Source organism: Salmo salar, chromosome ssa09, assembly GCF_905237065.1.
Source record: "Salmo salar chromosome ssa09, Ssal_v3.1, whole genome shotgun sequence".
Lineage (NCBI taxonomy): Eukaryota > Metazoa > Chordata > Actinopteri > Salmoniformes > Salmonidae > Salmo > Salmo salar.
The window spans coordinates 67,340,073-67,411,181 of record NC_059450.1 but is presented as its reverse complement, the minus strand read 5'-3'; the positions used below and the strand labels follow the sequence as shown (position 1 = coordinate 67,411,181).

General features: G+C 55.4%; 2 protein-coding genes across 5 annotated transcripts in view; both read right to left on the bottom strand.

The window, feature by feature from the left end:
* Positions 1-13,772: 13,772 nt before the first annotated feature.
* LOC106611679 (lysine-specific demethylase 2A) lies at positions 13,773-65,754 on the bottom strand. Of its 3 annotated transcripts, none has more exons than XM_014212126.2 (23): positions 65,443-65,754; positions 64,648-64,686; positions 61,913-62,051; positions 61,635-61,713; positions 61,431-61,477; positions 61,128-61,306; positions 59,259-59,365; positions 58,995-59,088; positions 58,632-58,785; positions 58,440-58,555; positions 58,104-58,230; positions 57,691-58,004; positions 54,502-54,579; positions 54,113-54,367; positions 53,895-54,035; positions 53,581-53,670; positions 17,426-17,671; positions 17,290-17,322; positions 16,164-17,185; positions 15,843-16,006; positions 15,504-15,650; positions 15,035-15,250; positions 13,773-14,951 (listed from the first exon to the last, which is right to left on the bottom strand). In XM_014212126.2, exons 2-23 carry the CDS (start codon positions 64,681-64,683, stop codon positions 14,770-14,772), a joined length of 3,966 nt encoding a protein of 1,321 aa, XP_014067601.1. In that variant the 5' UTR covers positions 64,684-64,686; positions 65,443-65,754; the 3' UTR covers positions 13,773-14,769. The 3 variants fall into 3 exon arrangements, with proteins under 3 accessions (XP_014067601.1, XP_014067603.1, XP_014067602.1); XM_014212128.2 differs by having other exon boundaries at positions 16,164-17,182; XM_014212127.2 differs by having other exon boundaries at positions 65,547-65,754.
* A 3,873-nt stretch (positions 65,755-69,627) lies between these two features.
* stx3 (syntaxin 3) overlaps positions 69,628-71,109 on the bottom strand; it is a 22,018-nt gene continuing 20,536 nt past the window's right edge. The window contains exon 11 of one of the 2 annotated variants that reach the window (XM_014212124.2): positions 69,628-70,793. Coding sequence is in view for 1 of the 2 variants with exons in the window: in NM_001139870.1 (NP_001133342.1) it covers positions 70,713-70,793 (81 nt within the window). In the remaining variant the exon portion in view is untranslated. 2 annotated transcript variants of the gene reach the window in all.

Below are 71,109 nucleotides of genomic sequence, written 5' to 3'. Positions count from 1 at the left end.
CCCCCCCCAAAATAACATATGTGGACCTGTTCTCTAATATCAGCCCCCCCCAAAAATAACATATGTGGACCTGTTCTCTAATATCAGCCCCCCCCCCAAAAAATAACATATGTGGACCTGTTCTCTAATATCAGCCCCCCCCCAAAAAACACACATGTGGACCTGTTCTCTAATATCAGCCCCCCCCCAAAAATAACATATGTGGACCTGTTCTCTAATATCAGCCCCCCCCCAAAAAAACATATGTGGACCTGTTCTCTAATATCAGCCCCCCCCCAAAAATAACATATGTGGACCTGTTCTCTATTATCAGCCCCCCCCAAAAAATAACATATGTGGACCTGTTCTCTATTATCAGCCCCCCCCCCCCAAAAATAACATATGTGGACCTGTTCTCTAATATCAGCCCCCCCCAAAAAATAGCATATGTGGACCTGTTCTCTAATATCAGCCCCCCCCCCAAAAAACACACATGTGGACCTGTTCTCTAATATCAGCCCCCCCCAAAAATAACATATGTGGACCTGTTCTCTAATATCAGCCCCCCCCCAAAAACAACACATGTGGACCTGTTCTCTAATATCAGCCCCCCCCAAAAAAATAACATATGTGGACCTGTTCTCTATTATCAGCCCCCCCCCAAAAAATAACATATGTGGACCTGTTCTCTATTATCAGCCCCCCCCCCAAAAAATAACATATGTGGACCTGTTCTCTAATATCAGCCCCCCCCCAAAAATAACATATGTGGACCTGTTCTCTAATATCAGCCCCCCCCAAAAATAACATATGTGGACCTGTTCTCTAATATCAGCCCCCCCCCAAAAAATAACATATGTGGACCTGTTCTCTAATATCAGCCCCCCCCAAAAAATAACATATGTGGACCTGTTCTCTAATATCAGCCCCCCCCAAAAATAACACATGTGGACCTGTTCTCTAATATCAGCCCCCCCCAAAAAATAACATATGTGGACCTGTTCTCTAATATCAGCCCCCCCAAAAATAACATATGTGGACCTGTTCTCTAATATCAGCCCCCCCAAAAATAACATATGTGGACCTGTTCTCTAATATCAGCCCCCCCAAAAAAAACACATGTGGACCTGTTCTCTAATATCAGCCCCCCCCAAAAAATAACATATGTGGACCTGTTCTCTATTATCAGCCCCCCCCAAAAAATAACATATGTGGACCTGTTCTCTAATATCAGCCCCCCCCAAAAATAACATATGTGGACCTGTTCTCTAATATCAGCCCCCCCAAAAATAACATATGTGGACCTGTTCTCTAATATCAGCCCCCCCCAAAAAATAACACATGTGGACCTGTTCTCTAATATCAGCCCCCCCCCCAAAAATAACATATGTGGACCTGTTCTCTAATATCAGCCCCCCCCCCAAAAAATAACATATGTGGACCTGTTCTCTAATATCAGCCCCCCCCAAAAAATAACATATGTGGACCTGTTCTCTAATATCAGCCCCCCCCCCAAAAATAACATATGTGGACCTGTTCTCTAATATCAGCCCCCCCCAAAATAACATATGTGGACCTGTTCTCTAATATCAGCCCCCCCAAAAATAACATATGTGGACCTGTTCTCTAATATCAGCCCCCCCCCAAAAAAATAACACATGTGGACCTGTTCTCTAATATCAGCCCCCCCCAAAAATAACATATGTGGACCTGTTCTCTAATATCAGCCCCCCCCAAAAAATAACACATGTGGACCTGTTCTCTAATATCAGCCCCCCCCAAAAATAACATATGTGGACCTGTTCTCTAATATCAGCCCCCCCCCAAAAAATAACATATGTGGACCTGTTCTCTAATATCAGCCCCCCCCAAAAAATAACACATGTGGACCTGTTCTCTAATATCAGCCCCCCCCCAAAAATAACATATGTGGACCTGTTCTCTAATATCAGCCCCCAAAATAACATATGGACCTGTTCTCTAATATCAGCCCCCCCCAAAAATAACATATGTGGACCTGTTCTCTAATATCAGCCCCCCCCCAAAAAAAACATATGTGGACCTGTTCTCTAATATCAGCCCCCCCAAAAAAATAACATATGTGGACCTGTTCTCTAATATCAGCCCCCCCCAAAAAAATAACATATGTGGACCTGTTCTCTAATATCAGCCCCCCCCCAAAAATAACATATGTGGACCTGTTCTCTAATATCAGCCCCCCCAAAAATAACATATGTGGACCTGTTCTCTAATATCAGCCCCCCCCAAAAATAACACATGTGGACCTGTTCTCTAATATCAGCCCCCCCCCAAAAAATAACATATGTGGACCTGTTCTCTAATATCAGCCCCCCCCCAAAAAATAACATATGTGGACCTGTTCTCTAATATCAGCCCCCCCCCAAAAAATAACATATGTGGACCTGTTCTCTAATATCAGCCCCCCCCCAAAAAATAACATATGTGGACCTGTTCTCTAATATCAGCCCCCCCCAAAAATAACATATGTGGACCTGTTCTCTAATATCAGCCCCCCCCCAAAAATAACATATGTGGACCTGTTCTCTAATATCAGCCCCCCCAAAAAAATAACATATGTGGACCTGTTCTCTAATATCAGCCCCCCCCCCAAAAATAACATATGTGGACCTGTTCTCTAATATCAGCCCCCCCCCAAAAAATAACATATGTGGACCTGTTCTCTAATATCAGCCCCCCAAAAAAATAACATATGTGGACCTGTTCTCTAATATCAGCCCCCCCCCAAAAAATAACATATGTGGACCTGTTCTCTAATATCAGCCCCCCCAAAAATAACATATGTGGACCTGTTCTCTAATATCAGCCCCCCCCCCAAAAAAATAACATATGTGGACCTGTTCTCTAATATCAGCCCCCCCCAAAAATAACATATGTGGACCTGTTCTCTAATATCAGCCCCAAAAATAACATATGTGGACCTGTTCTCTAATATCAGCCCCCCCCCCAAAAAATAACATATGTGGACCTGTTCTCTAATATCAGCCCCCCCCCAAAAAATAACATATGTGGACCTGTTCTCTAATATCAGCCCCCCCAAAATAACATATGTGGACCTGTTCTCTAATATCAGCCCCCCCAAAAAACACACATGTGGACCTGTTCTCTAATATCAGCCCCCCCCAAAAAATAACATATGTGGACCTGTTCTCTATTATCAGCCCCCCCAAAAATAACATATGTGGACCTGTTCTCTAATATCAGCCCCCCCAAAAATAACATATGTGGACCTGTTCTCTAATATCAGCCCCCCCCAAAATAACATATGTGGACCTGTTCTCTAATATCAGCCCCCCCCCCAAAAAAATAACATATGTGGACCTGTTCTCTAATATCAGCCCCCCCCCCAAAAAATAACATATGTGGACCTGTTCTCTAATATCAGCCCCCCCCAAAATAACATATTGGACCTGTTCTCTAATATCAGCCCCCCAAAAAATAACATATGTGGACCTGTTCTCTAATATCAGCCCCCCCCAAAAATAACATATGTGGACCTGTTCTCTAATATCAGCCCCCCCCAAAAAAATAACATATGTGGACCTGTTCTCTAATATCAGCCCCCCCAAAAATAATGTGACCTGATATCCCCCCCAAAAATAACATATGTGGACCTGTTCTCTAATATCAGCCCCCCCCAAAAAAATAACACATGTGGACCTGTTCTCTAATATCAGCCCCCCCCAAAAATAACATATGTGGACCTGTTCTCTAATATCAGCCCCCCCCCAAAAATAACATATGTGGACCTGTTCTCTAATATCAGCCCCCCCCCAAAAAACACACATGTGGACCTGTTCTCTAATATCAGCCCCCCCAAAAAATAACATATGTGGACCTGTTCTCTATTATCAGCCCCCCCCAAAAAAATAACATATGTGGACCTGTTCTCTAATATCAGCCCCCCCCCAAAAATAACATATGTGGACCTGTTCTCTAATATCAGCCCCCCCCCCAAAAATAACATATGTGGACCTGTTCTCTAATATCAGCCCCCCCCCAAAAAATAACATATGTGGACCTGTTCTCTAATATCAGCCCCCCCCCAAAAATAACATATGTGGACCTGTTCTCTAATATCAGCCCCCCCCCAAAAAATAACATATGTGGACCTGTTCTCTAATATCAGCCCCCCCCAAAAAATAACATATGTGGACCTGTTCTCTAATATCAGCCCCCCCCAAAAAATAACATATGTGGACCTGTTCTCTAATATCAGCCCCCCCAAAAATAACATATGTGGACCTGTTCTCTAATATCAGCCCCCCCCAAAAATAACATATGTGGACCTGTTCTCTAATATCAGCCCCCCCCCAAAAATAACATATGTGGACCTGTTCTCTAATATCAGCCCCCCCCAAAAATAACATATGTGGACCTGTTCTCTAATATCAGCCCCCCCCAAAAAATAACATATGTGGACCTGTTCTCTAATATCAGCCCCCCCCCAAAAATAACATATGTGGACCTGTTCTCTAATATCAGCCCCCCCCAAAATAACATATGTGGACCTGTTCTCTAATATCAGCCCCCCCCAAAAAAATAACACATGTGGACCTGTTCTCTAATATCAGCCCCCCCCAAAAAATAACATATGTGGACCTGTTCTCTAATATCAGCCCCCCCCAAAAAATAACATATGTGGACCTGTTCTCTAATATCAGCCCCCCCAAAAATAACATATGTGGACCTGTTCTCTAATATCAGCCCCCCCCAAAAATAACATATGTGGACCTGTTCTCTAATATCAGCCCCCCCCCCAAAAAATAACATATGTGGACCTGTTCTCTAATATCAGCCCCCCCCCAAAAAAACATATGTGGACCTGTTCTCTAATATCAGCCCCCCCCAAAAATAACATATGTGGACCTGTTCTCTAATATCAGCCCCCCCCAAAAAATAACATATGTGGACCTGTTCTCTAATATCAGCCCCCCCCAAAAAATAACATATGTGGACCTGTTCTCTAATATCAGCCCCCCCAAAAAATAACATATGTGGACCTGTTCTCTAATATCAGCCCCCCCCCAAAAATAACATATGTGGACCTGTTCTCTAATATCAGCCCCCCCCAAAAAAATAACATATGTGGACCTGTTCTCTAATATCAGCCCCCCCCCAAAAAAATAACATATGTGGACCTGTTCTCTAATATCAGCCCCCCCCAAAATAACATATGTGGACCTGTTCTCTAATATCAGCCCCCCCAAAAAACACACATGTGGACCTGTTCTCTAATATCAGCCCCCCCCAAAAAATAACATATGTGGACCTGTTCTCTAATATCAGCCCCCCCCAAAAAAAAATACATATGTGGACCTGTTCTCTAATATCAGCCCCCCCCCAAAAATAACATATGTGGACCTGTTCTCTAATATCAGCCCCCCCCAAAAAATAACATATGTGGACCTGTTCTCTAATATCAGCCCCCCCCAAAAATAACATATGTGGACCTGTTCTCTAATATCAGCCCCCCCCAAAAAATAACATATGTGGACCTGTTCTCTAATATCAGCCCCCCCAAAAAAATAACATATGTGGACCTGTTCTCTAATATCAGCCCCCCCCCAAAAAATAACATATGTGGACCTGTTCTCTAATATCAGCCCCCCCCCAAAAAAAATAACATATGTGGACCTGTTCTCTAATATCAGCCCCCCCCAAAAAATAACATATGTGGACCTGTTCTCTAATATCAGCCCCCCAAAAAATAACATATGTGGACCTGTTCTCTAATATCAGCCCCCCCCCAAAAAAACACATGTGGACCTGTTCTCTAATATCAGCCCCCCCCAAAAATAACATATGTGGACCTGTTCTCTAATATCAGCCCCCCCCCAAAAATAACATATGTGGACCTGTTCTCTAATATCAGCCCCCCCCAAAAAATAACATATGTGGACCTGTTCTCTAATATCAGCCCCCCCCCAAAAATAACATATGTGGACCTGTTCTCTAATATCAGCCCCCCCCAAAAAATAACATATGTGGACCTGTTCTCTAATATCAGCCCCCCCCAAAAATAACATATGTGGACCTGTTCTCTAATATCAGCCCCCCCAAAAATAACATATGTGGACCTGTTCTCTAATATCAGCCCCCCCCAAAAAATAACATATGTGGACCTGTTCTCTAATATCAGCCCCCCCCCAAAAATAACATATGTGGACCTGTTCTCTAATATCAGCCCCCCCAAAAAATAACATATGTGGACCTGTTCTCTAATATCAGCCCCCCCAAAAAATAACATATGTGGACCTGTTCTCTAATATCAGCCCCCCCAAAATAACATATGTGGACCTGTTCTCTAATATCAGCCCCCCCCAAAAATAACATATGTGGACCTGTTCTCTAATATCAGCCCCCCCCAAAAAATAACATATGTGGACCTGTTCTCTAATATCAGCCCCCCCCCAAAAAATAACATATGTGGACCTGTTCTCTAATATCAGCCCCCCCCAAAAATAACATATGTGGACCTGTTCTCTAATATCAGCCCCCCCCCCAAAAAATAACATATGTGGACCTGTTCTCTATTATCAGCCCCCCCCCAAAAAATAACATATGTGGACCTGTTCTCTAATATCAGCCCCCCCCAAAAATAACATATGTGGACCTGTTCTCTAATATCAGCCCCCCCCCCCAAAAAACACATGTGGACCTGTTCTCTAATATCAGCCCCCCCAAAATAACATATGTGGACCTGTTCTCTAATATCAGCCCCCCCCCAAAACACACATGTGGACCTGTTCTCTAATATCAGCCCCCCCCAAAAAATAACATATGTGGACCTGTTCTCTATTATCAGCCCCCCCCCCAAAAAATAACATATGTGGACCTGTTCTCTAATATCAGCCCCCCCAAAAAAATAACATATGTGGACCTGTTCTCTAATATCAGCCCCCCCCCAAAAAATAACATATGTGGACCTGTTCTCTAATATCAGCCCCCCCCAAAAAATAACATATGTGGACCTGTTCTCTAATATCAGCCCCCCCCAAAAATAACATATGTGGACCTGTTCTCTAATATCAGCCCCCCCCACAAAAATAACATATGTGGACCTGTTCTCTAATATCAGCCCCCCCCAAAAATAACATATGTGGACCTGTTCTCTAATATCAGCCCCCCCCCCAAAAATAACATATGTGGACCTGTTCTCTAATATCAGCCCCCCCCCAAAAATAACATATGTGGACCTGTTCTCTAATATCAGCCCCCCCAAAAAATAACATATGTGGACCTGTTCTCTAATATCAGCCCCCCCCCAAAATAACATATGTGGACCTGTTCTCTAATATCAGCCCCCCCCAAAAAATAACATATGTGGACCTGTTCTCTATTATCAGCCCCCCCCCCAAAAATAACATATGTGGACCTGTTCTCTAATATCAGCCCCCCCCCAAAAATAACATATGTGGACCTGTTCTCTAATATCAGCCCCCACAAAATAACATATGTGGACCTGTTCTCTAATATCAGCCCCCCCCAAAAAATAACATATGTGGACCTGTTCTCTAATATCAGCCCCCCCCAAAAATAACATATGTGGACCTGTTCTCTAATATCAGCCCCCCCCCAAAAATAACATATGTGGACCTGTTCTCTAATATCAGCCCCCCCCAAAAAAACACACATGTGGACCTGTTCTCTAATATCAGCCCCCCCCAAAAAATAACATATGTGGACCTGTTCTCTATTATCAGCCCCCCCCCAAAAATAACATATGTGGACCTGTTCTCTAATATCAGCCCCCCCAAAAATAACATATGTGGACCTGTTCTCTAATATCAGCCCCCCCCAAAAAATAACATATGTGGACCTGTTCTCTAATATCAGCCCCCCCCAAAAAATAACATATGTGGACCTGTTCTCTAATATCAGCCCCCCCCAAAAAATAACATATGTGGACCTGTTCTCTATTATCAGCCCCCCCAAAAAATAACATATGTGGACCTGTTCTCTAATATCAGCCCCCCCCAAAAATAACATATGTGGACCTGTTCTCTAATATCAGCCCCCCCCAAAAAATAACATATGTGGACCTGTTCTCTAATATCAGCCCCCCCCAAAAATAACATATGTGGACCTGTTCTCTAATATCAGCCCCCCCCCAAAAATAACATATGTGGACCTGTTCTCTAATATCAGCCCCCCCCAAAAATAACATATGTGGACCTGTTCTCTAATATCAGCCCCCCCCAAAAAATAACATATGTGGACCTGTTCTCTAATATCAGCCCCCCCCCAAAAAAATAACATATGTGGACCTGTTCTCTAATATCAGCCCCCCAAAAAATAACATATGTGGACCTGTTCTCTAATATCAGCCCCCCAAAAAAATAACATATGTGGACCTGTTCTCTAATATCAGCCCCCCCAAAAATAACATATGTGGACCTGTTCTCTAATATCAGCCCCCCCCCAAAAAATAACATATGTGGACCTGTTCTCTAATATCAGCCCCCCCCAAAAATAACATATGTGGACCTGTTCTCTAATACGCCCCCCAAAATAACACATGTGGACCTGTTCTCTAATATCAGCCCCCCCCAAAAAATAACATATGTGGACCTGTTCTCTATTATCAGCCCCCCCACAAAAATAACATATGTGGACCTGTTCTCTAATATCAGCCCCCCCCCCAAAAAATAACATATGTGGACCTGTTCTCTAATATCAGCCCCCCCCAAAAATAACATATGTGGACCTGTTCTCTAATATCAGCCCCCCACACACATGTGGACCTGTTCTCTAATATCAGCCCCCCCCCAAAAATAACATATGTGGACCTGTTCTCTAATATCAGCCCCCCCCCCAAAAAATAACATATGTGGACCTGTTCTCTAATATCAGCCCCCCAAATAACATATGTGGACCTGTTCTCTAATATCAGCCCCCCCCCAAAAAAATAACATATGTGGACCTGTTCTCTAATATCAGCCCCCCCCAAAAAAATAACATATGTGGACCTGTTCTCTAATATCAGCCCCCCCCCAAAAATAACATATGTGGACCTGTTCTCTAATATCAGCCCCCCCAAAAAATAACATATGTGGACCTGTTCTCTAATATCAGCCCCCCCCCAAAAAAATAACATATGTGGACCTGTTCTCTAATATCAGCCCCCCCCAAAAAATAACATATGTGGACCTGTTCTCTATTATCAGCCCCCCCCAAAAAATAACATATGTGGACCTGTTCTCTAATATCAGCCCCCCCAAAAAAATAACATATGTGGACCTGTTCTCTAATATCAGCCCCCCCAAAAAAAACATATGTGGACCTGTTCTCTAATATCAGCCCCCCCCAAAAATAACATATGTGGACCTGTTCTCTAATATCAGCCCCCCCCCAAAAAAACACACATGTGGACCTGTTCTCTAATATCAGCCCCCCCCAAAAAATAACATATGTGGACCTGTTCTCTATTATCAGCCCCCCCAAAAAAAAAACATATGTGGACCTGTTCTCTAATATCAGCCCCCCCCCAAAAAAATAACATATGTGGACCTGTTCTCTATTATCAGCCCCCCCACAAAATAACATATGTGGACCTGTTCTCTATTATCAGCCCCCCCCAAAAATAACATATGTGGACCTGTTCTCTAATATCAGCCCCCCCCAAAATAACATATGTGGACCTGTTCTCTAATATCAGCCCCCCCCCAAAAATAACATATGTGGACCTGTTCTCTAATATCAGCCCCCCCAAAAAATAACATATGTGGACCTGTTCTCTAATATCAGCCCCCCCAAAAAATAACATATGTGGACCTGTTCTCTAATATCAGCCCCCCCCCAAAAAATAACATATGTGGACCTGTTCTCTATTATCAGCCCCCCCCAAAAAATAACATATGTGGACCTGTTCTCTAATATCAGCCCCCCCCCCAAAAATAACATATGTGGACCTGTTCTCTAATATCAGCCCCCCCCCAAAAATAACATATGTGGACCTGTTCTCTAATATCAGCCCCCCCCAAAAAATAACATATGTGGACCTGTTCTCTAATATCAGCCCCCCCCCAAAAATAACATATGTGGACCTGTTCTCTAATATCAGCCCCCCCCCAAAAATAACATATGTGGACCTGTTCTCTAATATCAGCCCCCCCCCAAAAATAACATATGTGGACCTGTTCTCTAATATCAGCCCCCCCCAAAAATAACATAACACATGTGGACCTGTTCTCTAATATCAGCCCCCCCCCAAAAATAACATATGTGGACCTGTTCTCTAATATCAGCCCCCCCCCCAAAAAAAACACATGTGGACCTGTTCTCTAATATCAGCCCCCCCCCCAAAAATAACATATGTGGACCTGTTCTCTATTATCAGCCCCCCCCCCAAAAATAACATATGTGGACCTGTTCTCTAATATCAGCCCCCCCCCCCAAAAATAACATATGTGGACCTGTTCTCTAATATCAGCCCCCCCCAAAAAAATAACATATGTGGACCTGTTCTCTAATATCAGCCCCCCCCCCCAAAAAAACACACATGTGGACCTGTTCTCTAATATCAGCCCCCCCCCAAAAATAACATATGTGGACCTGTTCTCTAATATCAGCCCCCCCCAAAAAAACACATATGTGGACCTGTTCTCTAATATCAGCCCCCCCCCAAAAATAACATATGTGGACCTGTTCTCTAATATCAGCCCCCCCCCCAAAAAATAACATATGTGGACCTGTTCTCTAATATCAGCCCCCCCCCAAAAAATAACATATGTGGACCTGTTCTCTAATATCAGCCCCCCCCCAAAAAATAACATATGTGGACCTGTTCTCTAATATCAGCCCCCCCCAAAAAATAACATATGTGGACCTGTTCTCTAATATCAGCCCCCCCCAAAAAATAACATATGTGGACCTGTTCTCTAATATCAGCCCCCCCCAAAAAATAACATATGTGGACCTGTTCTCTAATATCAGCCCCCCCCAAAAAATAACATATGTGGACCTGTTCTCTATTATCAGCCCCCCCCCCAAAAAATAACATATGTGGACCTGTTCTCTAATATCAGCCCCCCCCCAAAATAACATATGTGGACCTGTTCTCTAATATCAGCCCCCCCCAAAAAAATAACATATGTGGACCTGTTCTCTAATATCAGCCCCCCCAAAAAATAACATATGTGGACCTGTTCTCTAATATCAGCCCCCCCAAAAAATAACATATGTGGACCTGTTCTCTAATATCAGCCCCCCCCAAAAAATAACATATGTGGACCTGTTCTCTAATATCAGCCCCCCCAAAAAATAACATATGTGGACCTGTTCTCTAATATCAGCCCCCCCCAAAAAATAACATATGTGGACCTGTTCTCTAATATCAGCCCCCCCCAAAAAATAACATATGTGGACCTGTTCTCTAATATCAGCCCCCCCCCAAAAAATAACATATGTGGACCTGTTCTCTAATATCAGCCCCCCCCAAAAAAATAACATATGTGGACCTGTTCTCTAATATCAGCCCCCCCCCAAAAAATAACATATGTGGACCTGTTCTCTAATATCAGCCCCCCCAAAAAATAACATATGTGGACCTGTTCTCTAATATCAGCCCCCCCCAAAAAATAACATATGTGGACCTGTTCTCTAATATCAGCCCCCCCCCAAAAAAATAACATATGTGGACCTGTTCTCTAATATCAGCCCCCCCCAAAAATAACATATGTGGACCTGTTCTCTAATATCAGCCCCCCCAAAAAATAACATATGTGGACCTGTTCTCTAATATCAGCCCCCCCAAAAAAATAACATATGTGGACCTGTTCTCTAATATCAGCCCCCCCCAAAAATAACATATGTGGACCTGTTCTCTAATATCAGCCCCCCCAAAAAATAACATATGTGGACCTGTTCTCTAATATCAGCCCCCCCCCAAAAATAACATATGTGGACCTGTTCTCTAATATCAGCCCCCCCCAAAAAATAACATATGTGGACCTGTTCTCTAATATCAGCCCCCCCCCAAAAATAACATATGTGGACCTGTTCTCTAATATCAGCCCCCCCCCAAAAAATAACATATGTGGACCTGTTCTCTAATATCAGCCCCCCAAAAAATAACATATGTGGACCTGTTCTCTAATATCAGCCCCCCCCCAAAAATAACATATGTGGACCTGTTCTCTAATATCAGCCCCCCCCAAAAAATAACATATGTGGACCTGTTCTCTAATATCAGCCCCCCCCCAAAAAATAACATATGTGGCCCTGTTCTCTAATATCAGCCCCCCCCAAAAATAACATATGTGGACCTGTTCTCTAATATCAGCCCCCCCCCAAAAATAACATATGTGGACCTGTTCTCTAATATCAGCCCCCCCAAAAAATAACATATGTGGACCTGTTCTCTAATATCAGCCCCCCCAAAAAATAACATATGTGGACCTGTTCTCTAATATCAGCCCCCCCAAAAAATAACATATGTGGACCTGTTCTCTAATATCAGCCCCCCCAAAAAATAACATGTTGACCTGTTCTCTAATATCAGCCCCCCCCAAAAAATAACATATGTGGACCTGTTCTCTAATATCAGCCCCCCCCCAAAAATAACATATGTGGACCTGTTCTCTAATATCAGCCCCCCCCAAAATAACACATGTGGACCTGTTCTCTAATATCAGCCCCCCCCCCAAAAATAACACATGTGGACCTGTTCTCTAATATCAGCCCCCCCAAAATAACACATGTGGACCTGTTCTCTAATATCAGCCCCCCCCCAAAATAACACATGTGGCCCTGTTCTCTAATATCAGCCCCCCCCCCCCACCCCAAAATAACACATGTGGACCTGTTCTCTAATATCAGCCCCCCCAAAAATAACACATGTGGACCTGTTCTCTAATATCAGCCCCCCCCAAAAATAACATATGTGGACCTGTTCTCTATTATCAGCCCCCCCCAAAAATAACATATGTTGACGTGTTCTCTAATATCAGCCTCCCCCCAAAAATAACATATGTGGACCTGTTCTCTAATATCAGCCCCTCCCCCCAAAAATAACACATGTGGACCTGTTCTCTAATATCAGCCCCCCCCAAAAAAAATAACATATGTGGACCTGTTCTCTAACATCAGCCCCCCCCAAAATAACACATGTGGACCTGTTCTCTAATATCAGCCCCCCCCCAAAATAACATATGTGGCCCTGTTCTCTAATATCAGCCCCCCCCCCCAAAATAACACATGTGGACCTGTTCTCTAATATCAGCCCCCCCCCCAAAATAACATATGTGGACCTGTTCTCTAATATCAGCCCCCCCCAAAAATAACATATGTGGACCTGTTCTCTATTATCAGCCCCCCCCCAAAATAACATATGTTGACGTGTTCTCTAATATCAGCCTCCCCCCCAAAATAACATATGTGGACCTGTTCTCTATTATCAGCCCCCCCCCCAAAATAACATATGTGGACGTGTTCTCTAATATCAGCCCCCCCGTCAAAATAACACATGTGGACCTGTTCTCTAATATCAGCCCCCCCCAAAATAACACATGTGGCCCTGTTCTCTAATATCAGCCCCCCCACCCCCCAAAAATAACATATGTGGACCTGTTCTCTAATATCAGCCCCCCCCCCCAAAATAACACATGTGGACCTGTTCTCTAATATCAGCCCCCCCCAAAAATAACACATGTGGCCCTGTTCTCTAATATCAGCCCCCCCCACCCCCCCAAAATAACATATGTGGACCTGTTCTCTAATATCAGCCCCCCCCCCAAATAATCACTTCCATCTGGCACAGTTGATGTTTAATTTTCTTTTTAAAAAAAACATAAGTGAAAAAGATTTCTGAAAATAATTACAATGCTACAGGATTTTCTCTTCTAAAATAGGGAAACATTTAGACAAAAGTATATATTTATTTTCTTTTTAGATTTGGCAGTGAGGGAGTGGGGTGGGTAAGAAATAAGTATACATTAGAAGCACTAGACTGAATGGTAACAGGGCAGAATAATGACAGCAAATCATACATTTATACACAATCTTAGCAGGTGAAACTGAAAGGAACTCACATTTTATCCATGGGAAACAGAAAATGCATTAAAGTGGGGGTGAGGGGCATTTCCTAAAATAGAGACGGTTGTCCTAGATCCGCATTTGTACAAAACAGGGAGAGTTTTGGGAGTGATAGCACCTGAATTCTAACTGTTGTTTGAGATCGCACCATTTACCCTGTCACCCTCCTTTCTCCCTTTCATTCACGCCCCACCCTTGTTTTGGAGTGGTCTCGTCAACGTCGATTGCCCTCTCGCGCCGTCCCTGAAACCCTCCGTCTCACTGACCGAAGTACTCCTGGAAGAGTTCGTCCACAACCAACACCTTTTGGGTTAGAGACGGCCTTGTCATAAAGCACTTAGAACCCACTAGGGTAAGGAGGGAACCCTGTCTGGTATGACCGCAACACCCCTAGCACCCCCATAATCCCCAGCCACACTCACGGGAACCCCCAATTCTACCCCCCCCCCCCCCACTTTAATCATGCAGCGTAGGCGCCTGAACGCAAACACCTGAGTCTCTTGTCTGGTTTAGTCAAAAAAAATGTATACAACATGGAAAGAAACCCTTCTCCCACTAAGTGTGTAGTAACTAATCACTCTCCTTTCCTACTCCCTTCTGAGTGCAGGGGATTTTTAAGCCTCCCTTGTCCTTCTACAGTCTTTTCTCTGTCCCACAGAGATGTACCCGACCTCTCCCTGTATGCCCCCTGTCCCAGACAGAGGCGGCGGGCCTCTAGGATATCCTCTGGATCAGCTTGTCCTCTGATAGGCAGTAGAGGGCGTTGACAGACAGCTCAGAGATGAAGGCCTCGCAGGCTTTGCGGGAGACACCCTTGCATTCCCGCAGGTCCAGCAGGGAGAGGCAGGAGAGCCGGCGGAGATACCGCAGACACGCGTCCGTCAGCTTACTGCAGCCTGGGAGATAGAGAGAGACAGCTGTGCTCAATATGAACAACTCAATAGCAATCCTGTGTGTGCTGTGCGAGTCCAAGGCTTACCCCCCACGTTGAGCTCAGTGAGTGTGTTGCGTGTGGAGGAACCCACGGCAGTGAGCAGGTTGATGGACTGGTCAGTGAGGCCTCCGCAGTGGGACAGGTCCAGACGGGTCAGCAGGGGCATGTGTCTGATCACCAGCCTCAGAGTTGAGTCACTGATCTCCAGCCCCGCCAGACGGAAAGACTGCATGTTCCTCAGCTGACTGCGGTTATCACAACCTAGAGAGGGACAGAGAGGGGGACGGGATTAGGGCAGAAAGAGGGAGGGAGGAGGGAGAGGCCGGAGGAGAAAGAGGTGACAGGAGGGCGACAGCGGAAGAGAGAAAAGATGAAGGAGAGGGAAAGGAGGACTGAGAATATCTGTGTCCGCTGCTGACTCCAGAGGGACATAGCTAATTAACGTGGTATGACAAGGGATTTATCCAAACAGTACTTAATTCAAACAGAAAACGCTGGGGGGGGGGGCTTTCACCTGGGGGGTTGAGCAGGTCTCGGATCTGTCCATCTTTCACCCCGTCGGCCCACCGCAGGTCCAGCGTGCGCAGGAGGGGGCAACTGATCGAGCTCAGAGCCGAAATAGAAGACCAGGAGCACCCAGATAACATGAGATCCTTCAGCCCTGAGCCGGAGAGAGAGAGAATTACATCTCCAACGTGAGTAATAGTTCAAGTGGGAATGTCTGTCTGCGTCTCTCTGTCTGCGTCTCTCTGTCTGCGTCTCTCTGTCTGCGTCTCTCTGTCTGCGTCTCTCTGTCTGCGTCTCTCTGTCTGCGTCTCTCTGTCTGCGTCTCTCTGTCTGCGTCTCTCTGTACCTGGCAGGCGGTTGACGAGCCAGGTGAGTTGTTTCTTGGAGATGGAGGTCCAGGAGAGGTCCAGGGCGACTGGCTGGCGTTTGATGATGCCTGACAGGGCCTGAGGACTGATTGCTTTAGACACGGTCAGATTGATCCTCATCCACAGCCTCTTATCCAGGCTCCTGCACCAGAACACATTTGTTAAGGTTTTTAATTCAAGCACCCATACACTCTTGCACATGCAGACACATGAATAGTTACCACAGCTCTTACGGAAACAAAGGCGGTTATCACTGCGTGTATGTGTGTATAAAATGCATTCTAAAATGTTTCTCTTACCATTTGTACCAGTTCTTGCAGACGGCCATGCAGACACAGAGCTCGGCACGAGTCAGGTAACGGAAGACAGATACCCACACCTCCCTCTCACAGCCCGGTTCGCTCCCTCCATTCGCCACCTCCCTCTCCCCATCCTGTAAAGCCGACAGAGGGAGGTGTAGAGGAGGAACCCGAGAGGAGAAAGCACCATTGTTTGTCCTCTCTGGTCTACCCGGCCTCCTCCTCCTCACGTCTTGATGGGAGCCGCCCGTGTGTGTGTTGCTTTCCCGGATGTGTGTGTGTCTGTCTGAGCGTGAGGGTGCAGGGTCTGGGGCGTGGTTCCTGAGGGGTGGTCGGGCCAGATTCTTGCGTTGTGTGTAAATCTGTCCGGGAGGGGCAGGGCGGGGGGTGACTGCAGCCTCCAGTTTGGGGACGATGGCCCCTGGATCATGTTTGGCCCTCGACGGCTGTAGGGTCACAGTGAGATACGAGCCCTTCATGAGGTCGTCGCTAATGTCCGACACTACGAGGACCGGTGGCTCCGCCTGTGCCTGTTCTCCTTCCCTCCAGTCTTCATCCATCGCCTCTTCTTCTTCGTTTTGGTTGGACTCCCCACTCCCCTCATCTTCTTTGGCTGTTCCTCGTCTCTGCGGCCGGTTTTCTTTGTCCCTTCTGCCACCCCGCACGCCGTTCTCCCTGTCCTCCTCCTCCTCATCATCACTACTACAACTACTGCTGCTGCTGCTGGTACTGCTACCACTCTCTTCCTCTGCTCCACCGTGTCTCTGTCCTCTTCCTGCTGCTCCTCCTCTGAGCCGTACTCCTCGCCCCCTGCGCCCCTCTCCCCTGCCTGCGGGGGCCAGGCTAAGGGAGGGTTGGGGGGGCTGGAGTCGTGCCCCTGTAGGGGAGCCTCTGAAGGACCCACGGCCCCGGGACAGTCTGCCGACGGGGGAGTGAAGGCGAGAGGACACCCCTCTCTGGAGGTGGGCCAGACGCTGGGAGCCCGGGAGCTTGTGAGAAAGCTCTGGAGACGACGTCTGCTGCTTGTGTAGAGAGGAGTAGAATAGGTGAAACAATGCTTTGGTTTGAATAATCATACACTGGTTTAGAGAGATACAGTGCTTTAAAATGGGCTGCATGTACTTACCGATTGTAAGATTTTGCTGCGCTCCAGTTTGATCTGCAACACAAAGACAGATTAAAATTAGATGACTTGGTGAAAAATGATTGTACGAATCAAAAACCCCTTTCACCGGACCCCCTTCTCGTTCTCCCTCTCTTACACTCTTCCGGAGTCGTAGCTCCAGTGCACCGGCTCTCTTCCTGTTCTGTTGTTGCTGCAGTAGCAGTCGCTGAGAGGGAGGGGGCGCCCTCCGCTGGGACAGAGGGGACGTCAGGGGGGGTCTGCCACGTCGCCCCTTCCTCAGCCCACCTCCTGCCTCCCCTACTCCTATCCCTTCCCGGTGGACATGCTTTGATGTAGTGAGAGAACCTGTAGACGCCATGCTGTCCTCATCACTGCTGGACGACTGAGACCGAGAGGGAGAGTAAGAGACAGAGGCAACATCACAAAACAGGTATTAACAGAGTTGGTGGCTATCATCTTACAGGGACAGAAGAAGACGCAGAGCGAGAGCGATCGAGCGAGCCGCACTCCCGCAGAGCGAGAGGGAGGGAGCGAGCCGCACTCCCGCAGAGCGAGAGGGAGGGAGCGAGCCGCACTCCCGCAGAGCGAGAGGGAGGGAGCGAGCCGCCCGCAGAGCGGAGGAGCGAGCCGCACTCCCGCAGAGCGAGAGCGAGGAGCGAGCCGCACTCCCGCAGAGCGAGAGGGAGATAGCGAGCCGCACTCCCGCAGAGCGAGAGGGAGGGAGCGAGCCGCACTCCCGCAGAGCGAGAGGGAGGGAGCGAGCCGCACTCCCGCAGAGCGAGAGGGAGGGAGCGAGCCGCACTCCCGCAGAGCGAGAGGGAGGGAGCGAGCCGCACTCCCGCAGAGCGAGAGGGAGGGAGCGAGCCGCACTCCCGCAGAGGGAGAGAGCGCGAGCCGCACTCCCGCAGAGGGAGAGAGAGCGCCACACGCAGAGCGAGAGAGAGAGAGCGCCGCACGCAGAGCGAAAGCGAGAGAGAGCGAGAGAGAGCGCGAGAGAGAGAGAGCGAGAGAGAGCGCCGCACGCAGAGCGAGAGAGAGCGCCACACGCAGAGAGAGAGAGAGCGCGAGCGCCGCACGCAGAGCGAGAGAGAGCGCGAGAGAGACCGCGAGAGAGAGAGAGAGCGAGAGAGAGCGCCGAACGCAGAGCGAGAGAGAGCGTGAGAGAGAGAGAGCGAGAGAGAGCGCGAGAGAGAGCCGCACGCAGAGCGAGCGCGAGCGAGCGCGAGCGCGAGAGCGCGAGAGAGAGAGAGAGCGAGAGAGAGCGCCGCACGCAGAGAGAGAGAGCGAGCGAGAGAGAGCGCCACACGCAGAGCGAGAGAGAGCGCGAGAGAGCGAGCGAGAGAGAGCGCCACACGCAGAGAGAGAGAGCGAGAGAGAGCGAGAGCGAGCGCCGCACGCAGAGCGAGAGAGAGCGCGAGAGAGAGAGAGCGAGCGAGAGAGAGCGCCGCACGCAGAGCGAGAGAGAGCGCGAGAGAGAGAGAGCGAGAGAGAGCGCCGAACGCAGAGCGAGAGAGAGCGCGAGAGAGAGAGAGCGAGAGAGAGCGCGAGAGAGAGAGAGAGCGCCGCACGCAGAGCGAGAGAGCGCGAGAGAGAGAGCGAGCGAGAGAGAGCGCCGCACGCAGAGCGAGAGAGAGCGAGAGAGCGAGCGCGAGCGAGAGCGCCGCACGCAGAGCGAGAGAGCGCGCCACACGCACGCAGAGCGAGAGAGCCCCAAACGCACGCAGAGAGAGAGAGAGCGCCACACGCACGCAGAGCGAGAGAGCCCCAAACACACGCAGAGCGCGAGAGCGAGAGAGAGAGCGCCACACGCACGCAGAGCGAGAGAGAGAGAGCGCCACACGCACGCAGAGCGAGAGAGAGCCACACGCACGCAGAGCGAGAGAGAGCGCCACACGCACGCAGAGCGAGAGAGAGAGAGAGAGAGCGCCACACGCACGCAGAGCGAGAGAGAGAGAGAGCGCCACACGCAAACAAAGCGAGAGAGAGAGAGAGCGAGAGCGCCACACGCACGCAGAGCGAGAGAGAGAGAGCGCCACACGCACGCAGAGCGAGAGAGAGAGCGCCACACGCACGCAGAGCGAGAGAGAGCGCCACACGCACGCAGAGAGAGAGAGAGAGCGCCACACGCACGCAGAGCGAGAGAGAGAGAGCGCCACACGCACGCAGAGCGAGAGAGAGAGAGAGCGCCACACGCACGCAGAGCGAGAGAGAGGAGAGGCGCCACACGCACGCAGAGCGAGAGAGAGCGCCACGCGCACGCAGAGCGAGAGAGAGCGCCGCACGCAGAGCGAGAGAGAGAGAGAGCGCCGCACGCAGAGCGAGAGAGAGAGAGAGCCACGCACGCAGAGCGAGAGAGCGCCACACGCAGAGCGAGAGAGAGCGCCACGCACGCAGAGCGAGACAGAGCGCCACACGCACGCAGAGCGAGAGAGAGAGAGAGCGCCACACGCGCTAGAGCGAGAGAGAGAGGCGCCACACGCACGCAGAGCGAGAGAGAGAGAGAGCGCCACACGCACGCAGAGAGAGAGAGCGCCACACGCCAGAGCGAGAGAGAGCGCCACACGCACGCAGAGCGAGAGAGAGAGAGAGCGCCACACGCACGCAGAGCGAGAGAGAGAGAGGAGCGCCACACGCACGCAGAGCGAGAGAGAGAGAGCGCCACACGCGCGCAGAGCGAGAGAGAGAGAGCGCCACACGCACGCAGAGCGAGAGAGAGCGAGAGCGCCACACGCACGCAGAGCGAGAGAGAGAGAGCGCCACACGCACGCAGAGCGAGAGAGAGAGAGAGCGCCACACGCACGCAGAGCGAGAGAGAGAGAGACGCCACACGCACGCAGAGCGAGAGAGAGAGAGAGAGCGCCACACGCACGCAGAGCGAGAGAGAGAGAGAAGCGCCACACGCACGCAGAGCGAGAGAGAGCGCCACACGCACGCAGAGCGAGAGAGAGAGAGCGCCACACGCACGCAGAGCGAGAGAGAGAGAGAGCGCCACACGCACGCAGAGCGAGAGAGAGAGAGCCACACGCACGCAGAGCGAGAGAGAGAGAGAGCGCCACACGCACGCAGAGCGCCAAACGCACGCAGAGCGAGAGAGAGAGAGCGCCACACGCACGCAGAGCGAGAGAGAGCCCCAAACGCACGCAGAGCGAGAGAGAGAGAGAGAGCGCCACACGCACGCAGAGCGCCAAACGCACGCAGAGCGAGAGAGAGCGCCACACGCACGCAGAGCGAGAGAGAGCCCCCAAACGCACGCAGAGCGAGAGAGAGAGAGAGAGCGCCACACGCACGCAGAGAGAGAGAGCGCCACACGCACGCAGAGCGAGAGAGAGAGCGCCACACGCAGAGCGAGAGAGAGAGAGCGCCACACGCACGCAGAGCGCCACACGCACGCAGAGCGAGAGAGAGCGCCACACGCACGCAGAGCGAGAGAGAGAGCGCCACACGCACGCAGAGAGAGAGAGAGCGCCACACGCACGCAGAGCGAGAGAGCGCCACACGAACGCAGAGCGCCACACGCACGCAGAGAGAGAGAGCGCCACACGCACGCAGAGAGAGAGAGCGCCACACGCACGCAGAGCGAGAGAGAGAGCGCCACACGCACGCAGAGCGCCACACGCACGCAGAGAGAGAGAGCGCCACACGCACGCAGAGCGCCACACGCACGCAGAGAGAGAGAGCGCCACACGCACGCAGAGCGAGAGAGAGAGCGCCACACGCACGCAGAGCGAGAGAGAGAGCGCCACACGCACGCAGAGCGCCACACGCACGCAGAGCGAGAGAGAGAGAGCGCCACACGCACGCAGAGCGAGAGAGAGAGGCGCCACACGCACGCAGAGCGAGAGAGAGCGCACACGCACGCAGAGCGAGAGAGAGAGAGCGCCACACGCACGCAGAGCGAGAGAGAGAGAGCGCCACGCACGCAGCGCGAGAGAGAGAGCGCCACACGCACGCAGAGCGAGAGAGAGCGCCACCGCACGCAGAGCGAGAGAGAGAGAGGCGCCACACGCACGCAGAGCGAGAGAGAGCGCCACACGCACGCAGAGCGAGAGAGAGCGCCACACGCACGCAGAGCGAGAGAGAGGCGCCACACGCACGCAGAGCGAGAGAGAGAGAGAGCGCCACACGCACGCAGAGCGAGAGAGAGCGCCACGCACGCAGAGCGAGAGAGAGAGAGGCGCCACACGCACGCAGAGCGAGAGAGAGGCGCCACACGCACGCAGAGCGAGAGAGAGCGCCACACGCACGCAGAGCGAGAGAGAGAGAGGGCGCCACACGCACGCAGAGCGAGAGAGAGAGCGCCACACGCACGCAGAGCGAGAGAGAGAGCGCCACACGCACGCAGAGCGAGAGAGAGAGCGCCACACGCACGCAGAGCGAGAGAGAGAGAGACGCCACACGCACGCAGAGCGAGAGAGAGAGCGCCACACGCACGCAGAGCGAGAGAGAGAGCGCCACACGCACGCAGAGCGAGAGAGCGCCACACGCACGCAGAGCGAGAGAGAGAGAGCGCCACACGCACGCAGAGCGAGAGAGAGCGCCACACGCACGCAGAGCGAGAGAGAGAGAGAGCGCCACACGCACGCAGAGCGAGAGAGAGCGCCCGCACGCAGAGCGAGAGAGAGAGCGCCACACGCACGCAGAGCGAGAGAGAGAGCGCCACACGCACGCAGAGGAGAGAGAGAGCGCCGCACGCACGCAGAGCGAGAGAGCGCCACACGCAGAGAGAGAGAGAGCGCCGCATGCAGACCGCGAGAGAGAGCGAGAGAGAGCGCCGCGCACGCAGAGCGAGAGAGAGCGCGCACGCAGAGAGCGAGAGAGAGCCCGACGCAGAGCGAGAGAGAGCGGAGAGAAGAGCGAGAGAGCGCGCGAGAGAGAGAGAGCGGGCGAGAGAGCGAGAGCGAGCGCCACGCAAGCGAGAGAGAAGCGCGAGAGAGAGAGAGCGAGAGAGAGCGCCCGACAGAGAGCGAAGAGAGCGTGAGAGAGAGAGAGCGCCACAAGAGCGCAGAGCGAGAGAGAGAGCGAGAGAGCGCCGCACGCAGAGCGAGAGAGAGCGAGAGAGCGAGCGCGAGCGAGAGAGCGCGAGAGAGAGAGAGAGAGAGCGAGAGAGAGCGCCGCACGCAGAGCGAGAGCCCCAAACGCACGCAGAGAGAGAGAGCGCGCCACACGCACGCAGAGCGAGAGAGCCCCAAACGCACGCAGAGCGAGAGAGAGAGAGAGCGCCACACGCACGCAGAGCGAGAGAGAGAGAGCCCCAAACACACGCAGAGCGAGAGAGAGAGCGCCGCACGCAGAGCGCGAGAGCGAGAGCGCCGCACGCAGAGCGCGAGAGAGAGAGAGAGCGCCACACGCACGCAGAGCGAGAGAGAGAGAGAGCGCCACACGCACGCAGAGCGAGAGAGAGAGAGAGAGCGCCACGCACGCAGAGCGAGAGAGCGCACACGCACGCAGAGCGAGAGAGAGAGCGCCCACACGCACGCAGAGCGAGAGAGCGCGCCACACGCACGCAGAGCGAGAGAGAGAGCGCCACACGCACGCAGAGCGAGAGAGAGAGAGCGCCACACGCACGCAGAGCGAGAGAGAGAGAGCGCGCCACACGCACGCAGAGCGAGAGAGCGCCACACGCACGCAGAGCGAGAGAGAGAGCGCCACACGCACGCAGAGCGAGAGAGAGAGCGCCACACGCACGCAGAGCGAGAGAGAGAGCGCGCCACACGCACGCAGAGCGAGAGAGAGAGCGCGCCACACGCACGCAGAGCGAGAGAGAAAGAGAGCGCCACACGCACGCAGAGCGAGAGAGAGCGCCACACGCACGCAGAGCAGAGAGAGAGAGAGCGCCACACGCACGCAGAGCGAGAGAGAGCACCACACGCACGCAGAGCGAGAGAGAGCGCCACACGCACGCAGAGCGAGAGAGAGCGCCACACGCACGCAGAGCGAGAGAGCGCCACACGCACGCAGAGCGAGAGAGAGAGAGAGCGCCACACGCACGCAGAGCGAGAGAGAGAGAGAGCGCCACACGCACGCAGAGCGAGAGAGAGAGAGAGCGCCACACGCACGCAGAGCGAGAGAGAGAGCGCCACACGCACGCAGAGCGAGAGAGAGCGCCACACGCACGCAGAGCGAGAGAGAGAGACGCCACACGCACGCAGAGCGAGAGAGAGAGCGCCACACGCACGCAGAGCGAGAGAGCGCCACACGCACGCAGAGCGAGAGAGAGCGCCGCACGCAGAGCGAGAGAGAGCAAGAGCGAGAGCGCCACACGCAGAGCGAGAGAGCGCCACACGCAGAGCGAGAGAGAGCGCCACACGCAGAGCGAGAGAGAGCGCCACGCACGCAGAGCGAGAGAGAGCGCCACACGCACTTAGAGCGAGACAGAGCGCCACACGCACGCAGAGGGAGAGAGAGAGAGAGAGCGCCACACGCGCGCAGAGCGAGAGAGAGAGAGCGCCACACCCGCAGAGCAGAGAGAGAGAGAGCGCCACACGCACGCAGAGAGAGAGAGAGAGCGCCACACGCACGCAGAGCGAGAGAGAGCGCCACACGCACGCAGAGCGAGAGAGAGCGCCACACGCACGCAGAGCGAGAGAGAGAGAGAGAGAGCGCCACACGCACGCAGAGCGAGAGAGAGAGAGAGAGAGAGCGCCACACGCACGCAGAGCGAGAGAGAGAGAGAGAGCGCCACACGCACGCAGAGCGAGAGAGAGCGCCACACGCACGCAGAGCGAGAGAGAGAGAGCGCCACACGCACGCAGAGCGAGAGAGAGCGAAGGCCACACGCACGCAGAGCGAGAGAGAAGAGAGAGCGCCACACGCACAGAGCGAGAGAGAGAGCGCCACACGCACGCAGAGCGAGAGAGAGGCGCCACACGCACGCAGAGCGAGAGAGAGAGCGCCACACGCACGCAGAGCGAGAGAGAGAGCGCCACACGCACGCAGAGCGAGAGAGAGCGCCACACGCACGCAGAGCGAGAGAGAGAGCGCCACACGCACGCAGAGCGAGAGAGAGAGAGCGCCACACGCACGCAGAGCAGAGAGAGCGCCACACGCACGCAGAGCGAGAGAGAGAGCGCCACACGCACGCAGAGCGAGAGAGAGAGCGCCACACGCACGCAGAGCGAGAGAGAGAGAGCGCACACGCACGCAGAGCGAGAGAGAGAGAGAGAGCGCCACACGCACGCAGAGCGAGAGAGAGCGCCACACGCAGCAGAGGAGAGAGAGCGCCACGCAGAGCGAGAGAGCGCCGCACGCAGAGCGAGAGAGAGCGCCACACGCAGACGCAGAGCGAGAGAGAGAGAGAGAGCGCCACGCAGAGCGAGAGAGAGCGAGCGCCACGCACGCAGAGCGAGAGAGAGCGCCACAGACGCAGAGCGAGAGAGAGCGCCCACGCAGAGCGAGAGAGAGAGAGAGAGAGAGCGAGAGAGCCGCACGCAGAGCGAGAGAGAGCGCCCGCAAGCGCGAGAGAGAGAGCGAGGGAGCGCCACGCAGAGCGAGAGAGCGAGAGAAGAGCGAGAGAGAGAGAGCGCCACACGCAGAGCGAGAGAGAGCGCAGAGAGAGCGAGAGCGGCGCCGCACGCAGAGCGAGAGAGAGCGAGAGAGCGCGAGAGAGAGAGAGCGCCCGACGCAGAGCGAGAGAGAGCGAGAGAAGAGAGAGCGAGAGAGAGCGCGAAGAGCGAGAGAGAGAGCGCCGCACGCAGAGCGAGAGAGCGCGAGAGAGCGAACGCGAGCGAGAGAGCAGAGCGCCGCACGCAGAGCGAGAGAGCGCGCCACACGCACGAGCGAGAGAGAGCGCCACACGCACGCAGAGCGAGAGAGAGAGAGAGCGCCACACGCACGCAGAGCGAGAGAGAGAGCGCCACACGCACGCAGAGCGAGAGAGAGAGGCGCCACACGCACGCAGAGCGAGAGAGAGAGAGAGCGCCACACGCACGCAGAGCGAGAGAGAGCGCCCAACACACGCAGAGCGAGAGAGAGAGAGAGAGCGCCCGCACGCAGAGCGCGAGAGAGAGAGCGCCACACGCACGCAGAGCGAGAGAGAGAGCGCCACACGCACGCAGAGCGAGAGAGAGAGCGCCACACGCACGCAGAGCGAGAGAGCGCCACCGCACGCAGAGCGAGAGAGAGCCACCACGCAGAGCGAGAGAGAGCGAAGGCGCCACACGCACGCAGAGCGAGAGAGAGACGCCACACGCACGCAGAGCGAGAGAGAGCCCCACACGCGAGAGAGCGAGAGAGAGAGAGCGCGCCACACGCAAGCGAGAGAGCCCAACCCGCAGAGCGAGAGCGAGAGAGAGAGCGCCCGCACGCAGAGCGCGAGAGAGAGAGAGGCGCCACACGCACGCAGAGCGAGAGAGAGAGCGCCACACGCACGAGAGCGAGAGAGAGAGAGCGCCCCACCACGCAGAGCGAGAGAGCGCGCCACACGCACGCAGAGCGAGAGAGAGCCACACGCACGCAGAGCGAGAGAGCGAGAGAGAGAGCGCCACCGCACGCAGAGCGACAGAGAGAGAGAGCGCCACACGCACGCAGAGCGAGAGAGAGAGAGAGAGAGAGCAGAGAGCGCCACACGCACGAGAGAGCGAGAGAGAGAGAGAGAGCGCCACACGCACGCAGAGCGAGAGAGAGCGAGAGCAGAGAGCGCCCGCACGCAGAGCGAGAGAGAGAGCCCCACACGCAGAGCGAGAGAGAGAGAGAAGCGCCACACGCACGCAGAGCGAGAGAGAGAGAGGCCACACGCACTGAGCGAGAGAGAGAGAGGCGCCACACGCACGCAGAGCGAGAGAGAGAGCGCCACACGCACGCAGAGCGAGAGAGAGAGAGCGCCACACGCACGCAGAGCGAGAGAGAGAGCGCCAAACGCACGCAGAGCGAGAGAGAGAGAGCGCCACACGCACGCAGAGCGAGAGAGAGAGGGAAGCGCCACACGCACGCAGAGCGAGAGAGAGCGCCACACGCACGCAGAGCGAGAGAGAGAGAGCGCCACACGCACGCAGAGCGAGAGAGAGAGAGAGAGAGACGCCACACGCACGCAGAGCGAGAGAGAGAGCGCCACACGCACGCAGAGCGAGAGAGAGAGAGGCGCCACACGCACGAGAGCGAGAGAGAGAGACGCCACACGCACGCAGAGCGAGAGAGAGAGAGCGCCACACGCACGCAGAGCGAGAGAGAGAGAGACGCCACCGCACGCAGAGCGAGAGAGAGAGCGCCACACGCACGCAGAGCGAGAGAGAGCGCCACACGCACGCAGAGCGAGAGAGAGCGCCCACGCAGCAGAGCGAGAGAGCGCCACACGCACGCAGAGCGAGAGAGCGAGAGAGAGAGACCACACGCACGCAGAGCGAGAGAGAGAGAGAGAGAGCGCCACACGCACGCAGAGCGAGAGAGAGAGAGAGCGCCACACGCACGCAGAGCGAGAGAGAGAGAGGGAGCGCCACACGCACGCAGAGCGAGAGAGCGAGAGAGAGAGAGAGCGCCACGCGCGCAGAGCGAGAGAGAGAGAGAGCGCCACACGCACGCAGAGCGAGAGAGAGAGAGAGAGCGCCACACGCACGCAGAGCGAGAGAGAGACGCCACACGCACGCAGAGCGAGAGAGAGAGAGAGAGCGCCACACGCACGCAGAGCGAGAGAGAGGCGCCACACGCACGCAGAGCGAGAGAGAGAGAGCGCCACACGCACGCAGAGCGAGAGAGAGAGAGAGCGCCACACGCACGCAGAGCGAGAGAGAGAGCGCCACACGCACGCAGAGCGAGAGAGAGAGCGCCACACGCACGCAGAGCGAGAGAGAGAGCGCCACACGCACGCAGAGCGAGAGAGAGCGCCACACGCACGCAGAGCGAGAGAGAGAGCGCCCCGCACGCAGAGCGAGAGAGAGAGAGAGCGCCCACGCAGGCGAGAGAGCGCCAGCGAGAGAGAGAGAGGCACCGCGCGCAGAGCGAGAGAGAGCGCCCCGCGCGCAGAGCGAGAGAGAGAGAGAGGCGCCACACGCACGAGAGCGAGAGAGAGCGCCACACGCACGCAGAGCGAGAGAGAGAGCGCCACACGCAGAGCGAGAGAGCGCCACACGCCGAGGCGAGAGAGAGAGCGCACACGCACGAGAGCGAGAGAGAGAGAGAGAGCGCACGACGCAGAGCGAGAGAGAGCGCCACACGCACGCAGAGCGAGAGAGAGAGGCCACACGCACGCAGAGCGAGAGAGAGCGAGAGAGAGAGGCGAGAGAGGAGAGAGCGCCACACGCACGCAGAGCGAGAGAGAGCGCGAGAGAGAGCGCCGCACGCAGAGCGAGAGAGAGAGAGAGAGAGAGAGAGGCGAGAGAGCGAGCGCCCGCACCAGAGCGAGAGAGAGCGAGAGAGAGAGAAGCGAGAGAGAGCGCCGAACGAGAGCGAGAGAGAGCGTGAGAGAGAGAGAGCGAGAGAGAGCGCGAGAGAGCGCGAGAGAGCGCGAGCGAGAGAGCGCGAGAGAGAGAGAGCGAGAGAGAGCGCCACACGCAGAGCGAGAGAGAGCGCGAGAGAGAGAGAGCGAGAGAGAGCGAGCGAGAGAGAGAGAGCAGAGCGCCGAAACGCAGAGCGAGAGAGAGCGCGAGAGAGAGAGAGAGAGAGCGAGAGAGAGAGCCCAGCAGAAGCGAGAGAGCGCAGAGAGAGAGAGCGAGAGAGAGAGAGAGAGAGAGCGAGAGAGAGCGCAGAGCGAGAGAGCGAGAGAGAGCGCCAACGCAGAGCGAGAGAGAGCGAGAGAGAGAGAGCGAGAGAGAGCCGAGAGAGAGAGAGCGCCGCACGCAGAGCGAGAGAGCGCGAGAGAGAGAGCGAGCGAGAGAGGCGCCGCACGCAGAGCGAGAGAGCGCGCACCACACACGCAGAGCGAGAGAGAGAGAGAGAGACGAGAGAGCCGCACGCAGAGCGAGAGAGAGAGAGAGCGCCACACGCACGCAGAGCGAGAGAGAGAGAGAGCCCCAACGCACGCAGAGCGAGAGAGAGAGAGAGCGCCACACGCACGCAGAGCGAGAGAGAGAGAGCGCCACGCACGCAGAGCGAGAGAGAGAGAGAGCCACACGCACGCAGAGCGAGAGAGAGAGCCCAAACGCACGCAGAGCGAGAGAGAGAGAGGCGCCACACGCACGCAGAGCGAGAGAGAGAGGACCCCAAACGCACGCAGAGCGAGAGAGCCAAACGCACGCAGAGCGAGAGAGAGAGAGACCGCCACACGCACGCAGAGCGAGAGAGAGCCCCAAACACACGCAGAGCGCGAGAGAGAGAGAGAGAGCGCCACACGCACGCAGAGCGAGAGAGGCGCCACACGCACGCAGAGCGAGGAGAGCGCCAACGCACGCAGAGCGAGAAGAGAGAGAGCGCCACACGCACGCAGAGCGAGAGAGAGAGAGCCGCCAAACGCACGCAGAGCGAGAGAGAGAGGCGCCACACGCACGCAGAGCGAGAGAGAGAGAGAGCGCCACACGCACGCAGAGCGAGAGAGAGAGAGAGCGCCACCGCACGCAGAGCGAGAGAGAGAGAGAGGCCACACGCACGCAGAGCGAGAGAGAGAGAGGCCCAAACGCACGCAGAGCGAGAGAGAGAGAGAGAGCGCCACACGCACGCAGAGCGAGAGAGAGAGCGCCACACGCACGCAGAGCGAGAGAGAGAGAGCCCCAAACGCACGCAGAGCGAGAGAGAGAGAGCGCCACACGCACGCAGAGCGAGAGAGAGAGAGCCCCAAACGCACGCAGAGCGAGAGAGCGCCACACGCACGCAGAGCGAGAGAGAGAGCGCCACACGCACGCAGAGCGCAGAGAGAGAGCGCCACACGCACGCAGAGCGAGAGAGAGACGCCACACGCACGCAGAGCGAGAGAGAGAGCGCCACACGCACGCAGAGCGAGAGAGAGAGAGCGCCACACGCACGCAGAGCGAGAGAGAGAGAGAGAGCGCCCCACCGCAGCGAGAGAGAGAGAGAGCGCCACACGCACGCAGAGCGAGAGAGAGAGAGACGCCACACGCACGCAGAGCGAGAGAGAGAGAGAGCGCCACACGCACGCAGAGCGAGAGAGAGAGCGCCACACGCACGCAGCGCGAGAGAGAGAGCCCCCCCGAGAGAGAGAGCGCCACACGCACGCAGAGCGAGAGAGAAGAGAGAGGAGAGAGCGCCACACGCACGCAGAGCGAGAGAGAGAGAGAAGAGCGCCACACGCACGCAGAGCGAGAGAGAGAGAGAACGCCACACGCACGCAGAGCGAGAGAGAGAGAGAGCGCCACACGCACGCAGAGCGAGAGAGAGCGCGAGAGAGACCCCACACGCAGAGCGAGAGAGAGAGAGAGAGAGGCGACCGCACGCAGAGCGAGAGAGCCGCCCACGCAGAGCGAGAGAGAGCCCAAGAGAGAGCGCGAGAGGCGCCACGCAGAGCGAGAGAGAGCGGAGAGAGCCGCACGCAGAGCGAGAGAGAGCGCGACAGAGCGCCCCGAGGAGAGCGAGAGAGAGCGCACACGAGCGAGGAGAGCGCAGAGAGAGAGCGAGCGAGGCAGAAGCGCAGAGAGAACGAGAGAGAGCGCCCCCGCAGAGCGAGAGAGAGCAAGGCAGAGAGCGGGAGCGCCCCCACGCAGAGCGAGAGAGAGCGAGAGAGAGGAGAGCGAGAGCGCCGCACGCAGAGCGAGAGAGCGCGCCACACGCACGCAGAGCGAGAGAGAGAGAGAGCGAGCGAGAGAGAGCGCCGCACGCAGAGCGAGAGAGAGAGAGAGCGCCACACGCACGCAGAGCGAGAGAGAGAGAGGCGCCACACGCACGCAGAGCGAGAGAGAGAGCGCCACACGCACGCAGAGCGAGAGAGAGAGAGAGCGCCGCACGCACGCAGAGCGAGAGAGAGAGGGCGCCACACGCACGCAGAGCGAGAGAGGCGCCACACGCACGCAGAGCGAGCGAGAGCGCCACACGCACGCAGAGCGAGAGAGAGAGGAGGCGCCACACGCACGCAGAGCGAGAGAGAGAGAGAGAGAGCCACACGCACGAGAGCGAGAGAGAGAGCGCCACACGCACGCAGAGCGACAGAAGAGAGAGAGCGCCACACGCACGCAGAGCGAGAGAGAGAGAGAGCGCCACACGCACGCAGAGCGAGAGAGAGCGAGAGAGAGACGCCACACGCACGCAGAGCGAGAGAGAGGCGCCACACGACGCAGAGCGGAGAGAGAGAGAGCGCCACACGCACGCAGAGCGAGAGAGAGAGAGACGCCACACGCACGCAGAGCGAGAGAGAGCGCCCCGCACGCAGAGCGAGAGAGAGAGAGAGCGCCACACGCACGCAGAGCGAGAGAGAGAGAGCACCCCACACGCACGCAGAGCGAGAGAGAGAGACCCCAAACGCACGCAGAGCGAGAGAGAGGAACGCCACACGCACGCAGAGCGAGAGAGCCCCCCGAGCGAGAGAGAGAGCGCCACACGCACGCAGAGCGAGAGAGGCCCCGACGCAGAGCGAGAGAGAGACGCCACACGCACGCAGAGCGAGAGAGAGAGACGCCACACGCACGCAGAGCGAGAGAGAGCGCCACACGCACGCAGAGCGAGAGAGAGCGCCACACGCACGCAGAGCGAGAGAGAGCGCCACACGCACGAGAGCGAGAGAGAGCGCCACACGCACGCAGAGCGAGAGAGGCGCCACACGCACGCAGAGCGAGAGAGCGAGAGCGAGAGCGCCACACGCACGCAGAGCGAGAGAGAGAGAGAGCGCCACACGCACGCAGAGCGAGAGAGAGAGCGCCACACGCACGCAGAGCGAGAGAGAGAGAGAGAGCGCCCACGCACGCAGAGCGAGAGAGCGAGAGCGGAGCCACACGCACGCAGAGCGAGAGAGAGAGAGAGACGCCACACGCACGCAGAGCGAGAGAGAGAGCGCCACACGCACGCAGAGCGAGAGAGAGCGCCACACGCACGCAGAGCGAGAGAGAGACGCCACACGCACGAGAGCGAGAGAGAAGAGCGCCCACCACGCAGAGCGAGAGAGAGCGCCACGCACGCAGAGCGAGAGAGAGCGCCCAGCAGAGCGAGAGAGAGCGCCGCACGCACAGAGCGAGAGAGAGCGCCACACGCACGCAGAGCGAGAGAGAGACCCCGACGCAGAGCGAGAGAGAGAGAGCGCCAACGACGCAGAGCGAGAGAGAGGCGCCACACGCACGCAGAGCGAGGAGCGCACGCAAAGCGAGAGAGAGCGCGAGAGAGAGCGCCCACGCAGAGCGAGAGGAGCGCCGCACGCACGCAGAGCGAGAGAGAGAGAGGCGCCACACGCACGCAGAGCGAGAGAGAGAGAGCGCCACGCACGCAGAGCGAGAGAGAGCGCCACACGCACGCAGAGCGAGAGAGAGAGCGCCCGCACGCAGAGCGAGAGAGAGAGGCGCCACGCACGAGAGCGAGAGAGAGCGCCACACGCACGAGAGCGAGAGAGAGAGCGCACACGCAGAGAGCGAGAGAGAGAGAGAGCCCCAAACGCACGCAGAGCGAGAAGAGCGAAGAGAGAGAGCGCCGCACGCAGAGCGCGAGAGAGAGAGCGCCACCCACGCAGAGCGAGAGAGAGCGCCACACGCACGCAGAGCGAGAGAGAGAGAGAGCGCCGCCACGCGAGAGAGAAGAGAGAGAGAGCGCCGCACGCAGAGCGAGAGAGAGCGCCGCACGCAGAGCGAGAGAGAGCGCCACACGCAGAGCGAGAGAGAGCGCCGCACGCAGAGCGAGAGAGCGCGAGCGCCGCACGCAGAGCGAGAGAGAGAGAGAGAGAGCGCCGCACGCAGAGCGAGAGAGCGCGAGCGCCGCACGCAGAGCGAGAGAGAGCGCGAGAGAGAGAGAGAGCGAGAGAGAGCGCCGAACGCAGAGCGAGAGAGAGCGTGAGAGAGAGAGAGCGAGAGAGAGCCGCACGCAGAGCGAGAGAGAGCGCGAGAGAGCGCGAGCGAGAGAGCGCAGAGAGAGAGAGAGAGCGAGAGAGAGCGCCGCACGCAGAGCGAGAGAGAGCGCGAGAGAGAGCGAGAGCGAGCGCAAAAGAGAGCGAGAGAGAGCGCCCGCACGCAGAGCGAGAGAGAGCGAGAGAGAGCGCGAGAGAGGGAGCGCCGAACGCAGAGCGAGAGAGAGCGAAGAGAGAGCGAGAGAGCGCAGAAGAGAGAGCGAGAGAGAGAGAGCGCCGCACGCAGAGCGAGAGAGAGAGGCGCCCGCACGCAGAGCGAGAGAGCGCGAGAAGAGAGCGAAAGCGAGGCCACCGCACGCAGAGCGAGAGAGAGAGAGACCGAGCGAGAGAGAGAGAGCCAGAGCGCCGCACGCAGAGCGAGAGAGAGAGAGAGCGCCACCGCACGCAGGCGAGAGAGAGAGAGAGAGAGAGCGCCGCACGCAGAGCGAGAGAGAGAGAGCGCCACACGCACGCAGAGCGAGAGAGAGCGCCACACGCACGCAGAGCGAGAGAGAGAGCGCCACACGCACGCAGCGAGAGAAGAGCGCCACACGCACGCAGAGCGAGGAAGAGAGCGCCACACGCACGCAGAGGAGAGAGAGAGAGAGAGCGCCACACGCACGCAGAGCGAGAGAGAGAAGCGCCACACGCACGCAGAGCGAGAGAGAGAGGCGCCACACGCACGCAGAGCGAGAGAGAGAGAGCGCCACACGCACGCAGAGCGAGAGAGAGAGCGCCACACGCACGCAGAGCGAGAGAGAGAGCGCCACACGCACGCAGAGCGAGAGAGAGAGAGAGAGCGCCACACGCACGCAGAGCGAGAGAGAGAGAGAGACGCCACACGCACGCAGAGCGAGAGAGAGCGCCACACGCACGCAGAGCGAGAGAGAGAGAGAGAGCGCCACACGCACGCAGAGCGAGAGAGAGAGAGAGAGCGCCACACCACGCAAAGCGAGAGAGAGAGAGAGAGACGCCACACGCACGCAGAGCGAGAGAGAGAGAGAGGCGCCACACGCACGCAGAGCGAGAGAGAGAGAGAGAGAGCCACACGCACGCAGAGCGAGAGAGAGAGAGAACGCCACACGCACGCAGAGCGAGAGAGAGCGAAGAGAGCGCCACACGCACGCAGAGCGAGAGAGAGAGAGAGAGAGACGCCACACGCACGCAGAGCGAGAGAGAGAGCGCCACACGCACGCAGAGACGAGAGAGAGCGAGAGAGAGCGCCACACGCACGCAGAGCGAGAGAGAGAGAGAGAGCGCCACACGCACGCAGAGCGAGAGAGAGAGAGAGAAAAGCCACACGCACGCAGAGCGAGAAAGGAAAGAGCGCCACACGCACGCAGAGCGAGAGAGAGCGAGAGAGAGCGCCACACGCACGCAGAGCGAGAGAGAGAGAGAGCGCCACACGCACGCAGAGCGAGAGAGAGAGAGAGAGCGCCACACGCACGCAGAGCGAGAGAGAGAGAGAGAGAGAGCGCCACACGCACGCAGAGCGAGAGAGAGAGAGAGAGGGCGCCACACGCACGCAGAGCGAGAGAGAGAGAGAGCGCCACACGCACGCAGAGCGAGAGAGAGAGCGCCACACGCACGCAGAGCGAGAGAGAGAGAGCGCCACACGCACGCAGAGCGAGAGAGAGAGAGAGAGAGAGAGCCACACGCACGCGAGAGAGAGAGAGAGAGAGAGCGCCACACGCACGCAGAGCGAGAGAGAGAGACGCCACACGCACGCAGAGCGAGAGAGAGAGAGCGCCACACGCACGCAGAGCGAGAGAGAGAGACGCCACACGCACGCAGAGGAGAGAGAGCAGAGCGCCACACGCACGCGAGCGAGAGAGCGCCACACCACGCAGAGCGAGAGAGAGGCGCCACACGCACGCAGAGCGAGAGAGAGAGAGAGAGACGCCACACGCACGCAGAGCGAAGAGAGAGAGAGCGCCACACGCACGCAGAGCGAGAGAGAGAGAGAGCGCCCACGCACGCAGAGCGAGAGAGAGAGAGCGCACACGCACGCAGAGCGAGAGAGAGAGAGAGAGGCGCCACACGCACGCAGAGCGAGAGAGAGAGAGAGAGCGCCACACGCACGCAGAGCGAGAGAGAGAGAGAGCGCCACACGCACGCAGAGCGAGAGAGAGAGAGACGCCACACGCACGCAGAGCGAGAGAGAGAGAACCCCAAAAGCGCCCCCAGAGCGAGAGAGAGCAACGCCGCAGAGCGAGAGAGAGCCACACGCACGCAGAGCGGAGAGAGAGAGCGCCACACGCACGCAGAGCGAGAGAGAGAGAGAGCGCCACACGCACGCAGAGCGAGAGAGAGAGAGAGCGCCACACGCACGCAGAGCGAGAGAGAGAGAGAGAGGCGCCACACGCACGCAGAGCGAGAGAGAGAAGAGAGAGCGCCACACGCACGCAGAGCGAGAGAGAGAGCGCCACACGCACGCAGAGCGAGAGAGGCGCGCACACGCACGCAGAGCGAGAGAGAGCGCCACACGCACGCAGAGCGAGAGAGAGAGAGGACGCCACACGCACGCAGAGCGAGAGAGAGAGGGCGCCACACCACGCAGAGCGAGAGAGAGGCGCCACACGCACGCAGAGCGAGAGAGAGAGAGCGCCACACGCACGCAGAGCGAGAGAGAGAGGGCGCCACACGCACGCGAGCGAGAGAGAGAGCGCCAACCACGCAGAGCGAGAGAGAAGAGGCGCACACGCACGCAGAGCGAGAGAAGCGCCCACGCACGCAGAGCAAGCGAGAGAGAGCGCCCCACGCACGCAGAGCGAGAGAGAGACGCCCACGCACGCAGAGCGAGAGACGCCACACCACGCAGAGCGAGAGAGAGAGAGCGCCACACGCACGCAGAGCGAGAGAGAGCGCCACACGCACGCAGAGCGAGAGAGAGAGCGCCACACGCACGCAGAGCGAGAGAGAGGCGCCACGCACGCAGAGCGAGAGAAAGAGCGCCACCGCACGCAGAGCGAGAGAGCCCGAGAGAGCGAGAGAGGCACCACGCGAGCGAGAGAGAGAGAGAGGCGCCACACGCACGCAGAGAGAGAGAGAGCGCCACACGCACGCAGAGACGAGAGAGAGCGCCACACGCACGCAGAGCGAGAGAGAGCGCCACACGCACGCAGAGCGAGAGAGAGAGCGCCACACGCACGCAGAGCGAGAGAGAGAGAGGGCGCCACACGCACGCAGAGCGAGAGAAGAGAGCGCCACACGCACGCAGAGCGAGAGAGAGGAGCGCCGCACGCAGAGCGGAGAGAGAGAGAGAGAAGAGGCGCCGCACGCAGAGCGAGAGAGACGCGAGCGCCGCACGCGGAGAGAGAGAGCGCACCGCGAGAGAGAGAGAGGGAGAGAGAGCGCCAGCACGCAGAGCGAGAGAGAGCGCTGAGAGAGAGAGAGCGAGAGAGAGCCCGCACGCAGAGCGAGAGAGAGCGCGAGAGAGAGCGAGCGAAGACGAGAGAGAGAGAGCGAGCGAGAGAGAGCGAGAGAGAGCGCCACCACACGCGAGAGAGCGAGAGAGAGAGAGAGAGAGCGCAGCCGAGAGAGAGCAGAGAGAGAGAGCGCCCCACGCAGAGCGAGAGAGCGAGAGAGCGAGCGAGCAGCGAGAGCGCCACGCACGCAGAGCGAGAGAGAGAAGCGAGCGGCGAGAGCTCCCAACGCACGCAGAGCGAGAGAGAGAGAGCGCCACACGCACGCAGAGCGAGAGAGAGAGAGCCCCAAACGCACGCAGAGCGAGAGAGAGAGAGCGCCGCACGCAGAGCGAGAGAGAGAGAGGCGCCACACGCACGCAGAGCGAGAGAGAGAGAACCCACACGCACGCAGAGCGAGAGAGAGAGAGCGCCGCACGCACGCAGAGCGAGAGAGAGACGCCACACGCACGCAGAGCGAGAGAGAGAGCGCCACACGCACGCAGAGCGAGAGAGAGAGAGAGCGCCACACCCACGCAGAGCGAGAGAGAGAGAGAAGCGCGCCACACGCACGCAGACGAGAGAGCGAGAGAGAGCGCCACACGCACGCAGAGCGAGAGAGAGAGAGCGCCACACGCACGCAGAGCAGAGAGAGAGAGAGAGAGAGCGCCACACGCACGCAGAGCGAGAGAGAGCGAGAGAGAGCGCACACGCACGCAGAGCGACAGAGAGAGAGAGAGAGGCGCCACACGCACGCAGAGCGAGAGAGAGAGAGAGAGCGCCACACGCACGCAGAGCGAGAGAGAGAGAGACGCCGCACGCACGCAGAGCGAGAGAGAGAGCGCCACACGCACGCAGAGCGAGAGAGAGCGCCACACGCACGCAGAGCGAGAGAGAGCGCCACACGCACGCAGAGCGAGAGAGAGCCACGCACGCAGAGCGAGAGAGAGCGCCACACCACCCAGAGCGAGAGAGAGAGAGAGAGCGCCACACGCACGCAGAGCGAGAGAGAGCGCCACACGCAGAGAGCGAGAGAGCGCCACGCAGCAGAGCGAGAGAGCGCCCACCACGCAGAGCGAGAGAGAGGCCCAACCAGAGAGGAGAGAGCGCCACACGCACGCAGAGCGAGAGAAGCCACCACGAGGCGAGAGAGAGCGCCACACGCACGCAGAGCGAGAGAGAGAGAGAGAGAGCGCCACACGCACGCAGAGCGAGAGAGAGCGAGAGAGAGCGCCACACGCACGCAGAGCGAGAGAGCGAGAGAGCGCCACACGCACGCAGAGCGAGAGAGAGGAGAGAGGCGCACCGCACGCAGAGCGAGAGAGACGCCACACGACGCAGAGCGAGAGGAGCGAGAGAGAGAGCGCCACACGCACAGGAGAGAGAGCGAGAGAGAGAGCCAGGAGGCGCCACGCACGCAGAGCGAGAGAGAGAAGAGCGCCACACGCACGCAGAGCGAGAGAGCGCCACACGCACGCAGAGCGAGAGAGCGCGCCCGCCGCAGAGCGAGAGAGAGACGCCCCACGCAGAGCGAGAGAGAGGCAACGCAGAGCGGAGAGAGAGAGAGAGAGAGCGCCACACGCACGCAGAGCGAGAGAGAGCCAGAAAGAGCGAGCCCACGCACGAGAGCGAGAGAGAGCGCCCCCGCAGAGCGAGAGAGAGAGAGCGCCACGCACGCAGAGCGAGAGAGAGAGCGCCACACGCACGCAGAGCGAGAGAGAGCCGAGAGGAGAGAGCGCCACACGCAGCAGAGCGAGAGAGAGAGAGAGCGCCACCGCCGCAAGCGAGAGAGAGAGCGCCACACGCACGCAGGCGAGGAGCGAGAGAGAGCGCCACACGCACGCAGAGCGAGAGAGAGAGGCGCACGCGCAGACGAGAGAGAGAGAGCGCCACGCCACAAGCGAGAGAGAGAGAGAGCCACGCGCACGCAGAGCGAGAGAGAGAGAGCCACGCGCGCGCAGCGAGAGAGAGAGGCGCCACCGCCGCAGAGCGAGAGAGAGAGAGAGGCCACACGCACGCAGAGCGAGAGAGAGAGCGCCACACGCACGCAGAGCGAGAGAGAGAGAGAGCGCCACACGCACGCAGAGCGAGAGAGAGAGAGCGCCACACGCACGCAGAGCGAGAGAGAGAGAGAGCGCCACACGCACGCAGAGCGAGAGAGAGCGAGAGAGAGAGCCACACGCACGCAGAGCGAGAGAGAGAAGGCGCCACACCACGCAGAGCGAGAGAGAGCGAGAGAGCGCACACGCACGCAGAGCGAGAGAGAGAGAGAGAGAGGCGCCACACGCACGCAGAGCGAGAGAGAGAGAGAGAGAGCGCCACACGCACGCAGAGCGAGAGAGAGAGACCACACGCCGAAGCGAGAGAGAGGAGACGCCACCCACGCAGAGCAGAGAGAGAGAGCGCCACACGCACGCAGAGCGAGAGAGAGAGAGAGGCGCCACACGCACGCAGAGCGAGAGAGAGAGAGCGCCACACGCACGCAGAGCGAGAGAGAGAGAGGAGCGCCACCGCACGCAGAGCGAGAGAGAGAGAGAGCGCCACACGCACGCAGAGCGAGAGAGAGAGAGAGAAGCGCCCACGCACGCAGAGCGAGAGAGAGAAAGCGCCACACGCACGCAGAGCGAGAGAGAGCGCCACACGCACGCAGAGCGAGAGAGAGAGCGCCACACGCACGCAGAGCGAGAGAGAGAGCGCCACACGCACGCAGAGCGAGAGAGAGAGAGCCCACACGCACGCAGAGGAGAGAGAGAGAGAGCGCCACACGCACGCAGAGCGAGAGAGAGAGAGCGCCACACGCACGCAGAGCGAGAGAGAGAGAGAGGCGCCACACGCACTCAGAGCGAGAGAGAGAGCGCCACACGCACGCAGAGCGAGAGAGAGAGCGCCACACGCACGCAGAGCGAGAGAGAGAGAGAGCGCCACACGCACGCAGAGCGAGAGAGAGAGGAGGCGCCACACGCACGCAGAGCGAGAGAGAGAGAGGCGCACGCACGCAGAGCGAGAGAGAGAGAGAGAGAGCGCCACACGCACGCAGAGCGAGAGAGAGAGAGAGAGCGCCACACGCACGCAGAGCGAGAGAGAGAGAGAGAGCGCCACACGCACGCAGAGCGAGAGAGAGAGAGAGCGCCACACGCACGCAGAGCGAGAGAGAGAGAGCGCCACACGCACGCAGAGCGAGAGAGAGAGCGCCACACGCACGCAGAGCGAGAGAGAGAGAGAGAGAGCCCACACGCACGCAGAGAGCGAGAGAGAGAGAGCGCCACACGCACGCAGAGCGAGAGAGAGAGAGAGAGCGCCACACGCACGCAGAGCGAGAGAGAGAGAGAGCCCGCCCCGCAGAGCGAGAGAGAGAGCGCCACACGCACGCAGAGCGAGAGAGAGAGAGACGCCACACGCACGCAGAGCGAGAGAGAGAGAGCGCCACACGCACGCAGAGACGAGAGAGAGCGCCACACGCACGCAGAGCGAGAGAGAGAGAGAGCGCCACACGCACGCAGAGCGAGAGAGAGAGAGAGCGCCACACGCACGCAGAGCGAGAGAGAGAGGAAGCGCCACACGCACGCAGAGCGAGAGAGAGAGAGAGACGCCACACGCACGCAGAGCGAGAGAGAGAGAGCGCCACACGCACGCAGAGCGAGAGAGAGACGCCACACGCACGCAGAGCGAGAGAGAGGCGCCACACGCACGCAGAGCGAGAGAGCGAGAGCGAGAGAGAGAGAGCCACACGCGCGCAGAGCGAGAGAGAGAGAGAGAGCGCCACACGCACGAGAGCGAGAGAGAGAGCGCCACACGCACGCAGAGCGAGAGAGAGAGCGCCACACGCACGCAGAGCGAGAGCGAGCAGAGACGCCACCGCAGAGCGGAGAGAGAGGCGCACACACGCAGAGCGAGAGAGAGAGAAACGCCACACGCACGCAGAGCGAGAGAGAGAGAGCGCCACACGCACACAGAGCGAGAGAGAGAGCGCCACACGCACGCAGAGCGAGAGAGAGCGCGAGAGAGAGAGCGAGAGCCCACGCAGAGCGAGAGAGAGAGAGAGAGCGCCACACGCACGCAGAGAGAGAGAGAGAGCGCCACACGCACGCAGAGCGAGAGAGAGACGCCACACGCACGCAGAGCGAGAGAGAGCCCCCCGCGAGCGAGAGAGAGAGCGCCACACGCACGCAGAGCGAGAGAGAGAGAGAGCGCCACACGCACGCAGAGCGAGAGAGCGAGAGAGAGAGCGCCACACGCACGCAGAGCGAGAGAGAGAGAGAGAGAGCGCCCCACGCAGAGCGCGAGAGAGAGAGAGAGAGAGAGCGCCACGCAGAGCGAGAGAGAGCGCCGAGAGCGAGAGAGAGCGAGAGACGCGAGAGAGAGAGAGAGAGAGAGCGCCCGAACGCAGAGCGAGAGAGAGCGAGAGAGAGAGCGAGAGCACGCACGCAGAGCGAGAGAGAGCGAGAGACGCACCAGAGAGCGCCCTCAGCGAGAGAGCGCGAGAGAGAGAGAGCGAGAGAGAGCGCCGAGAGAGCGAGAGAGAGAGAGAGAGAGAGCGCCGCACGCAGAGCGAGAGAGCGAGAGAGAGAGAGCGACACCGCCACGCAGAGCGAGAGAGAGAGCCGAGAGAGAGCGCCAAACGCACGCAGAGCGAGAGAGAGAGAGAAGAGAGCGCCACACGCACGCAGAGCGAGAGAGAGAGAGCCCACCACACGCAGAGCGAGAGAGAGAGAGCGCCACCACGCAGGGAGAGAGCGCACACACGCAGAGCGAGAGAGAGAGAGAGAGCGCCACACGCACGCAGAGCGAGAGAGAGAGAGAGGCGCCACACGCACGCAGAGCGAGAGAGCGGCGCAGAGCGAGAGAGAGCCACACGCACGCAGAGCGAGAGAGAGCGAGAGAGAGCGCCACACGCACGCAGAGCGAGAGAGAGAGAGAGAGCGCCACACGCACACAAAGCGAGAGAGAGCGAGAGAGAGCGCCACACGCACGCAGAGCGAGAGAGAGCGAGAGAGAGCGCCACACGCACGCAGAGCGAGAGAGAGAGAGAGAGAGAGCGCCACACGCACGCAGAGCGAGAGAGAGAGAGAGAGCGCCACACGCACGCAGAGCGAGAGAGACGAGAGAGAGCGCCACACGCACGCAGAGCGAGAGAGAGAGCCACACGCACGCAGAGCGAGAGAGAGAGAGAGAGAGAGAGCGCCACACGCACGCAGAGCGAGAGAGAGCGAGAGAGCGCCACACGCACGCAGAGCAGAGAGAGCGAGAGAGAGCGCCACACGCACGCAGAGCGAGAGAGAGAGAGAGCGCCCACGCAAAAGCGAGAGAGAGGAGAGAGCGCCACACGCAGAGCGAGAGAGAGAGAGAGAGCGCCACACGCACGCAGAGCGAGAGAGAGGAGAGAGCGCCAACGCACGCAGAGCGAGAGAGAGAGAGCCACACGCACAGAGCGAGAGAGAGCGAGAGAGAGCGCCACACGCACGCAGAGCGAGAGAGAGAGAGAGAGCGCCACACGCACGCAGAGCGAGAGAGAGAGAGAGAGCGCCACACGCACGCAGAGCGAGAGAGAGACAGCGCCACGCAGAGCGAGAGAGAGAGCGCCACACGCACGCAGAGCAGAGAGAGAGAGCGCCACACGCACGCAGAGCGAGAGAGCGCCACACGACGCAGAGCGAGAGAGAGCGCCACACGCACGCAGAGCGAGAGAGAGAGGCGCCACACGCACGCAGAGCGAGAGAGAGAGGCGCCACACGCACGCAGAGCGAGAGAGAGAGAGAGAGAGCGCCACACGCACGCAGAGCGAGAGAGAGAGAGAGCGCCACACGCACGCAGAGCGAGAGAGAGAGAGCGCCACACGCACGCAGAGCGAGAGAGAGAGAGCGCCACACGCACGCAGAGCGAGAGAGAGAGCGCCACACGCACGCAGAGCGAGAGAGAGAGCCACACGCCGCAGAGCGAGAGAGAGAGCGCCACACGCACGCAGAGCAGAGAGAGAGAGAGAGCGCCACACGCACGCAGAGCGAGAGAGAGAGAGAGAGAGCGCCACACGCACGCAGAGCGAGAGAGAGAGAGCCGCCACACGCACGCAGAGCGAGAGAGAGAAGCGCCACACGCACGCAGAGCGAGAGAGAGAGCGCCACACGCACGCAGAGCGAGAGAGAGAGAGAGCGCCACACGCACGCAGAGCGAGAGAGAGAGAGACGCCACACGCACGCAGAGCGAGAGAGAGAGAGACGCCACACACGCAGAGCGAGAGAGAGAGAGCGCCACACGCACGCAGAGCGAGAGAGAGAGAACGCCACACGCACGCAGAGCGAGAGAGAGAGAGCGCCAGGCGCCACACCACGCAGAGCGAGAGAGAGAGCGCCACACGCACGCAGAGCGAGAGAGAGAGCGCCACACGCACGCAGAGCGAGAGAGAGAGCGCCACACGCACGCAGAGCGAGAGAGAGCGCCACACGCACGCAGAGCGAGAGAGAGAGCGCCACACGCACGCAGAGCGAGAGAGAGAGAGCGCCACACGCACGCAGAGCGAGAGAGAGAGAGCGCCACACGCACGCAGAGCGAGAGAGAGCGCCACACGCACGCAGAGCGAGAGAGAGCGCCACACGCACGCAGAGCGAGAGAGAGAGAGAGAGAGCGCCACACGCACGCAGAGCGAGAGAGAGAGAGAGAGCGCCACACGCACGCAGAGCGAGAGAGAGAGAGAGGCGCCACACGCACGCAGAGCGAGAGAGAGAGAGCGCCACACGCACGCAGAGCGAGAGAGAGAGAGAGAGCGCCACACGCACGCAGAGCGAGAGAGAGAGAGAGAGCGCCACACGCACGCAGAGCGAGAGAGAGAGAGAGAGCGCCACACGCACGCAGAGCGAGAGAGAGAGCGCCACACGCACGCAGAGCGAGAGAGAGAGAGCGCCACACGCACGCAGAGCGAGAGAGAGAGCGCCACACGCACGCAGAGCGAGAGAGAGGCGCCACACGCACGCAGAGCGAGAGAGAGCGCCACCGCACGCAGAGGAGAGAGAGCGCCACACGCACGCAGAGCGAGAGAGAGAGCGCCACACGCACGCAGAGCGAGAGAGAGCGCCACACGCACGCAGAGCGAGAGAGAGCGCCACACGCACGCAGAGCGAGAGAGAGCGCCACACGCACGCAGAGCGAGAGAGAGAGAGCGCCACACGCACGCAGAGCGAGAGAGAGCGCCACACGACGCCAGAGCGAGAGAGAGCGCCACACGCACGCAGAGCGAGAGAGAGCGCCACACGCACGCAGAGCGAGAGAGAGAGAACGCCACACGCACGCAGAGCGAGAGAGAGAGAGAGAGCGCCACACGCACGCAGAGCGAGAGAGAGAGAGCGCCACACGCACGCAGAGCGAGAGAGAGGCGCCACACGCACGCAGAGCGAGAGAGAGAGAGAGAGGCGCCACACGCACGCAGAGCGAGAGAGAGGCGCCACACGCACGCAGAGCGAGAGAGAGAGCGCCACACGCACGCAGAGCGAGAGAGAGAGAGAGCGCCACACGCACGCAGAGCGAGAGAGAGAGAGCGCCACACGCACGCAGAGCGAGAGAGAGAGAGAGCGCCACACGCACGCAGAGCGAGAGAGAGAGAGAGCGCCACCGCACGCAGAGCGAGAGAGAGAGAGCGCCACACGCACGCAGAGCGAGAGAGAGAGACGCCACACGCACGCAGAGCGAGAGAGAGAGAGAGCGCCACACGCACGCAGAGCGAGAGAGAGCGCCACACGCACGCAGAGCGAGAGAGAGCGCCACACGCACGCAGAGCGAGAGAGAGAGAGCGCCACACGCACGCAGAGCGAGAGAGAGAGAGAGCGCCACACGCACGCAGAGCGAGAGAGAGAAGCGCCACACGCACGCAGAGCGAGAGAGAGAGAGGCGCCACACGCACGCAGAGCGAGAGAGAGAGAGCGCCACACGCACGCAGAGCGAGAGAGAGAGAGAGCGCCACACGCACGCAGAGCGAGAGAGAGAGAGAGGCGCCACACGCACGCAGAGCGAGAGAGAGAGAGCGCCACACGCACGCAGAGCGAGAGAGAGAGAGAGCGCCACACGCACGCAGAGCGAGAGAGAGAGGCGCCACACGCACGCAGAGCGAGAGAGAGAGAGCGCCACACGCACGCAGAGCGAGAGAGAGAGAGCGCCACACGCACGCAGAGCGAGAGAGAGAGAGAGCGCCACACGCACGCAGAGCGAGAGAGAGAGAGCGCCACACGCACGCAGAGCGAGAGAGAGAGCGCCACACGCACGCAGAGCGAGAGAGAGAGAGCGCCACACGCACGCAGAGCGAGAGAGAGAGAGAGCGCCACACGCACGCAGAGCGAGAGAGAGAGCGCCACACGCACGCAGAGCGAGAGAGAGAGAGAGAGAGCGCCACACGCACGCAGAGCGAGAGAGAGAGCGCCACACGCACGCAGAGCGAGAGAGAGAGAGAGCGCCACACGCACGCAGAGCGAGAGAGAGAGAGAGAGCGCCACACGCACGCAGAGCGAGAGAGACAAGAGAGAGAGCGCCACACGCACGCAGAGCGAGAGAGACGCCACACGCACGCAGAGAGAGAGAGAGCGCCACACGCACGCAGAGCGAGAGAGAGAGAGGCGCCACACGCACGCAGAGCGAGAGAGAGAGCGCCACACGCACGCAGAGCGAGAGAGAGAGCGCCACACGCACGCAGAGCGAGAGAGAGAGAGAGAGCGCCACACGCACGCAGAGCGAGAGAGAGAGAGCGCCACACGCACGCAGAGCGAGAGAGAGAGAGAGAGCGCCACACGCACGCAGAGCGAGAGAGAGAGAGAGCGCCACACGCACGCAGAGCGAGAGAGAGAGAGAGCGCCACACGCACGCAGAGCGAGAGAGAGCGCCACACGCACGCAGAGCGAGAGAGAGAGAGAGCGCCACACGCACGCAGAGCGAGAGAGAGAGAGCGCCACACGCACGCAGAGCGAGAGAGAGCGCCACACGCACGCAGAGCGAGAGAGAGAGAGAGCGCCACACGCACGCAGAGCGAGAGAGAGAGCGCCACACGCACGCAGAGCGAGAGAGAGAGAGAGCGCCACACGCACGCAGAGCGAGAGAGAGAGAGAGCGCCACACGCACGCAGAGCGAGAGAGAGAGAGAGGCGCCACACGCACGCAGAGCGAGAGAGAGAGAGGCGCCACACGCACGCAGAGCGAGAGAGAGAGAGAGAGCCACGCGCACACGAGCGAGAGAGAGAGAGCCACGCGCACACGAGCGAGAGAGAGAGAGCCACGCGCACACGAGCGAGAGAGAGAGAGCCACGCGCACACGAGCGAGAGAGAGAGAGCCACGCGCACACGAGCGAGAGAGAGAGCCACACCACGGAGCGAGAGAGAGAGAGACCCACGCGCACGCAGAGCGAGAGAGAGAGAGCGCCACACGCACGCAGAGCGAGAGAGAGAGAGGAGAGCGCCACACGCACGCAGAGCGAGAGAGAGAGAGCGCCACACGCACGAGAGAGCGAGAGAGAGAGAGAGCGCCACACGCACGCAGAGCGAGAGAGAGAGCGCCACACGCACGCAGAGCGAGAGAGAGAGCGCCACGCACGCAGAGCGAGAGAGAGCGCCACACGCACGCAGAGCGAGAGAGAGCGCCACACGCACGCAGAGCGAGAGAGAAAGCGCCACACGCAGAGCGAGAGAGAGACGCCACACGCACGCAGAGCGAGAGAGAGAGAGAGAGCGCCGCACGCAGAGAGCGAGAGAGAGCGCCACACGCACGCAGAGCGAGAGAGAGAGCGCCACACGCACGCAGAGCGAGAGAGAGAGAGCGCCACACGCAGCAGAGCGAGAGAGAGAGCGCCACACGCACGCAGAGCGAGAGAGAGAGAGAGGCGCCACACGCACGCAGAGCGAGAGAGAGAGCAGCGCCACACGCACGCAGAGCGAGAGAGAGCGCCACACGCACGCAGAGCGAGAGAGAGAGAGAGCGCCACACGCACGCAGAGCGAGAGAGAGAAGAGCGCCACACGCACGCAGAGCGAGAGAGAGAAGAGCGCCACCGCACGCAGAGCGAGAGAGAGAGAGCGCCACACGCACGCAGAGCGAGAGAGAGCGCCACACGCACGCAGAGCGAGAGAGAGAGAGAGCGCCACACGCACGCAGAGCGAGAGAGAGAGAGCGCCACACGCACGCAGAGCGAGAGAGAGAGCGCCACACGCACGCAGAGCGAGAGAGAGAGCGCCACACGCACGCAGAGCGAGAGAGAGAGAGCGCCACACGCACGCAGAGCGAGAGAGAGAGCGCCACACGCACGCAGAGCGAGAGAGAGAGCGCCACACGCACGAGAGCGAGAGAGAGAGCGCCACACGCACGCAGAGCGAGAGAGAGAGAGAGCGCCACACGCACGCAGAGCGAGAGAGAGAAGAGCGCCACACGCACGCAGAGCGAGAGAGAGCGCCACACGCACGCAGAGCGAGAGAGAGAGAGAAGCGCCACACGCACGCAGAGCGAGAGAGAGAGAACGCCACACGCACGCAGAGCGAGAGAGAGCGCCACACGCACGCAGAGCGAGAGAGAGCGCAGCACGCAGAGCGAGAGAGAGCGCCACACGCACGCAGAGCGAGAGAGAGAGAGACGCCACACGCACGCAGAGCGAGAGAGAGAGAAAAGCGCCACACGCACGCAGAGCGAGAGAGAGAGACGCCACACGCACGCAGAGCGAGAGAGAGAGAGCGCCACACGCACGCAGAGCGAGAGAGAGAGAGCGCCACACGCACGCAGAGCGAGAGAGAGAGAGCGCCACACGCACGCAGAGCGAGAGAGAGAGAGCGCCACACGCACGCAGAGCGAGAGAGAGAGCGCCACACGCACGCAGAGCGAGAGAGAGAGACGCCACACGCACGCAGAGCGAGAGAGAGAGAGAGAGCGCCACACGCACGCAGAGCGAGAGAGAGAGAGCGCCACACGCACGCAGAGCGAGAGAGAGAGAGGGGCGCCACACGCACGCAGAGCGAGAGAGAAGCGCCACACGCACGCAGAGCGAGAGAGAGAGAGCGCCACACGCACGCAGAGCGAGAGAGAGAGGACGCCACACGCACGCAGAGCGAGAGAGAGAGAGCGCCACACGCACGCAGAGCGAGAGAGAGAGGGCGCCACACGCACGCAGAGCGAGAGAGAGAGAGAGAGCGCCACACGCACGCAGAGCGAGAGAGAGAGCGCCACACGCACGCAGAGCGAGAGAGAGAGAGAGAGAGCGCCACACGCACGCAGAGCGAGAGAGAGCGCCACACGCACGAGAGCGAGAGAGAGAGAGAGCGCCACACGCACGCAGAGCGAGAGAGAGAGAGAGACGCCACACGCACGCAGAGCGAGAGAGAGAGAGCGCCACACGCACGCAGAGCGAGAGAGAGAGAGAGCGCCACACGCACGCAGAGCGAGAGAGAGAGAGCGCCACACGCACGCAGAGCGAGAGAGAGAGAGCGCCACACGCACGCAGAGCGAGAGAGAGAGAGACGCCACACGCACGCAGAGCGAGAGAGAGAGAGCACGCACGCAGAGCGAGAGAGAGCCAGAGAGAGAGAGCGCCACACGCACGCAGAGCGAGAGAGAGAGAGAGCGCCACACGCACGCAGAGCGAGAGAGAGAGAGACGCCACACGCACGCAGAGCGAGAGAGAGAGAGAGAGGCGCCACACGCACGCAGAGCGAGAGAGAGAGAGAGAGCGCCACACGCACGCAGAGCGAGAGAGAGAGAGAGAGACGCCACACGCACGCAGAGCGAGAGAGAGAGAGAGCGCCACACGCACGCAGAGCGAGAGAGAGAGAGCGCCACACGCACGCAGAGCGAGAGAGAGAGAGAGCGCCACACGCACGCAGAGCGCGAGAGAGAGAGAGAGAGAGCGCCACACGCACGCAGAGCGAGAGAGAGAGAGCGCCACACGCACGCAGAGCGAGAGAGAGAGAGCGCCACACGCACGCAGAGCGAGAGAGAGAGAGAGAGAGCGCCACACGCACGCAGAGCGAGAGAGAGAGAGCGCCACACGCACGCAGAGCGAGAGAGAGAGAGAGAGAGCGCCACACGCACGCAGAGCGAGAGAGAGAGGCGCCACACGCACGCAGAGCGAGAGAGAGAGAGCGCCCCACGCACGCAGAGCGAGAGAGAAGAGAGAGAGCGCCACACGCACGCAGAGCGAGAGAGAGAGAGAGCGCCACACGCACGCAGAGCGAGAGAGAGAGAGAGCGCCACACGCACGCAGAGCGAGAGAGAGAGAGAGAGCGCCACACGCACGCAGAGCGAGAGAGCGAGAGAGAGCGCCACACGCACGCAGAGCGAGAGAGAGCGCCACACGCACGCAGAGCGAGAGAGAGAGAGAGAGCGCCACACGCACGCAGAGCGAGAGAGAGAGAGAGCGCCACACGCACGCAGAGCGAGAGAGAGAGAGAGAGAGCGCCACACGCACGCAGAGCGAGAGAGAGAGCGCCACACGCACGCAGAGCGAGAGAGAGAGCGCCACACGCACGCAGAGCGAGAGAGAGAGAGAGAGAGAGCGCCACACGCACGCAGAGCGAGAGAGAGAGAGAGAGAGAGCGCCACACGCACGCAGAGCGAGAGAGAGAGAGCGCCACACGCACGCAGAGCGAGAGAGAGAGAGAGAGCGCCACACGCACGCAGAGCGAGAGAGAGAGAGAGAGAGCGCCACACGCAGAGCGAGAGAGAGAGAGAGAGAGAGCGCCACACGCACGCAGAGCGAGAGAGAGAGAGAGAGAGAGAGCGCCACACGCACGCAGAGCGAGAGAGAGAGAGAGCGCCACACGCACGCAGAGCGAGAGAGAGAGAGAGCGCCACACGCACGCAGCAAAGAGAGAGAGAGAGCGCCACACGCACGCAGAGCGAGAGAGAGAGAGAGAAGCGCCACACGCACGCAGAGCGAGAGAGAGAGAGACGCCACACGCACGCAGAGCGAGAGAGAGAGAGAGAGGCGCCACACGCACGCAGAGCGAGAGAGAGAGAGAGAGCGCCACACGCACGCAGAGCGAGAGAGAGAGAGAGAGGGGCGCCACACGCACGCAGAGCGAGAGAGAGAGAGAGAGCGCCACACGCACGCAGAGCGAGAGAGAGAGAGAGAGCGCCACACGCACGCAGAGCGAGAGAGAGAGAGCGCCACACGCACGCAGAGCGAGAGAGAGAGCGCCACACGCACGCAGAGCGAGAGAGAGAGAGAGCGCCACACGCACGCAGAGCGAGAGAGAGAGAAGCGCCACACGCACGCAGAGCGAGAGAGAGAGCGCCACACGCACGCAGAGCGAGAGAGAGAGAGAGCGCCACACGCACGCAGAGCGAGAGAGAGAGGGCGCCACACGCACGCAGAGCGAGAGAGAGAGAGACGCCACACGCACGCAGAGCGAGAGAGAGAGCGCCACACGCACGCAGAGCGAGAGAGAGGCGCCACACGCACGCAGAGCGAGAGAGAGAGCGCCACACGCACGCAGAGCGAGAGAGAGAAAGACGCCACACGCACGCAGAGCGAGAGAGAGCGCCACACGCACGCAGAGCGAGAGAGAGAGCGCCACACGCACGCAGAGCGAGAGAGAGACGCCACACGCACGCAGAGCGAGAGAGAGGAGCGCCACACGCACGCAGAGCGAGAGAGAGGCGCCACACGCACGCAGAGCGAGAGAGAGCGCCACACGCACGCAGAGCGAGAGAGAGCGCCACACGCACGCAGAGCGAGAGAGAGCGCCACACGCACGCAGAGCGAGAGAGAGCGCCACACGCACGCAGAGCGAGAGAGAGCGCCACACGCACGCAGAGCGAGAGAGAGAGCGCCACACGCACGCAGAGCGAGAGAGAGCGCCACACGCACGCAGAGCGCGAGAGAGAGCGCCACACGCACGCAGAGCGAGAGAGAGCGCCACCACGCACAGAGCGAGAGAGAGCGCCACACGCAGAGCGCAGAGAGAGAGAGAGCGCCACACGCACGCAGAGCGAGAGAGAGAGCGCCACACGCACGCAGAGCGAGAGAGAGACGCCACACGCACGCAGAGCGAGAGAGAGAGAGCGCCACACGCACGCAGAGCGAGAGAGAGCGCCACACGCACGCAGAGCGAGAGAGAGAGAGCGCCACACGCACGCAGAGCGAGAGAGAGCGCCACGCACGCAGAGCGAGAGAGAGCGCCACACGCACGCAGAGCGAGAGAGAGCGCCACACGCACGCAGAGCGAGAGAGAGAGAGCGCCACACGCACGCAGAGCGAGAGAGAGAGCGCCACACGCACGCAGAGCGAGAGAGAGAGAGAGCGCCACACGCACGCAGAGCGAGAGAGAGAAGCGCCACACGCACGCAGAGCGAGAGAGAGAGCGCCACACGCACGCAGAGCGAGAGAGAGCGAGAGCGCCACACGCACGCAGAGCGAGAGAGAGAGAGAGCGCCACACGCACGCAGAGCGAGAGAGAGAGAGAGCGCCACACGCACGCAGAGCGAGAGAGAGCGAAGAGCGCCACACGCACGCAGAGCGAGAGAGAGAGAGAGAGCGCCACACGCACGCAGAGCGAGAGAGAGCAGAGCGCCACACGCACGCAGAGCGAGAGAGAGAGAGAGCGCCACACGCACGCAGAGCGAGAGAGAGAGCGCCACACGCACGCAGAGCGAGAGAGAGAGACGCCGCACGCAGAGCGAGAGAGAGCGCCACACGCACGCAGAGCGAGAGAGAGCGAGAGCGCCACACGCACGCAGAGCGAGAGAGAGAGCGCCACACGCACGCAGAGCGAGAGAGAGAGAGAGAGCGCCACACGCACGCAGAGCGAGAGAGAGCGAGAGCGCCACACGCACGCAGAGCGAGAGAGAGCGAGAGCGCCACACGCACGCAGAGCGAGAGAGAGAGAGGAGAGCGCCACACGCACGCAGAGCGAGAGAGAGAGCGCCACACGCACGCAGAGCGAGAGAGAGAGAGGGCGCCACACGCACGCAGAGCGAGAGAGAGAGAGAGCGCCACACGCACGCAGAGCGAGAGAGAGAGAGAGAGGCGCCACACGCACGCAGAGCGAGAGAGAGAGAGCGCCACACGCACGCAGAGCGAGAGAGAGAGAGAGCGCCACACGCACGCAGAGCGAGAGAGAGAGCGCCCACACGCACGCAGAGCGAGAGAGAGAGAGAGCGCCACACGCACGCAGAGCGAGAGAGAGAGAGCGCCACACGCACGCAGAGCGAGAGAGAGAGAGAGCGCCACACGCACGCAGAGCGAGAGAGAGAGAGGGCGCCACACGCACGCAGAGCGAGAGAGAGAGAGCGCCACACGCACGCAGAGCGAGAGAGAGAGAGAGAGCGCCACACGCACGCAGAGCGAGAGAGAGAGAGCGCCACACGCACGCAGAGCGAGAGAGAGAGGCGCCACACGCACGCAGAGCGAGAGAGAGAGAGCGCCACACGCACGCAGAGCGAGAGAGAGAGAGGCGCCACACGCACGCAGAGCGAGAGAGAGCGCCACACGCACGCAGAGCGAGAGAGAGAGAGAGAGCGCCACACGCACGCAGAGCGAGAGAGAGAGAGCGCCACACGCACGCAGAGCGAGAGAGAGAGCGCCACACGCACGCAGAGCGAGAGAGAGAGAGCGCCACACGCACGCAGAGCGAGAGAGAGGCGCCACACGCACGCAGAGAGAGAGAGCGCCACACGCACGCAGAGCGAGAGAGAGAGCGCCACACGCACGCAGAGCGAGAGAGAGAGAGCGCCACACGCACGCAGAGCGAGAGAGAGAGCGCCACACGCACGCAGAGCGAGAGAGAGAGAGCGCCACACGCACGCAGAGCGAGAGAGAGCGCCACACGCACGCAGAGCGAGAGAGAGCGCCACACGCACGCAGAGCGAGAGAGAGCGCCACACGCACGCAGAGCGAGAGAGAGAGAGAGCGCCACACGCACGCAGAGCGAGAGAGAAGCGCCACACGCACGCAGAGCGAGAGAGAGCGCCACACGCACGCAGAGCGAGAGAGAGAGAGAGAGAGAGAGAGGCGCCACACGCACGCAGAGCGAGAGAGCGCCACACGCACGCAGAGCGAGAGAGAGAGAGCGCCACACGCACGCAGAGCGAGAGAGAGAGCGCCACACGCACGCAGAGCGAGAGAGAGAGAGCGCCACACGCACGCAGAGCGAGAGAGAGAGCGCCACACGCACGCAGAGCGAGAGAGAGAGCGCCACACGCACGCAGAGCGAGAGAGAGAGCGCCACACGCACGCAGAGCGAGAGAGAGAGAGAGCGCCACACGCACGCAGAGCGAGAGAGAGAGAGAGCGCCACACGCACGCAGAGCGAGAGAGAGAGAGAGCGCCACACGCACGCAGAGCGAGAGAGAGAGAGCGCCACACGCACGCAGAGCGAGAGAGAGAGAGAGCGCCACACGCACGCAGAGCGAGAGAGAGAGAGCGCCACACTCACGCAGAGCGAGAGAGAGAGAGCGCCACACGCACGCAGAGCGAGAGAGAGAGAGAGCGCCACACGCACGCAGAGCGAGAGAGAGAGAGAGCGCCACACGCACGCAGAGCGAGAGAGAGAGAGAGCGCCACACTCACGCAGAGCGAGAGAGAGCGCCACACGCACGCAGAGCGAGAGAGAGAGAGAGCGCCACACGCACGCAGAGCGAGAGAGAGAGAGAGCGCCACACTCACGCAGAGCGAGAGAGAGAGAGAGCGCCACACTCACGCAGAGCGAGAGAGAGAGAGAGCGCCACACGCACGCAGAGCGAGAGAGAGAGAGAGCGCCACACGCACGCAGAGCGAGAGAGAGAGAGCGCCACACGCACGCAGAGCGAGAGAGAGAGCGCCACACGCACGCAGAGCAAGAGAGAGAGCGCCACACTCACGCAGAGCGAGAGAGAGAGAGAGAGAGCCCAAAACGCACGCAGAGCGAGAGAGAGAGCCCCAAACGCACGCAGAGCGAGAGAGAGAGAGCCACACACGCACGCAGAGCGAGAGAGAGCCCAAAACGCACGCAGAGCGAGAGAGAGACCCAAACGCACGCAGAGCGAGAGCGAGAGCGCCACACGCACGCAGAGCGAGAGCGAGAGCGCCACACGCACGCAGAGCGAGAGAGAGAGCGCCACATGCACGCAGAGCGAGCGCCACACGCACGCAGAGCGAGAGAGAGAGAGAGAGAGCGCCACACGCACGCAGAGCGAGAGAGAGAGAGAGCGCCACACGCACGCAGAGCGAGAGAGAGAGAGCCACATGCACGCAGAGCGAGCGCCACACGCACGCAGAGCGAGAGAGAGCGAGAGAGAGCGCCACACGCGCGCAGAGCGAGAGAGAGCGCCACACGCGCGCAGAGCGAGAGAGAGCGAGCGCCACACGCGCGCAGAGCGAGAGAGAGCGAGCGCCACACGCGCGCAGAGCGAGAGAGAGCGAGCGCCACACGCGCGCAGAGCGAGAGAGAGCGAGCGCCACACGCGCGCAGAGCGAGAGAGAGCGAGCGCCACACGCGCGCAGAGCGAGAGAGAGCGAGCGCCACACGCGCGCAGAGCGAGAGCGCCACGCGCAGAGCGAGAGCGAGAGACAGAGAGCGAGAGACAGAGAGCGAGAGACAGAGAGCGAGAGACAGAGAGCGAGAGACAGAGAGCGAGACAGAGAGCGAGACAGAGAGCGAGACAGAGAGCGAGACAGAGAGAGCGAGACAGAGAGCGAGACAGAGAGAGCGACAGAGAGAGCGAGACAGAGAGAGCGACAGAGAGAGCGACAGAGAGAGCGACAGAGAGAGCGACAGAGAGAGCGACAGAGAGAGCGACAGAGAGAGCGACAGAGCGAGACAGAGAGAGCGAGACAGAGAGAGCGACAGAGCGAGACAGAGAGACAGAGAGCCAGAGAGAGACAGCGAGAGAGACAGAGAGACAGAGAGAGACAGAGCGAGAGAGAGACACGTGCCTCTCACTCTGTAATCTGACATTTTAAACGTCTATTCCTTTGAAACTTTTGCGAATTGAATGTTGACTGTTGGTTTCACTTTGGTTAATGAACATATGTTCCCCATGCCAATAAAGAAATGATGGGATACCTGTGATGAGGAGCCATCTTTGTCCTGGTAACATTTGGGACACTCCCAGCAGCTGGGCAGGTCCTTGTTGATTCTGCCCTCCCCTGGCACCTGAGAGAGGACAATGAAAAGCTATAAACACCTGACATACACACAGAGGACTGTTATGAACCCCTAGAACACCGTCGTCATCCTCAAGGGCCATATGAGTTCGGGACCTCTTCGTGTCGAATACGAAAGAAAATATGTATTGGAAGTACATGCTGCATAAGAGGGATTTTTCAGTGTACACTGTAGTACAGGTATATCCACGTGCTGGTGCGAGGCCTGGTCACCTTGATGCAGTCGGGGTGGGCGATCTGAGCACAGTTGGAGCATTCCATCAGGGTTGTGGAGGAAGGACTAGCGTCCACCAGCTCCTGCTTCCCCTGACCCTCTCCACAGAGAACACACACCGCCGAGTTGGGCAGGCCAGGCTGGAGACGGGGAGAGACAATGGTCAACATGCTATACACACACACACAGGGCGTGAAGGCGTGCACTGGATACTTACAGCGAGACACTGCCGCATCATGCAGCCCTTCTTCATGCGCCCGGGTCCTCCGAACCTCCTCATGTCTCTGCAGAAGTTGCATTCGCCGCACTCCTTCCTCTGGCAGGCCGCACAGCGTTTGCAGCGCACGCGCCGCCGCCTCAGGGCCGAGATGGAGGCGGCGGGCCTGGCCTGGCGCGGGACCGCGGGCTTGTGGGGCGTGGCCGGGCGCGGGCGGTCCATCGGCGAGGGGGAAGGGGGCTGGTACCACGACGGCTGGCCGGGGAAGGTGGGAGCAGAAAGGAGGAAAGTTGAGACGTCTGCTGTGACTAAACACATGTACTCGCGCGTGCATGTCAGGTGAGTGTTTGAACGTGTGCGTACGAGAGGCACGTGCCCTCTTGGCTCACCCTCTTGGGCCACTTGACGATGGGCTTCCCAGTGTAAGACAGCTTGGGGTCGTCGTTGCGGTGGTCTTCCAGAAGAGCCTAAACAGGATACAAGCCACGTAAAAAGGTCAAGTCAAGACTATTGATTGAAAGACGTACAGATGGATACAGCCAGATGGATACAGCCAGATGGATACAGACTTTTACCTGCTTTCTGAACAGCCAAAAAAAGTACATGTACTTTTTTTTCCACCAGTTAGGCTACTTGAGAACAAGTTCTCATTTGCAACTGTGACCTGGCCAAGATAAAGTGTAGCAATTCGACACATACAACAACACAGAGTTACACATGGAATAAACAAAACATACAGTCAATAATACAGTAGAAAGAAAGTCTATATACAGTGAGTGCAAATGAGGTAAGTTAAGGCAATAAATAGGCCATGGTGGCGAAGTAATTACAATTTAGCAATTAAACACTGGAATGGTAGATGTGCAGAAGATGAATGTGCAAGTAGAGATACTGGGGTGCAAAGGAGCAAGATAAATAAATAAATACAGTATGGGGATGAGGTAGATTGGATGGACTATTTACAGATGAGCTATGTACAGGTGCAGTGATCTGTGAGCTGCTCTGACAGCTGGTGCTTAAAGCTAGTGAGGGAGGTAAGAGTCTCCAGCTTCAGTGATCTTTGCAGTTCGTTCCAGTCATTGGCAGCAGAGAACTGGAAGGAAAGGCGGCCAAACGAGGAATTGGCTTTAGGGGTGACCAGTGAGATATACCTGCTGGAGCGCGTGCTACGGGTGGGTGCTGCTATGGTGACCAGTGAGCTGAGATAAGGCGGGGCTTTACCTAGCAGGGTCTTGTAGATGACCTGGAGCCAGTCGGTTTGGCGACGAGTATGAAGCGAGGGCCAACCAACGAGAGCATACAGGTCGCAGTGGTGGATAGTGTATGGGGTTTTGGTGACAAAACGGATGGCACTGTGATAGACTGCATCCAGTTTGTTGAGTAGAGTGTTGGAGGCTATTTTATAGATGACATCACCGAAGTCGAGGATCGGTAGGATAGTCAGTTTTACGAGGGTATGTTTGGCAGCATGAGTGAAGGATGCTTTGTTGCGATAAAGGAAGCCAATTCTAGATTTAACTTTGGATTGGAGATGTTTGTTGTGAGTCTGGAAGGAGAGCTTACAGTCTAACCAGACACCCAGGTATTTGTAGTTGTCCACGTATTCTAAGTCAGAACTGTCCAGAGTAGTGATGCTGGACAGGCGAGCAGGTGCGGGCAGTGATCGATTGAATAGCATGCATTTAGTTTTACCAGCGTTTAAGAGCAGTTGAACAGCCACGGAAGGAGAGTTGTATGGCATTGAAGCTCGTCTGGAGGTTAGTTAACACAGTGTCCAAAGAAGGGCCAGAAGTATACAGAATGGTGTCGTCTGCGTAGAGGTGGATCAGAGAACCGCCAGCAGCAAGAGCAACATCATTGATATATACAGAGAAAAGAGTCGGACAGAAAATTTAACTCTGTGGCACCCCCATAGACACTACCAGAGGTCCGGACAACAGGCCCTCCGATTTGACACAGTGAACTCTGTCTGAGAAGTAGTTGGTAAACCAGGCGAGGCAGTCATTTGAGAAACCAAGGCTGTCGAGTCTGCCAATAAGAATGTGGTGATTGACAGAGTCGAAAGCCTTGGCCAGGTCGATGAATACGGCTGCACAGTAATGTCTCTTATCGATGGCGGTTATGATGTCGTTTAGGACCTTGAGCGTGGCTGAGGTGCACCCATGACCAGCTCTGAAACCAGATTGTATTCCGGAGAAGGTACGTAATCAGATATTTCAAGCCACATTTCAAACCACCTTTGTAGGATGGTTTGGGCAGTGATAAGTGTCTAAATTGGAACGTACTGGCAGTACAGTAACGTGCTCTAAACGATGTCAGAGCTCAGGCTCTGTGCTTCACAGCGCTGAATGGGTGTTGACTGACAGACGTTCTGAACTTGGGTATCGCACGCGACAAGAAGTTGTTCCCATCCTTCCTAGTAATGGGGAAACTTTTGCAAAATTTGTCAGAGTGAGGGAAATGCTGTAAATTAAAAGGGTTTGATGTATTTTGAAAGATGATACGTTGAGGATTTTATTATTCATACCAGCAAGCCTGCACTTCACATTTCCATATCATAAAACTCATGTAAACGTTTATGATCACTGTGTTTGATGGACAATTACAAGATTACATGGCGTCATATCCAGAGTTGTTCTGAATAGAATGAGACTGTCTATTGTGAGGAAAATCTGCAGTGGAACACGCACCAGAATGCACCCAAACCTCCTTTCTATCCGCACCAAAAGTACAACCCGTTCCTCAGAACTGTCTTGTGAAGGCCTAACACTAAGACTGTACTTTATAACATGGCTAGTCATGTTGGCAATAGAAAAAGCTTTCAAATGATGCCCACCTGATCCAGATTGCAATTGATAAAATGGGAACATTTTGGGATTGCGTAAACAATTGGAGGGGATGCAGGGTTGTGTCCCAAACAAAACATCTGCAAGTGTACTTGTTCTAGTTCCTCAAGGGCACATCTAGGAACACTAAAAAAAACACCTTATAGTCGAAGACACTTCTTTGAGTGTTCTTTGAGTCCTAAAAGTGCATTGAAATGACTTAGGAACTGTACACACTCTGGAGAGGTATGGACACTTGGAGACTCCAGTTAGTCCTCTCACTCAAACCCTTGTCATTTCTTTTGTCTTGTTGCACCTACCCCACCTTTTCTAGGAATATTTTTATGTTACTGAATGTATCCAGAATATTTTTAGATTTCATTATCAACCAAATGCATTGAAAAGTACAGTAAATGTAAAATGTACAAAATGTTTGGATTCAGTCTTCTGTCCGATAAACTGTTGTGTCCTCAACTTTGGTCAAATACTTTTTCCCCATAATCCCCAAACTATTCCCTTTCAATTGCTACCATGGTTATGCATTTCATATTTCTTCTGTAAGAAACATTTCAAATTTAGCCCCATCCACATAAGCCTTTACGCTCGTGGGAATTGGCCTAAGACCATGTTGACGGTTCCTTTATTTTGGCAGTTTCCTTTATGTACACACTACTGTAAATGACTTGAGGTGAAAGCATCTGCTAAAAGGGATACATGATAATATTATATTCTAGACTGGTGCCTTGTACCCACCCGTATGTCGTGGAGCAGGGCGGGGGCGTTGCGGATACCTGCGGGGACACACTTCTTGTGGGCTGGCAGCTCCTCCAGCTTTCCCAGCAGGTTCCACAGCCCCTCCAGCTCCAGGGGGGTCAGGTTTACCCTCACCCCCAGCTTAGTGGCACCCGGAGCGGGGGAGACATCCTCGTTGCTCTCTTCCATTTTGACCTTGCTCTCCCTTTCCTCCTCCTTTCCTTCCTCATCGTCGTCTCCGTCCTCCTCCTCCTCCGACGTGCCGTTTTTCGCATGGCCGTTGAGTTTGTTCTCCGAGGAGACACGAGTCAGACCTGAGAGGGAGGGACAAAAACAGAGGGATTAAAATGAGAAGAGAGCGGAAATGAGAGACAGAAAAATATAAATTGTTGTGCGTGTGTGTGTACACTCACCAACACCGAGCGAGTGCTTCTGGAACTCAGGGGTGAGGTGAGAGGTGTTGGTCAGACAGTAGAGGTATCTCTCCAGCACGTACCAACACATCTCATAGTAGAAGGGGTATCGGAACTTAGCCGGGACCTGGACAGCAGAACACATGAGATATTGAAGGGACTACTCTCACCTGTAGTCAACAATTATTAGTCAGTCCCCCACCCTCAGTGAGCAGTACTCATGCATGTGCAGTGGAGTTCTCTGTGACGGGTGTGCGGTAGTGTACTCACTCGTGTGCGGTAGTGTACTCACTCGTGTGCGGTAGTGTACTCACTCGTGTGCGGTAGTGTACTCACTCGTGTGCGGTCCTCGATGTTGTAGATGTTGAGCTGCATGGGGATGTTGAAGCTGTGGAGGAAGTTTCCCCCAAACACCAGCGTGTCCTCAGGGGTGTACACAGCATGGATCCAACCTAGACGTCAACAGTGGTGGAGGTTAGATGGGGGAACAAAAAGGTACCGTGTGTATCAGTGTGTGTGTGTACGTACCGGAGGGGATCATGAAGGTATAGCCCTGCTTCAGCTCAATCCTCTGACAGTCCCGAGCCTTGTCTCCCAGGAAGATGTCCCCTTGTTTCCCTGACAACACCCAGTCTTCATACAGCTCCAGGTTCTGGGGTGTGGGTGGGATCAGCCAGAACACCTACAGGAGGAGGTCAGAGGTCAAGATTGGGATAGCCATAAAGATGCAATAAAATACTAGAATGGCCTATGTCCTAAACGTTCATAACTCTAGAATGTGCTGACAAATGGCAGCCATCTTGGTCAGGGATAAATTGTCTTCTAATGAAGTCTGTGGCGATTCAAAATGTGACACATCCAAGGCTCTAGTTCTCCTGGGTGTCGTCTCACCTTGCCCCCCCGCAGGATGTGGTACCAGACCGACGTACCACCAAAGTCAACGTGGAAGTCTGTGAAGCAGCCCTGGACACTCATCAGACAGTACCTTGAAGGAATATACATCTTTACACCGTACATCACCCAGCAATAAAAACAAAGACGTGTGTTAAATGAACTCACGCTCCACGCACAAACACCGCATTGTTACATTTTAAAATAAAGTGGTTGAGTACATGTGGAATGAAGGCCATGTAAAGGTGGAAGTTCGGGACTCACTTCTGCACTTTGGGATACTGCATGTCTATGATGGAGTTGGTTGAGTCTCTCTGTCTCTCCTTCAGGTGCCTTGGCCACATGTTGTCCACCCAGTCGATCAAATCCACCTGGGGAGAGGGAGGGAAGGTCAGCAGGGACATGCACCACTGACTGTCCAGGGCTCTGGGGAAGTGATAGCCCAGTGTTTACAATGGTCAGACACCTGAACTTGCTATGTGATTGTTTGGTGTTTGACAAGGTTTTCTGGTTTGTAGTACTGAGTGATTAGTGCTTCGAGGTCGGTTCGGTTTTGCTTCGACTGTTTAAAGATTATCACAATTTTTCGACTTTGATTATTTTTTTAAACATTAAAACCATTATGAAATAATGACACTACAGTGATGAGGTTTTTAATGGAAATTCCAAAGCCGAAAATAGTGAACATTCAATTGCCAAAACTGAAATTTCACCTTGCCTCTGATCAGATCCACATTGCATAGACATCAATAGAAAAATAGGAAATGACTATGAAATAGAATATTTCAGTTGTGTTTATTACTTAGTTTTTATTTGATGACTTTATTATTTCTCATTCCTTGACGTCCTCATCTCTTTCTCTGCTCAGCCAGGAGCAGTCAGCCAGGAGCAGTCAGCCAGCCAGGCCATCTAACATTATGTTCTCCTCCATACTGTACTGTCTTCAGTCATCCTACTAGTTCTTCAAAGTAGATAAGATAGACTGTTCAGGAAGTTCTGTCTCTCTCCTCATTGTGTTGTGTACATTCCTCTCTCATACGGTCTGTGTATATCTAACATAACGTAGCAGGTGTAAACGTGTATCTGTCCAGAGATCTGAATATAATGAGGAGATACTCATGTCTCCGCCCTAACAATGGGAGTCGTTGTCCCAAAGGCAACAAGCTTAGGTCCAAAACGCATTGGGCTTATTTTGGACAGGTTTTGGCGAGAGTGAAACTGTTCGCCTCTTCCCCTCTGTTCGAGCCAGGAAAAAAAACAAGCGAAATGGATTATGGACACTGTAGTCATATTCCAGGGTTCTGTGCTGAATTAGATGGAATATTTGCTTAATGAAAACCCCAACTCCCTTCAGTCCAGCATCCCACATAGTTCTGGACTTGATTTCTTTCGTGAATTAAACAGCGAGTTGGGCTTAGAAAAAAAGGAAATGGAATTAAAGTAATTGAACAGAAGTCGGTAATTTAGATATTTAATAACTGAAAAAATATACACTACCGTTCAAACATTTGGGGTCACTTAGAAATGTCCTTGTTTTTGAAAGAAAAGCACTTTTTGTCCATTAAAATAACATCAAATTGATCAGAAACACAGTGTAGACATTGTTAATGTTGTAAATGACTTTTGTAGCTGGAAACGTGTGATATTTAATGGAATATACACATACGGAGCATCAGCATTTGTGGGTTTGATCGCACAAATGCTGATGCTCCAGATACTCAACTAGTCTAAAGAAGGCCAGTTTTATGGCTTCTTTAAACAGGACAACAGTTTTCAGCTGTGCTAACATAATTGCAAAAGGGTTTTCTAATGATCAATAAGCCTTTTAAAATGATAAACTTGGATTAGCTAACACAACGTGCCATTGGAACACAGGAGTGATGGTTGCTGATAATGGGCCTCTGTACGCCAATGTAGATATTCCATAAACAAAGAAAGAAAAATCCGCCGTTTCCAGCTACAATAGTCATTTACAACTTTTAATGTTATTTTAAAATGGACAAAAAAAAGTGATTTTCTTTCAAAAACAAGGACATTTCTAAGTGACCCCAAACTTTTGAACAGCAGTGTATATAATGTTGGGTACTCGCTCAGCACTACTGGTTTGTGTGTGTGTGCCCGCGCCCGTCTTACCGAGGCGGGTCGTTTCACCAGGTTCTCCAGCTTGGTGTGACTGAACTCCAGGCTGATGACGTTATAGAGCTTATCTCGCTCCGAGGGCGGGGTCTCGTAGTACCGCCGCCATTGGGCCATGGACATCTCGATGCCCTTCTGAGTGGTAACATCCATAACGTCGACCATCCTCCGACTGCCTATGACAGAAGGGGACAGGCAAAGGGCAGGGAGAATTACTTACAGGCCCTGCAGCACTGTTTCAAAAATCAGATGAAATCAGCAGCCATGAGTTCATAAGAGTGTTCATAGTTTGGGCCTTACCTACAAACAGGTTGACGTCACTCACACTGAAATCAGAGTCCGGCATCCTGACAGAATAAGATAGAGGGGGGGAGAGAGAGCGAGAGAGAGCAAGAGTTAAATAAAGCTGGAGAATCAGAGTGAGCCAGCAGTTATATTTCCATCTCCCACAGATCTGCAGAGGAGGAGGTGGGCTAGATAATTAGAAGACAAAGAGTGACCTACTCTAAGCCGAGGCCGTCTTTTTTCTCAAAGATCAGAGGGTCTCTCAGCCCCTCCCTCTGGATGTACTCGAACGTGAAGTCTGCAAAGAAACACACGTTACCCTCAACAATGCAGGACAGGCACACCAAAAGTAATCAAAGTAGTAGAACCATAATTAGGGCCAAGGTTTTTGGCCAGATTACAAAGCAAACAAGGTTTTTCCAGGTCAAGATCATAACATAGGAGGAACTGGGTTAACGCCTCTGTAAGGGATATCATAGCGTGGTTTGACCCCTGACCTTTTCCCTCCATGTGTTTAACCAGGTTAGAGTTGAACCGGTCACTCTGCAGCTTCTCATCCAGGTCAAAGGTCCTCTTCCCCTCAATCTCATCGTCCGAGATCCCGTCATCGAGGTAGCGCCGCCGCGTCCCCGTACGCTAGTGACACAAAGCAGAAACTCAACTCGTATCCAGGGATGGTAATTGTATAACCGTGTAACTGACGGTTGTGGACGAAGACCACCATGAAAATAAAATAACTGTCAAAACCGTTTAAATAGTCCTACATTTATTTTAGGATATCTAAAATATATATATATATTTGCATGTAGATCCTAATAGCTGGAGTGTTTACTAATGATTATAAGCAATTGTTTTGCTAACATAGTCTGTCTATTAAACGGTCTATATCTCATCCTCTTTCCAACTGGCCTTTGATGCTCAGGCAGCTAATTCACGAGATGCGTGGGGGTGTAGAGCGCTACAGGCTAGGGCACTTCGAGTGCCTGAGCACGCATAGCAAATGTCAAATGTAGAAAAGTGCCCAGCTGGGTTTCAGTAATTTTTTCTTCCCCTCACACATTAAGTCATTCAAATTCAAATCAAAACAGTTCCTCACAGTATTTGAAAAATCTTTCCAACTCTCTCCCCCCTTTGATAATCATCGTCGTGATAAATAGGCTATGGACATTTTATAGTGCATTTTTTCTATTTTAATGATTGTCAATTTCATCTTCATACTACAACTCCGTTGTCCACTTCACACTTTCCTTGTCAATACATTATCTTATAACGTACTTTCCGAAAGCCTAAGGTAGGCCTAGGTTTTTTAATACGTTTTAAGGAAAGGAGAAATATTTGCTTGTGTCTGACATATGCTGGTGGCTTTGACAGGTGCTTTTACGAGGGTGTGCGTGAGTTTGCTGATTCTCTCTATAGGCCGATAGGCTACTTTTCAGAAACTACTGTCCAGACTCCATCTCTTTCATAAGAATCAAATGCTCCTGTCATTATTGAATCTTGTAAAAGGCCTGTTTTCAGTAGCTCGGGCTACATTATTTCTCTCATTACTGCATCCTCTCTTTGAAGAACATATGCCACTGCCATCGAATGACCGCAGCAACAGGGTTTGTAACGTAATGCGAATGTTTCGGGGAAAACCCATTGGACTTCGATTGAATTGAATTGTATTCTGCATCGAAATAGGATCTGTATCAAAATAAATAAATATATATGCAGAAAAGCCAACAGACAAGGAAAGTATGCATCTTTATTTTGACTCTGTTAATGTTGTGTTAATACAAAAATGCTACAGATTTGTTGATTAAGGACAATAAGTAATAACCTGAATAATAATAATGAAATGCCATGATAATAATGAAGTGTAATGGCTTGTTTCAAATAGGTTTTATTAATAAGCATATCCATGTAAACAAGTGTGTAAACAGAATTGTGACCGTGTACATTGGCCTGGCCAATTACCGTAACCTCAAATTCCAAGACCGTCACAGCACTACTTTTATCACTTGGAATGATTTCTGCTAAGACCACGCACATATAACAGTATTGCCTTTGTCCCTCTTTGCCACAACACTGGCTCGAACCAGGGACTCTCTGAATATATAACAACTGCCACACAAGAAGCATCGTTAACTATCTCTCAACAAAAGCAGTGGCCCTTGAAGCGCAATGGAAACAACTGCCTTTAAGGTCTCCGAGCGAGGGACGTCGCCGATTGAACGCTACTAGCATGCACTGCTAACAAGCTAACCATTTCACATCGGGCAACACACCAACGTACACTGAGTATACCAAATATTAGGAGCACCTTCCTAATAGAGTTGAGTGAACAGCCTCAATTCGTCTGGGCATGGACTCTACAAGGTGTCGAAAGCGTTCCACAGGGACGCTGGCCCATGTTGACTCCACAGTTGTGTCAAGTTGGCTAGATGTCCTTTGGGTGGTGGACCATTCTAGATACACATAGGAAACTATTGAGTGTGGAAAAACCCAGCAGCTTTGCAAAGACTGGTGCACCTGGAACCTACTACCATACCCTGTTCAAAGGCACAAAGACTCATAACAGAAAGATTTTGCGGATCAGTCATTCAGTCACGCAATGGTCTGCGTGGGCATCACAGAAGGATGGCCTTATCCCCACCCCACTTACTTCCATTCACCCCCTGCTCTCATATCTTGGCTAGACAGATGGGTCCAGCACAACACCCCACCCCCATCCTGTTCCACCAAACCCGGGCTATGCCTGGTATTATCTTTACTCAAAACACCCCGCATGCTGTTTCCTATTGCTCTGCAACTCAGCTGGACTGGTCTATTCTTATATCTTGACTAACTATACATTCTAAGATCCACACAAACATTCCATCATTATCTATAATTCTGTGGATTATTTTTAATGGCCAATTTTTTTTCATTCTTTTTTTTAAATACACCCTTTAGAAAAGCCTAAATGGGTCTAAGTCAGGGCATGGTAACAAAAAGCTCGACGCAACGTAAAGCGACATGAGCAAGCACTATCAGGTCAGACAACAGTGAACTTGAACCTGACCCTACATTGAACCCACTGACACGCATCCAGTCTATTGTCAAGTCAACAGATCCAAAACACTCTCTCGTTGATTTAGCTTGTTACCGATGCAACAGTCGTTTTCTTAAGGGAAACTAGCTAAATACAACTTGCAAAACAATTTTAGCTAACACACCAACACGTAGTTATTAATTAAACTGTACTTACCAAGCGCTTGCTGTAACGGGGGTTCTGGTCTTCCATGACCTAAGACAGGAATGAGATCGTTGAGAAATCACAATGCCATGAACAGCCTAAGTTAATTGAGCAGCTAACTAATTTAACAGCAGCTTTTGAGAGCTAAACTATTGGCCAATTGTTGGCATATGAATATAAAATACCCTCAACTTCTGGCGCTTGGATTGAGTTCGCCAGCTACAGTATCGGGACAAGGATAAAGGTTAGCTACATTTTGGCTAACGTTATAATATACTAACTGACTGAATATTATGATATAGCAAGTTAATGCTGAGTACTAAATAACTGGCTACACGGTAATAAATGTATTTAGCTAACTAACGTCACTGTAGCTAACAAGTAGCAACAACAATCAAATAACGTTAGTTGTCTAAACGTTAACTAGCCACCATTGGCTAGTTATCAATATTGTTGACAAAAACGGTAACATGCAAATTACACTTTTTTTGCAAGAAAACCTGTTATTTAACTATATCGTTATCATTGGATAATGTTACAGAACTGACCAACTTGCAGCAGAGGCTGTTAGCGAGTTACAACGCTATGCTATATACATATATTAACGCGTTAGCTACAAGAGACTGTTGTTAGCTAGCTAGCTAACTTCCCCGAATACATATGAGTGTCTAGTTGTCCTGCTCTGTTCGGACGCAATATCAGTTAATAACCTACCATTACCTAGCCAACATACCCAGCACAATATAACCGTTTAATGTTAGTTACATTTGTGGGTTATCTTTACGTAGGTAAAATGATCTAACTTACGTTAGCGTCTTCATTCACGGAACGTTAGCTAGTTAGCCATCATTGCGCTAACGTTAGCTTCCTAATCGGGAAATAGCTAACGTATTATTTTGAGATAACTTTACCACAGAAATAACTCCTTGGGTTGTTGTGGTCTGTACGTTATCCTGTAGCGCGGCATCTAGAAGTTATCGCTGAACTTTGTATCCATCTTATATATTTTTAGCTTTGTAGTTTGTTATCCTTGTTATTGTGCGATAAAGTTAAAGCGATCTGCTTCGATCCGCCATTTTCAGCTGAGCATAAAACACACACCACTACCCGCCCCAAGATTTACACTGCCATCCAGTAGCACATGGATAAATCAACACAGGAATGTTGTGATTGGGTAAAAGTTATGTCATTCCGAGAGATGGTTTGTAGAGCCGTTTAAACTGCGCCCCACGTGGTGTGACCGCCTATGGCAGTAGAGACCACTGACGCGAGCGAAACATTATTCGCTGGGATGTCAAAATGGGGTCAACAAGAGAGCCTATCATAAGACCAGTATGGGGAACAACTTATGTACATAAACCAATCATATCGGAACATAGTAAGGCCATTGTCATAAGGACAAGGGAACATATAGTAAGAGGGACAATAGTTGTTCCATCCCATTCAAAAAGTCTCTGAATGCCACCTGCCAACCAAAGAATAAAAACGTTTCTTCAACAGATGAGGAAAAAGAGAGAATAAAAGACAAGAGGCGCACTAATAGCACACACACACAACATTCTATTACATAACAAGCTTTACTGGACTGACAACCACACTGGATGACTGACAACCACACTGGATGACTGACAACCACACTGGATGACTGACAACCACTCATCACTGAAAAGACCAACACTAACATTTCAGCACATTACATACTGACACAGCATACCGAGAAACAACATTGTATGACCGACCACACACACACACACACACAGTTACATCATGAAGAAAAAAATACATGTGCAATAAAATACATGACTGGGTATAACTATATATAACTATACATCACAGCTATAACTATATTTATGTTGAATTTTGTGCAAGTATAACATCATACATATTTTCTTATGCACATATTTCAGTCATTGAATCATTGATACATTAGAATACATTTATCCAAATATTCACCCAATGTTTTCGCATACATATGTTACCACAATGTCCTACTGTCATTGGCAGGGGGCGCCAATCTCATTGTGCATAGAATCTTCATAACCTTAGTCCTAGGTTACCACACTGTCATCTGAAAGAGAAATTAGAAGCAGGGAGCTAAATGAAGAAAATTAAGACTTTTTCCACATTTTGTTACTTTACAGCCTTATTCTAAAATGGATTAAATAAAAATCCTCAGCAATCGACACACAATACATTGGTTCTGGGACACAAAGCATCCTTCACTCATGCTGCCAAACATACCCTCGTAAAACTGACTATCCTACCGATCCTTGACTTCGGCGATGTCATTTACAAAATAGCCTCCAACACTCTACTCAGCAAACTGGATGCAGTCTATCACAGTGCCCGCCGTTTTGTCACCAAAGCCCCATATACTAACCACCACTGTGACCTGTATGCTCTCGTTGGCTGGCCCTCGCTTCATACTCGTCGCCAAACCCACTGGCTCCAGGTCATCTATAAGTCTTTGCTAGGTAAAACCCCGCCTTATCTCAGCTCACTGGTCACCATAGCAGCACCCACCCGTAGCACGCGCTCCAGCAGTTACATTTTACTGGTCACCCCCAAAGTCAATTCCTCGTTTGGCCGCCTTTCCTTCCAGTTCTCTGCTGCTAATGACTGGAACGAACTGCAAAGATCACTGAAGCTGGAGACTCATATCTCCCTCACTAACTTTAAGCATCAGCTGTCAGAGCAGCTCACAGATCACTGCACATAGCCCATCTGTAAACAGCCCATCAACTACCTCATCCCCATACTGTTATTCATTTTGCTCCTTTGCACCCCAGTATCTCTACTTGCACATTCATCTTCTGCAGATCTATCACTCCAGTGTTTATTTGCTAAATTGTAATTATTTCTCCACTGTGGCCTATTTTTTGCCTTACCTCCCTAATCTTACTACATTTGCACACACTGTATATAGACTTTTCTATTGTATTATTGACTGTATGTTTATTTATTCCATGTGTAACTGTGTTGTTGTTTGTGTCGCACTGCTTTGCTTTATCTTGGCCAGGTCGCAGTTGTAAATGAGAACTTGTTCTCAACTAGCCTACTTGGTTAAATAAAGGTGAAATAAAATACCCCATAATGACAGAGCAAAACCAGTTTAGACATAAATACCTTATTTACATAAGTATTCAGACCCTTTGCTATGAGACTTGAAATTGAGCTCAGGTGCATCCTGTTTACATTGATCATCTTTGAGATGTCTCTACAACTTGATTGGAGTCCTCCTGTGGTAAATTCAAATTGATTGGACATGATTTGGAAAGGCACACCCCCGTCTATGTAAAAGGTCCCACAGTTGACAGTGCATGTCAGAGCAAAAACCAAGTCATGAGGATGAAAGGATTGTCCGTAGAGCGCCGAGACAGGATTGTGTCGAGGCACAGATCTGGGGAAGGGTACCAAAACATTTCTGCAGCATTGAAGGTCCCCAGAACACAGTGGCCTCCATCATTCTTAAATGGAAGATGTTTGGAACCAGCAAGGCTCTTCCTAGAGCTGGCCGCCCGGCCAAACTGAGCAATCGGTGGAGAAGGGCCTTGGTCAGGGAAGTGACCAAGAACCCAAAGGTCACTCTGAGAAAGCTCTAGAGTTCCTCTGTGGAGATGGGAGACACTTCCAGAAGGACAAACATCTCTGCAGCACTCCACCAATCAGGCCTTTATGGTAGAATGGCCAGACGGAAGCCACTCCTCAGTAAAAGACATGACAGCCTGCTTGGAGTTTGCCAAAAGGAACCTAAAGACTCTCAGACCATGAGAAACAAGATTCTCTGGTCTGATGAAACCAAGATTGAACTCTATGGCCTGAATGCCAAGTGTCACGTCTGGAAGAAACCTGGCCCCATCCCTACAGTTGAGCATGGTGGCGGCAGCATCATGCTGTAGTGATGTTTTTCAGCGGCAGGGAGTGAGACTAGTCTGGATGGAGGCAAAGATTAACAGAGCGAAGTACAGCCATCCTTGATGAAAACCTGCTCCAGAGCACTCAGGACCTCAGACTAGGGCGAAGGTTCACCTTCCAACAGGACAACTAACCCAAAGCACACAGCCAAGAGAATGCAGGAGTGGCTTCGGGACAAGTCTCTGAATGTCCTTGAGTGGCCCAGCCAGAGCCCGGACTTGAACATCTCTGGTGACATCTGTAAATAGCTGTGCAGCGACACTCCCCATCCAACCTGACAGAGCTTGAATGGATCTGCAGAGAAGAATGGTAGAAACTCCCCAAATACAGGTGTGCCAAGCTTGTACTGTCATACCCAAGAAGACCCGAGGCTGTAATCGCTGCCAAAGGTGCTTCAACACATATGTAAATGTGACAGTTTAATACATTTGCAAACATTTCTAAAAACCTACTTTTGCTTTGTCATTTTGGGGTATTGTATGTTGAGGGGGGAATAAATAAAAAAATACATTTTAGAATATGGCTGTAACGTAGAAGTCAAGGGGTCTGAATACTTTCCTTAGATCATTTTGCAAACGTGAAATTCAATCAGCAGTAAGACATTTTCCCTTCAAACCGAAGGACTAAGCATCTCATCCAAACTCCAATGGAAGCACAGACAACCTATTTCCCCACCATCCCGTCGGAGACAGATAAAGGGAAGGAAGAACCAAGTGAACAGGAGAGAGCAGGGTCAGCGGGGAGTGTGTGCGTGTCAGTACAGGCCTGTTTGACTGAATTAAAGAATGAGGGTGTGTGAGAAAGAGACTTAGTTTCTCTTGACTTCAGTACCTTAAACCAGACTCTAGGTGCTGCTGTCATTGCCACTCGTTAACTACTGTATTTCAATACAGCAGATAACCTATTACCATGAATACGTTTTTCTTCAGAGAAAAATGTGCACCTACAGTCAATGATTCACTCACAAAGTCAAACTATCCCACATTCAGTGTAACCCATCATTCAGACGTGCCAAGTCTACCAACTAGGTATTACACAATGCAGCATGAACCAAAACACCAGCAGTCTTAACCAAAAGATTTTAAAAAACATTTTATTCCATCATTAAAATCTCTGACATCCACCATAATACTACAGTGAAGTTAGATTACATTTAAAACAGTCTTGAAATATCCAGACCTTCAGGGATGACCTCAATTGCATACTCCACGCATCCTCCCTCCTACTCAAAACCCACTGGATGAGAAAGAAAGAGGTCCCTCCAATGGGTTTTGAGAAGGAGAGGCGACACGAGTACGTAATTGAGATCTTCCCTCCGTGTCTCATTTAAAGCCTTGCCATTGGCCACCGTGTCTGAGGTATGGAAATTAATTTAAAATTGGACAGATAACAAAAACCAAAAAAAGGCTTTAGGCGCAAATCAGATGTTAGACTCATATCTCACCCAAATGCTCAGAGGTTAGGTGTGCTTTGGGAGTTTTAAAAAACACTATTCAAGCAGCATCAAACACATGCACATTGCTTTACATAAATTGAAGTGAAATCCACTGGTTTCCATCCTCAGTGCATATCATAGGTGAGGTCAATGTACCGTTCCCCTGTGGGCTGGAGGAGGCTGTGGCTGGCTGGCTGGCTACCTTTCAGCTTGGAGGGTCATCATGGCAAGACAATAAGGCACAGGTGGTGGCAGGGATACATTAAGTCAATGGTTTTTGTAATGGAGAGAGGAGTGTCATGGATTCCCTTCAGTGTGGATCAAGATCAATCACATCACAGGATACATAGAAAGCAGTTCAGAGAATGCCATTGAAGTGTTGCATGGTGTCCATTTAGTTGTGTGAGGGTAAGGATATACATTACTTAAGATTCCCTTTTTATTGGCATTATCAGAGGCTCATAAACAGTCTAAGTTTTGGTCCTCTTGTTTCTCTCCCAGCTGATGGTCATCCTCTCAGCCACCTTAGGGAAGACACCAGCCAGTCTCATCAGCTGGGCCTTTTTCTATTGGTCAGATGTACAGTAAGAGAGGGGGAGGATCCCAGGGCAATGGAAGTGATTGGTTGAGTCTACATCCCCCTCTTTGCCGTTACAGCTGGAGGAGGGCAGAATGGAGTGATTATGAAGATGGAGAGGTTGGGTGGGTGAGGGCCGTGGTCCCTCTATTACCCTACTGTCTGTGATAGGATGATGGCGAGGATGAGGACAGCAAGCACAGTACAGACCACTGCTATAATGATTGTCTTCTACAGAGGGGGAGAAAAAACAAACATGGGAGAACAAATACATCAGTTATTTATGGTAATAAATGAGGCGGTGATACACAGACAGAACTACCAAGGGAAATGAAGCTCTGAACATGGACGGGAATATCACGCACTGTCAATCATCAGGCAATTCTGATCAACCGGGGGCTCTTTGATGCAGAGGATGCAGAGCTTCTATTGGCCGATACGAGTCAGCGATTGACAGCAAGTGACGATCCCGCCCATCATAACACAGCGAGTCATCACTCATAGTCAAACAGGACACAGCCCAAAGACCCCAATGAGAAACTTAGAC

Bases quoted from the DNA above. Each gene is read 5' to 3' on its own strand.
- LOC106611679 (XM_014212126.2), bottom strand. From the start codon at position 64,683: ATGGAAGACCAGAACCCCCGTTACAGCAAGCGCTTG. The intron at 62,052-64,647 runs GTAAGTACAGTT...TTGTGTCACTAG, and splicing joins CCCGTTACAGCAAGCGCTTG to CGTACGGGGACGCGGCGGCG. The intron at 59,366-61,127 runs GTAAGACGGGCG...CCCTCTCCCCAG, and splicing joins TGGTGAAACGACCCGCCTCG to GTGGATTTGATCGACTGGGT.